This window comes from Lampris incognitus, chromosome 2, assembly GCF_029633865.1.
Source record: "Lampris incognitus isolate fLamInc1 chromosome 2, fLamInc1.hap2, whole genome shotgun sequence".
Taxonomy (NCBI): domain Eukaryota; kingdom Metazoa; phylum Chordata; class Actinopteri; order Lampriformes; family Lampridae; genus Lampris; species Lampris incognitus.
In genome coordinates, this window is record NC_079212.1 from 113606136 (window position 1) to 113678224 (window position 72089).

Genomic DNA, 72089 nt, shown 5'->3' on the forward strand with positions numbered 1-72089 from the left:
CCACTACCACTATACTACTACTACTACTTTCAGCAGCTCCTGTTAGGGGTTGCCAAAGCGGATCATCCGTTTCCATTTCTTCCAGTCTTCTGCATCTTCCTCTGTCACACCAGCCACCTACAAATCTTCCCTCACCATATCCATAAACCTCCTCTTTGACCTTCCTCTTTTCGTCTTCCCTGGCAGCTCCATATTCAGCATCCTTCTCCCAATATACCCAGCATCTCTCCTCCACACATGTCCAAACCATCTCAGCTTGCCTCTCTTGCTTTGTCTCGAAACCACCCAACTAGAGCAGTCCCTCTAATATAATCGTTACTAATCCTGTCCTTCTTTGTCACTCCCAATGAAAATCTTAGCATCTTCAACTATGCCACCTCCAGCTCCACCTCCTGTCTTTTCTTCAGTGCCACTGTCTCCTAACCATATAACATAGCTGGTCTCACAACTAGGGATGGGTATCGTTAGTATTTTATCGATACTACTACTCTTATCGGTACTGCTTATCGGTTCGGTACTTTATCGATACTCTTATCGGTTCTTTTTGATTATTATGCAAGAAAAAAAGACAATTAAGAACAGAATCGACATTGCTTTATTATTCTATTATATAACTTTATATAAATATAAACAAATATTTATTCAGCAGCAACAGCAGCAGCAATGTTTTAAATGCGTCTGAATTATAGACTTTATAATCAACATTCAACAAAAACAAATAAGATAAAAAATAAAAGTAGATAAAGATAAAGAAAAAAAATATATTAAAAATAATTTTTTATAGCAAAAGGCTAACGGAAGTTCAAACAAACAAGAACCTAGAACATTATCCTAACAGTTCTTCTGCAGAAAAATCAACATATCTGCCTTCTCCGGCAGGAGTCGTCATCTCTCCTGACTTATAGTGTCCCCGGCTATTAGCCTAGCTAACTCCGTATCTATGGCTTATATATTTGTAGCTAAACAATTAGCTAAGCAATTATATTTTATTTATTGGCCTATTCGTAATAATTCGTTATTAGCCTAGCTAACTCCGTATCTATGGCTTATATATTTGTAGCTAAACAATTAGCTAAGCAATTATATTTTATTTATTGGCCTATTCGTAATAATTCGTTATTAGCCTAGCTAACTCCGTATCTATGGCTTATATATTTGTAGCTAAACAATTAGCTAAGCAATTATATTTTATTTATTGGCCTATTCGTAATAATTCGTTATTAGCCTAGCTAACTTCGTATCTATGGCTTATACGGCTTACCTGCAGTGGACGTGGATGGAACACTACGAGCAAAGCAGTGGAAAACTCCGCATTTCTGCAGATTAATACCATGTTTCGACAAAAGATGTTTCGACAGATTGCTTGTATTGCCACCCTTACTGGCAAATGATTTGTTGTACTTGTGGCAACGAGCGTTGTTGTCATCGACTTTTGAAAAATATACCCAAACTTTTGAACGTTTAGTTCTCTCCGCCATGATGAGCCCTCGAGCAGAGCTGTCTGCGCGTGTGTGAGCGAGTGTGTGGAGCACAGCACAGCCCCGCCCCTCGCGCTGTAAGAGAGAGAGACAGAGAGATGGAGAAAACGGCGAACAAGACTATGTTCACGACGTTTAAATTCCTCGAAAAACACAATTGCCACAATATAAATCTCACTCCATGATTTCTCGAGTACCTACCGACTACCGATAGCAGAACCGAAAACGTCGGATCTTAAAAATGCTCCGGTTTTTACTAATTTAGAACCGGTTCCCATTTAGAACCGGGTTTCGGGGGGCATCTCTACTCACAACCATCTTGTAAACTTTCCCTTTAACTCTTGCTGGCACCCTTCTGTCGCAAATCACCCCTGACACTCTTCTCCACCCACTCCACCCTGCCTGCACTCTCTTCTTCACCTCTCTTTTGCACTCCCCATTACTTTGCCTTCATCACCTCTACTCCTTGCATCCTCACCATTCCGCTGTCCTCCCTCTCATTCATGCACTGGTATTCCGTCTTGCTCCTACTGACTTTCATTCCTCTTCTCTCCAGTACATACCTCCACATCTCCAGGCTCTCCTCAACCTGCACCCTACTCTCGCTACAGATCACAATGTCATCCACAAACATCATAGTCCACGGAGACTCCTACCTGATCTTGTCCGTCAACCTGTCCATTACCATTGCAAACAAGAAAGGGCTCAGAGCTAATCCTTTATGTAATCCCACCGCCACCTTGAACCCATCTGCCATTTCAACCGCACACCTCATCATTGTCACACTTCCCTCATACATATCCTGCACCACTCCTACATACTTCTCTGCAACTCCCGACTTCCTCATACAATATCACACCTCCTCTCTCGGCACCCTGTCATATTCTTTCTCTAAATCTACAAAGACACAATGTAACTCCTTCTGGCCTTCTCTGTACTTCTCCATCAACATTCTCAAAGCAAACATCGCATCTGTGTTGCTCTTTCATGGTATGAAACCATACTGCTGGTCGCTAACCGTCACCTCGCCTCTTAACCTAGCTTCTATTACTCTTTCACATATCTTCATGCTGTGGCTGATCAACTTTATACCTCTGTAGATGCTACAGTTCTGCACATCACCCTTGTTCTTGAAAATCGGTACCAGTATGCTTCTTCTCCACTCCTCAGGTATCCGCTCGCTTTCCAAGACTGTGTTACACAATCTAGTTAAAAACCCCACTGCCATCTCTCCTAAACATCTCCATGCCTCCACAGGTATGTCATCAGGCCCAACTGCCTTTCCACTCTTCATCCTCTTCATAGCTGCCCTCACTTCCTCCTTGTTAATCCACTGCACTTGCTGATTCACTATCCCCACGTCATCCAACCTTCTCTCTCTCTCATTTTTTCATCCATCAGCCCCTCAAAGTACTCCTTCCACCTTCTCAGCACTCTCCTCGCTTGTCAGCTTATTTCCGTCTCTATTCTTGATCGCCCTAACTTACTGCACATCCTTCCCAGTTCAGTCCCTCTGTCTAGCCAATCGGTACAAGTCACTTTCTCCTTCCTTGGTGTCTAACCTCTCATACAACTCACCATACGCCTTTTCTTTTGCCTTTGCCACCTCTCTCTTCACTTTACGGTTCATCTCCTTGTACTCCTGTCTACTTTCTTCATCTCTGACTATCCCACCTCTTTTTTGCCAACCTCTTCCTCTGTATAATTTGCTGTACTTCCTCATTCCACCACCAAGTCTCCTTGTCTTCCTTCCTCTGTCCTGATGCCACACCAAGTACCTTCCTAGCTGTCTCCCTCCCACAGTGCTTGCCCAGCCATCCGGCAACTCTTCACTACCTGTCTTAACTCCTCCTTGAACTCCGCACAGCAGTCTTCCTTCTTCAGCTTCCACCATTTGATCTTCGGCTCTGCCTTCTCTCACTTCCTCTTCTTGGTTTCCAAAGTCATCCTACAGACCACCATCTGATGCTGCCTAGCTACGTTCTTCCGTCACCACCTTGCAGTCTCCAATCTCTTTTAGATTATGCCTTCTACATAAGATATAGTCCACCTGTGTGCACTTTCCTCCACTCTTGTGTCACCCTGTGTTCCTCCCTCTTCTTGAAATATGTATTCACCACAGCCATTTCCATCCTTTTCGCAAAATCAACCACCATCTGTACTTCCACATTTATCTCCTTGCCACCATACCTACCCATCACCTCCTCATTGCCTCTGTTCCCTTCACCAACATGTCCATTGAAGTCCACTCCAATCACCACTCTCTCCTCATTGGGTACGCTCTCCACAACGTCATGCATCTCACTCCACAATTCTTCTTTCTCTTCCATCTCACACCCAACTTGCGGGGCATATGCGCTGATAACATTCATCAATACACATTTTATTTCCAGCTTCATACTCATCACTCTGTCTGACACTCTCTTCACCTCCAGCACACTCTTGACATACTCTTCCTTCAGAATGACCCCTACCCCATTTCTCCTCCCATTCCAACCATGGTAGAAGAGTTTGAACCCACCTACGATACTCCTAGCCTTACTCCCCTTCCACCTGGTCTCTTGCACACACAGTATGCCTACCTTTCTTCTTTCCATCATATAAGCCAGTTCTCTCCCTTTACCAGTCATAGTACCAACATTCAAAGTTCTGACTCTCACCTTCACATTCCTACCCTTCCACCTCTCTCGCTGCCTCTGGACATGCTTCCCCCTCTCCTTCTCCTTTGCCCAACAGTAGCAGTTTCCACCAGCACCCTGCTGGTTAACAGTACCAGTGGAGGTCGTTGGTAACCCGGCCCTTAACTGATCCAGTATGGAAATCTTATTTATGATCCGCAAATTTGATTTGGCAAAGATTTTATGCCAGATGCCCTTCCTGACGCAACCCTCCCTATTTATCCGGGCTTGGAACCGGCACTAAGAATGCACTGGCTTGGCTGGGTATAATCTATAGTACAACATTCTGTCACTAGTCGTTGTCCTATTTCTAACAGCTTCAGACAATCTATCACCATTTTCTTGTAACCGCTGCTTGGATCTCGTTTCAGGGGTTCATAAGTATGCTGGCAGCCACACCAACATGTACCCTGGCGGAAACTAGGCAGATTTGCGCTTGGCTAGTATTTGGATGGGAGACCTCCCGGTAACAGCGGAGTTGCTGCTGAAGTGATGTTGGTGGGCCAGTAGCGGACAGTCTTCCTTCTGGTCCTCAAAAAAACAATGCCCAGTGCAGTGACAGGGACACTGTGCTGTAGGAGATGCTGTCCTTCAGATGAGATGTTAAACAAAGGTATTGACTCACTGTGGGCATTGAAGATCCCATGGCACTTATTACAAAGAGTAGGGGGACCCCTGGTGTTCTGTCAAAATCCCCAGCCTGGCTCTCTCCATCATCCATCCATCCATTATCCAAACCGCTTATCCTGCTCTCAGGCTCGCGGGATTGCTGGAGCCTATCCCAGCAGTCATTGGGCAGCAGACGGGAAGACACCCTGGACAGGCACCAGGCCATCACAGGGCCAACACACACACACACACACACACACACACACACACACACACACACACACACACACACACACACCTAGGGACAATTTAGTATGGCTGATTCACCTGACCTATAAGGCCTTTGGACTGTGGGAGGGAACCAGAGCACCCGGAGGAAACCCACGCAGACACGAGGAGAACATGCAAACTCCACACAGAGGATGACCCGGGATGACCCACCAGGACCTTCTTGCTGTGATGTGACTGCGCTAACCACTGTGCCACCCCTTTTTAATACATGTCTCAGCAAAAAAATATTTGACTTTCTGGCTTTGTTAATAATTATGTTAAACCTGCACAAAACCTTTTTCATTGAAAAATATTGATTCCTTATTCTAAGTCCTTAATTCATGAATTTGGGCTGAACATTAGAAATGCCTGAAACCCATTACCCATACACAAACCCTTAACGTCGGCCATGACCAATGGTGTGAAAATGTTCTCTGCAAACAGGAAATATTTCAATTTGCATATTACAGCTACATAAAAGGTTACAGTCTCATTTCTAAAGCATAAATCTGAATGACACAAATAAAAAACTGTGCACAAATTTGTCTTGTTTGAAGAAATTATTTTTTTCCTTACCGTTTTCTCTTATCCTCCTTGTATATTGCAAACGTTTTGGTGGGTGCTACACATTGGTGGTGGTTGAGGTGAGTTTCTCCCTTTCAATGTGAAGCGCTTTGGATGTCTAGATAAAGTGCTATATAAATGTAATCTGCTAAGCCATTATGTCGCTAAGGAACGTCCTAGCTTTCTCATGATAATCCATCTGGTTTAATAAGACATAACATCTGCCTTTGTCCTCTGGAAGGGTGATGATGTTTTTGTCCTTATTGAGAGCCGTGAGTGCATTCCTCTCGTCTTCTGCTGATGCCGGACGGCGGCGCCTTTGTTGAGACAAGCTGAAACTTCCGTCCGCAGTTGCTCCTCTTCTGGGTCCGCTATGTTGTTGTTACAGATCGCTGACTCCGCGGCTGTGATCAGGTACCCTTTTTTTTTAAAGAACTTTATTAACAAAAGTGAACAAAAATAGTATATAACAATGTCAATCAACAATAGTTACATTATTAAATGTATACAACATTAACACATATATTATCATAAACATTAACATAAATACACCAGGGGGAGTGTATAAAGTAAAACAAATAAATTACATACTTAACTAAATATTTTGTAAATCATAAAGTGCTTATATGTTTTTACAGCTTTTTTATTTTCACTATCAGATATTGATGAAATATATTGTTTGATATACGCAGACAGCTCAGGAAAATTAGGTTTTTTGCTAGAGAATTTAGATCTGTTAATATAAAATGTTGTTAAGATAATTAGCAAATTGATTAAATAATACCGAGAATCGAGGTTCCTATCAAATTCAGTATATCCAAACAATATATTTTTCTAACTCAGGGTGAAATGAGGGTAAATATTGTAGTAGACCAACAGCGCTACCTAGTGGTGGTTAAGCTAGGCTCTCATATACCCCGGATGTTGACTGCTGCGACAGTCGGAGAGCTACAATAAAGAGGACAAGACGTTGGGAATTGGTCTTCGGCTCAAATCACTGTTATGGATATATTAGCAGTATAGGATACATCCAGATAATATAGCGAATATATTACAGTGGCGACAACGGATGGGATACCTTTAATGTGAGAAGGTAATTCCGGTAGTTAATAAAAGCGGACGAAGCAACGTGACGCTACAAGCTAGCTTCCAGCCAGCTAGCAAGAAAAGACTAGCTAGCCAAGCCAAGCACAAGCATGGCGCATTTCATCGGCAATATTGCTGAATACAAGGAAGGTAAAGAGGACTTCGAGTCGTACCTTGAAAGATTGGAGCAATGGATGATCGTTAATGAAGTGGAGGACGGTAAGAAGGCCAATGTTTTCCTATCTGTGATAGGCGCAGAAGCCTATGGCCTACTAAAGAATCTCTGCATACCAGAAAAACCGAGTAGCCTCACGTATGGAGTACTGAGTGGGAAACTAGCATCCCATTATAAACCCAAGCCACTAATCATAGCTGAACGTTTTAGATTTCAGAAAAGAAACCAACTAGAAAATGAGTCAGTGTGTGATTATGTGGTTGCTTTAAAGCACTTGTCCACACATTGTGAATTCGGTCAGCATTTAAATGAAGCACTGAGAGACCGATTTGTTAGTGGTTTAAAGGTGGAGGCTATGCAGAGAAAGTTGCTCGCAGAACACAATCTGACTTTTGCAAAAGCATGTAAGCTGGCCTTATCTATGGAAATGGCGTCAAAGAATACGCTGGAGTTTGCCAGCAAACCAAGCGGAGCTGCAACTGTGAATAAGATAGACAAGAAGAGAACAAGCAAGGGTGTGTGGAGAAGCAAGTCGTCCACCAGCGAGTGGAAAAGCAAGCAACCTACCAGTGACAACTCTAGACCACAGAGAACAGAAACGCACCAACCCTGTTACCGATGTGGAGGTAACAACCATGCAGCTCAAGTATGTAGGTATAAAACCGAGACATGCCACAAGTGTTCTAAGGTAGGGCACATAGCAAGAATGTGTAAAACTAAAAATAGACAGGGACATACACAGTATGTGGCTGAAGACCACAGTCCAAGTGAGAGAGGAGATGGAAATGAGGATGAACTGTTTGGTGCGTATCCGATGAATACAGTGTACTCCACGAATACAGTTGGTAATGGAAAAAAGGACATTAAGGTCAGTATTAAGTTAGAAGGAAACCCTGTAGACATGCAGCTTGACACAGGAGCTGCCGTAACCCTGGTATCTGAGATAGTGTACAAGGAACATCTCTCACACCTGCCACTGAAAGAAAGTAAAGTGCGTCTGTCAACCTTTTCCGGTGAGAACATTCCCTTGATGGGCCAAGTGACTGTCAATGCGAAATATGACAACCAGAGTGGAGATTTACCTCTTGTGATTGTGAAAGGTGACAGACCAGCCCTCTTTGGCCGTAACTGGCTGGCCAATTTTAAACTAGACTGGGGAAGCATATTCTCAGTTACACCAGCAGGGGGCAGTGATAACACAGATGTAGAGGCAGTGTTACAGAGACACAAAGCAGTATTTGCTGAGGAGCCTGGCACTATTCGTGAATTCAAGGCAAATATCAAAGTGAAGCCAGATACAAAACCTGTCTTCAGAAAGGCAAGACCAGTGCCATACGCACTAAAAGACACAGTTGAAAAAGAGCTAGATAGGCTGGAAAAAGCTGGTATTATCTCAAAGATAGACCATAGACAGTGGGCTGCCCCGATAGTAGTTGTACCCAAATCAGACAAGTCAATTCGTATCTGTGGAGACTATAAAGTCACGGTTAATCAGAGTGTGGAAGAGGAGACCTATCCACTACCGAACGCCGAGGATCTCTTCGCTACACTGGCCGGGGGCACTCTCTTTAGCAAATTAGATCTCTCACATGCCTGCCAACAGCTTGAGTTAGATAAGGACTCAGAGAAGTATTTAACAATAAATACCCACAAAGGACTGTATGTTTATCACAGACTTTCATATGGAGTGTCGAGTGCACCTTCTATGTTCCAGAATGTGATGGACCAGATACTACAAGGCTTAGAGCATGTGACCTGCTTCCTCGATGACATACTAGTCACAGGCAGAACAAGAGAGGAGCACCTGAGGAACCTAGATTAGGTTTTGAGCCGACTGGAGAGCTACGGGGTAAGAGTGAAAAGAGCAAAATGTGACTTCATGCAGGAGAAAGTAGAGTACCTGGGGCATCTGATAGATAAAGAGGGACTTCACCCCACTGAGACGAAGGTTGCCGCCATCGTAAATGCACCCCAGCCCACAAACGTCACAGAGCTACGGTCATTCCTAGGACTGTTAAACTATTATGGCCGTTTCATGAAAGATCTGTCGACCGTATTGCAGCCACTACACCAACTCCTGAAGAAGGAAGTCGAATGGAAATGGACACCAGAGTGTGCAGCAGCATTCAAGGCTGCCAAAGAATAGTTAGTGAAAAGCTCAGTAGTAGTACACTACGACACGCAGAAACCACTGAGATTAGCTTGTGACGCATCCCCTTATGGGATAGGTACGGTAATGTCACACATAATGGAAAATGGGGACGAGAAACCAATCGCCTTTGCGTCACGTACGTTGACAGAGGCAGAGAGTAAATATAGTCAGATAGAGAAGGAGGCGTTGGCCATAATATTTGGCGTGACCAAATTTCATAAATATCTCTATGGCCGCAAATTCAGTTTAATAACTGACCACAAACCCCTCCTTGCCATCTTAGGACCCAAGTCAGAAATCCCTACACTAGCCGCTTTGCGTATGCAGAGATGGGCACTGAGTCTTATGGCTTATGACTACAGTATAGAGTACAGAACGTCAGCGGACAATGCAAATGCGGATGCGTTATCTAGACTGCCGGGGAAAGAAAAGGACAAAACAGCGGAGGAGAAGAGCATTTTTTATTTCTCATTAGTAGATGAGCTACCCGTGCAGGCTACAGAGATTGCACAGAGCACTCTCAAGGACCCAGTCCTATGCAAGGTACTGGAACTGACCCGGTCTGGATGGCCGAGTTACATCAACGATGACACACTGAAACCGTACTTCAACCGAAGGAATGAACTGTCTGTGGAACAAGGATGCATTCTGTGGGGAATTCGAATTATCATCCCACCAGCACACAGAGAACGACTACTGTACGACCTACACCAAGGGCACCCCAGAGGGTGCAGGATGAAAAGTTTGGCGAGGGGCTATTTATGGTGGCCTCAGTTGGACAGTGATATCGAACGTGCAGTGCAGCAATGTGATGCTTGTCAGAGTGTGAGGAAACTACCAACAGTATCACCACTACACTGCTGGCAGTGGCCTACGAGAGTATGGCAGAGGCTACATATTGACTTTGCAGAGAAGGATCAGCAACACTTCCTAGTGTTAGTAGACAGTCATTCAAAATGGCTTGAGGTGATCCCCATGGCAACAACTACCGTCGCCAAAACAATCGAAGTGCTGCGGAGCATCTTTTCGTCCTACGGTCTTCCTGAGGAGATCGTCTCGGACAACGGTCCAAAATTCACCTCGCTGGAGTACAAAACATTCCTGAAAAGCAACGGCATTAAGCAGACCTTGGTGCCAGCTTACCATCCTGCTTCTAATGGTGCCGCAGAGAGAGCAGTCCAGACGGTGAAAGCTTCACTTCTGAAACAGCTGCTCGATGAGAAGAAACAAAACGTCACTATTACAGTGAAACACAGGCTCGCCAACTTCCTGTTGTCATACAGGACCACACCACACAGCGTTACAGGTTGCACACCAGCAGAACTGTTCCTCAAACGTCAGCCTAGGACCAGGTTCAGCCTGCTGAAGCCAGACCTCGCTCGAGTGGTGGGGGACAAACAACAAAAGCAGAAGGACTATCATGACCAACCCGCCTCGAAGCTGAGACATCTGTCAGAGGGGGACTCAGTACTGATCCGAAACTTCCGTGGAGGAAAGGAGAGGTGGACGAAAGGGACAGTGGAAAAGAGACTCGGACCAGTCACCTACCTGGTGTGGAATGGAGTGAACCGACGTTCAGTCCACATTGACCATCTGCTGTTCGACCGACCCTCCAGTCCTCCTGAGGCATTTCAGTTTCAAGATGACCAGATGGGTATCAGCAACACCTACCCTGCAGTTGCGGATTTGGGGGGGAAAGGCACAACTGGAGCCATAGGTGCTAGCCCGTACTCACCTGAAGATACACCCGTTCCAAGGATGCAGGCTCCGGAGAAGCTTGCAACACCCTTACGAGGTTCGGTGGGCAAGGCCGTGTCGCCTCCTCACCGAGCTTCCACTTCCCCTGAGGTGGTTGAGTGCCGATACCCTCAGAGAGAGAGGGCACCTCCAAAACGACTGTCTTTGTAAGATCAGCCGAGTTCCTGAATAAAAGAGTTCCTGAGAGACTAAATTGTTCAACTCCTGTTAAGAAAAAAATTTGAAAAAGAGTTCCTGAGACTGATATGTAAATGGGCAAATGTGGGTCGAAGTGGGTTGTGTAACCAGTAATGAAAAGATGCTGAAAGTAATTTGCCATATCAGCATGTTTTAGAGTGATAATATTTTATTAGGGGAACTTCATAGTTTAAGGGGGAGGAGTGTAGTAGACCAACAGCGCTACCTAGTGGTGGTTAAGCTAGGCTCTCATATACCCCGGATGTTGACTGCTGCGACAGTCGGAGAGCTACAATAAAGAGGACAAGACGTTGGGAATTGGTCTTCGGCTCAAATCACTGTTATGGATATATTAGCAGTATAGGATATATCCAGATAATATAGCGAATATATTACAAATATGATCAATAATCAAATGAGACAACGTACTCCACAGTTGTGTGTGGGCAAGACCAAAATAAATGAACCAATGTTTCATTAAACAAACCACAGAGAGAACAACTCACATCAATGTCCTTCTTAAGTCTCTGCAAATAATGATTAGTTGGATAGAATCTATGAATAATTTTGAAAGATATTTCTTTTACTTTATTAGTCAAGAGGAACTTATGAGGTAAAAGCCAAATTTTTTCCCAAACAATTTTTTCACCAACAAAGGCAGACCAATAAGATAAGGCAGAGGGTGAGCTAATAATATCTTGTTGAAACAGTTGACGAATAATCTTGTTTTTGTTCTTGGTGTTCCATGAAAAGCATGCTTTCCCAACAGTTGTTTCAGTTACATCTACTGATATAGGGAGATTAACATTCACATTAACACCTTTGAAAATTGAAACAATGCCAGAGGGAACAGCATCAAAAACAGCAGAAAATTATTTAGGTGTAACAGGGAATCTATAATGTTGAATGAATTCAACATAATTGTAAAGTTGCCCATGTTGGTTAAACAACTGACTAATCAAAAGAATATTGTCGTCAAACCACTGTTTGAAAAAGATAGATTTGTTTTTATACAGCAAATATCTATTATTCCAAATAAACAACCTGTGAGGAGAAAAGTTGTGTTTGTAAATTAGACACCATGCCAGTAACATTTGTTTGTGGAACAAAGAAAGTTTGAGGGGGATTTTGTCAATGTTATAGTTACATAGAAGCAAAAATGTAAGACCACCAATTGAAGAAAAGACAAAATGGGGAATGAAATTCCAAAGAGAAGATGGACATATAAGGTAACGTCTGATCCAATTTATTTTAAAGGTGTAATTCAGTGTGGAAAAGTCTAAAAAATTAAGGCCACCATTATTGTATTCGCTCATCAGAACAGATTTCCTAAGATAATGGGTGTGGTTTTTCCATACAAAATCAAATAATATTTTATCTATTGTTTTGCATATATGACTATCTATACCTAATGACAGTGCAGCATATGTTAATCTTGATATTCCTTCAGCCTTTGAGAGGAGAATTCGGCCCCTTAAAGATAAGTCACATAAGAGCCACAGATTGAATTTTTGTTTAGCTTCGTTAATTATTGGATTGAAGTTAGTGTTACATCTTTGGGATTCATTTTTATCTATAATGATACCTAAATAAGTAACCGAATTTTTAACTTGAATATTGGAAATTGAATCAACACAACAATCTTTGATAGCTAATAATTCACATTTTTTAAGATTTAAATGAAGGCCCGAAGCTTTAGTAAATTGTTCTATAATATTAATAGCTAAAGGTACTTGGGAACTGTCTTTTAGAAATAAAGTGGTGTCATCCGCTAGTTGACTAATTACAATAGTTCTATCAGCAATAGAAACACCTTTCAGATTACTATACTTAATATGGTCACATAAAAGTTGGGCAGCGAGTAGAAATAAATAAGACGATATCGGGCAACCTTGACGAACGCCACGTTTGACCTCAAACCTGGAAGATGACCCATATTTAAGCTTGATTGAACAGTTGGCATTATTGTAAAGGGTTTTAATTGTATTGCAAAAAAAAGTCTCCAAACCCAAATTTCTTTAACGAATGAAAGAGAAAAGTATGTTCCACCGTGTCAAAGGCTTTAAAGAAGTCTAAGAAGAGCAAAAAGCTGTTATCAGAAATGAGGTGTGAGTAATCAAGTACATCTAAAACTAGTCTAATATTGTTGGTGATGTGTCTATTAGGCATGAATCCTGATTGTGCTTCATCAATTATGGAATCTAGAACTTTTTTGATTCTTCTAGCAAGAATCATGGCCAATATTTTATAGTCATTATTTAGAAGAGAGATTGGGCGCCAGTTGTCAATATAAAGCGGATCTTTGCGTGGTTTAGGAATTAATGTAATTAAACCTTGAGTCATACTTGCAGGTAAACAACTGGATGATAGGCTTTCATTAAACACTTGTAGAACTGTGATCAGGTACCCCTGACTGCAGCCTGCAGATCGGTGACGTGTTCAATGTCGATGACGTGTTCGATGTGGGCGTCCTCAAATTCACTGGTTTACGATTCCCACCATTGCAGAAACATTAGCTAGCATGAAACAGCAGTCAGGGATTATGTTACTGTGGTGATACACAATTGAGGGTAGAGTCACCAGGGGCTGCTGCTCCTTTAAGGCAAACGCGGTTAGCTGGTTGCCACGAGAGATTGTGCTGTGTCAGTGGCGTTTTGTGTGGCGAGTAAACGGAATTGACTCGACCTCTCCGTCTCCTCATTCCTGCCCTCCTACATTGGTGACCCCGCACATTGACAACGAACATGTCGACCCAAAGCGATGACGACACCGCTCCGGCTCCAGGTGATGCTAACGGTATGGCTCGTGTTAGCACTAGCATCTCAGCAGCAACGGTGAAGTTGCCCGACTTTTGGCAGCACAGTCCCCGGCCATGGTTTCAACACATTGAAGCCCAGTTCGAGCTGGGAGGAATAACACGGGACGTTTCGAGGTATTTCCTTGTGGTGGCGGCGTTGGATGCCCAGACGACGGCCCGAGCTATGGGGCTGCTGGAAGCCCCCCCCCCCCCCGGCTGTGGGGAAATACGGCGCACTCAAGGCATTCCTTTTGCAGCTCTTCCAGCTGTCGGAGATGGAGAAGGCGGATCGCCTGTTGTCACTCAACGGACTCGGCGATAGCAAACATTCTGAGCTGCAGGAGAAGATGTTGGCCGTTTTGGGCTCGGCGGATCCCTCCTTCATTTCACCCATATTCTCTCATACCAGCCTGAATTCATTGTTACTCTGATAAGTGGTTCTGCAGCACCGTATATCCCATAAAACACGTTTATTTTTTTCTTCTTGAGAGTAGAGTGTGACCGAAAACACAATGCTTGAAAAAGGTTAAAATGAATGACCTAGCCAAGTGCGTTGTGTGCATGCATGCATGCCCGTGCATGTGGGTAAGCACCAGTCTGCAGCCACCTGCGGTACAAAGAAAGAGAATAAAGAAGTGTAGCAATGCTGTAGCTCAGCACCCACAGGCATGCATCATGTCCCCGAGGTTGACCTACACAAGTTCGATATATTATGTGCAGAGAAAACTATCAAGCGTTGTGAGTGGTTGGTCCCGCGCTGCATGCTAAACTCACAGACGACCTTGTTGAGCTCGGTGAAGGCTGCGAGAGTTGGAGCTGATGGAGAATTGAGATGCTGACCTCGGGCAAACACTCGCCTTCCAATTATTTGTCTCCCCTCTCTTTCCATCTTCCCTCCTTATGCACCCAAACACTCCTCCAATGTCTGTCCACGACAAATCCTCCTTTCTTCCTCTCTTTCACCTCGCCAAACCCATCTTCTCTTTTCTCTCATCCTATCTATCACTTCCGCCATTTGTTCACTCTCCCACCCCACCTTACCCTCCAAAAACCACCCCCACACCGTTTCACCCATGTGTCCCACCAACGTCCCATCGTTCGCGTTGAACGCGGATAGTTGTGGAGCCGGAGTGCGACAAAAGTTCAGCCACCACCTACTTCTGGTACCGCCAGACCCTGAACACGACCAGCACCATCGCGGAGAGCGGCGGCCTCAACGTGAAAATGACCTTCTCTCTCCTCTTGGTCTGGATCATCGTCTGCATGGCTGTCATCAAAGGCATCGCCTCCTCTGGGAAGGTAGTAGATGGAGTGGGGGGGGTGCTGTAATGAATGACAATTTAGAGGAAGACCACTTACAAGCCTTTTGTAATATACATGTATATAAATACTTTCTCCTCGTCACAGGTGATGTACTTCAGCTCTCTTTTCCCCTACGTGGTGCTTTTCTGTTTCCCGGTGAGGGGATTAATGCTGAAGGGATCTGTGGATGGCATCGCCCACATGTTTACTCCTAAGGTGAGAGTGTGGGAGCAGCGTTAACTCCTCTGTCCATCCCCTCCCCTTCTGCTCCCTCTTTTCGTTCATCATTAGCTGTCCTGAGTCAAATCCGCCGAAGGATAGATCAGTGATCATTGACCCAACTGACTTGAACTGTCCTATGTGTCCTATAGCTAGAGAAGATGCTGGAGCCTCAGGTGTGGAGGGAGGCAGCCACCCAGGTCTTCTTCGCCTTGGGCTTGGGATTCGGAGGAGTCATAGCCTTCTCCAGCTACAACAAGATCGACAACAACTGTCATTTCGACGCGGTGCTTGTATCCATCATCAACTTTGTTACTTCCATCCTGGCCACGCTGGTGGTGTTCGCTGTGCTGGGCTTCAAGGCCAACATCATGAACGAAAAGTGTGTCATGGAGTACGCCCCCCCCCCCTCCCACAGAAGCTATTTTTGGGATAAGTCGTGTTTCTGCCAGGAGAATTTGCTATTTGTTATTTGTGAAAGAATATGATAATATGGTACCATCTCCACTTATAATCTAGTCGTTCTCTTGTTTATTCTTATTTGTTTTTTCTTGATAGGAATGCAGAGAAGATCCTCGGCTATCTTAACACAAATGTCCTGAGTCACGACCTCATCCCGCCGCATGTGAACTTCTCCCATCTGACCACATCGGACTATGCAGAGATGTATGGAGTCATCAAGACTGTGAAGGAAGGCAGCTTCTCCCAGCTGGGTCTGGACCCCTGTGTTTTAGAGGACGAGCTCAACAAGGTGGGTTTGCCCGGACTGCAGCTCACATGCTAATGGAGAATTTACTGTCTCCAAACCCACAGGTTTCTATCTACATTATGAGATGTCTCCACATTTGGGCCGTCTCCACAGATGCTGTCCTCCTCCTGTCTTTCCTGTAGTTCTTCTTGTGTTTTGTGAAAGTAAAACTGGCATGAAGAGTTATCATTCATTCATAAAGTCTGAAAAGGTTTTTGTGTGAGTTGTGATACGAGAGTCTGCTTGAACTTCCCAGAGAGGCATAAGGAATTTCTGGAATGGGGGGGATCTCTCAATGCTTTAAAGGAGTTGTGTAATTTGGTGCAAGGAGCTTTCAATCATATAGGGAGCTCTTCGAGAGGCCCCAAGGCTTGGGATTCTCTCGGTGTTTTGTGATCCTATATGGAACCCCACCCCCATCCCCCTTAGCTGGAGATGACCAGATGATCATCCTATGGCATAGACATGGAAAAATAGATATTAATTAGTTAACTGAAGTGGACCAATGAGTAGACCTTTCTTTGTCTGGGAAGAAGGAATATAAGGAAAATATTTCCTTTGTTTTGCTACCACTCAGTCAGTGTCAGTCGGTCAGTTGTTGTCAGACAGTGTTGTCAGTGGTAGTGAAACGTAAAGTAAAAAAGCAAAGTTTTGAGGTCTAGAATGAAGAATGGAATCAAGTGTAGTAGGGAGGTTTAGATAAATGATAATACAGACAATATGGGATATTAGTAGTGATTGATATAGGTTAGTTGATATTAAAAAACGTTTAATACATACATAAATGGTTGTCATTGTTGTGGTCAGTGGTCGTTTAACAGTATTAGTATGATGCCCCCTGTTCACTGTTCTCCCTGAGATGGAGGACAGTGAAATTGTGAGGTTGCAAGGAGTAGAGGTGACGAAGGCGTATGAGTTTAAATACTTGGGGTCAACTGTCCAAAGTAACGGGGAGTGAAGAAGAGAGGTGAAGAAGAGAGTGCAGGCAGGGTGGAGTGGGTGGAGAAGAGTGTCAGGAGTGATTTGTGACAGAAGGGTACCAGCAAGAGTTAAAGGGAAGGTTTACAAGATGGTTGTGAGACCAGCTATATTATATGGTTTGGAGACAGTGGCACTGATGAAAAGACAGGAGGTGGAGCTGGAGGTGGCAGAGTTGAAGATGCTAAGATTTTCACTGGGAGTGATGAAGAAGGACAGGATTAGGAATGATTATATTAGAGGGACAGCTCAGGTTGGATGGTTTGGAGACAAAGCAAGAGAGGCAAGATTGAACTGGTTTGGACATGTGTGGAGGAGAGATGCTGGGTATACTGGGAGAAGGATGCTGCCAGGGAAGAGGAGAAGAGGAAGGCCAAAGAGGAGGTTTATGGATGTGGTGAGGGAGGACAAGCAGGTGGCTGGTGTGACAGAGGAAGATGCAGAGGGCAGGAAGAAATGGAAACGGATGATCCGCTGTGGCGTCCCCTAACGGGAGCAGCTGAAAGTAGTAGTAGTAGTATGACGCCCCGTGTTGGGATGATGAGACGTATCGCTCCCTCGTCTTTTATATTGATAATAATACACCGAATATAACACACGCACACATATGTGTGTGTGTGTAGCTATGTATGTATGTTAAACACACACCTCAATTCTAGATGTGAAACACTGTATACAAATATCATTGTACATGTAGAGCTTGTCGAACCTGTGTGATGGCCTGGCGGCCTGTCCAGGGTGTCTCCCCGCCTGCCGCCCATGACTGCTGGGATAGGCTCCAGCATCCTGCAACCCTGAGAGCAGGATAAGTGGTTTGGATAATGGATGATTGATGGATTTCCTTTGTGTGTTTGAGAATATAGGAAGGTGACCCATGCAGTGTTCTGCTTGTATTGTCCATATTGTACAATACTAATTATCTTTTATCATCAACCATCAGTGTTTTGTGTAATTATTTTGGAGTCTTAAATGTTTACAGGTAAATTTCCACGACAGTTTTCACTCTATCCGTGTCTCTCCCCATCATTCTTTCTCTTCATCTCACCCGGCCCTTGGCAGGCGGTCCAGGGTACGGGCTTGGCCTTCATCGCCTTCACTGAGGCGATGACCCATTTCCCAGCCTCTCTCTTCTGGTCAGTCATGTTCTTCTTCATGCTGATCAACCTGGGTCTGGGCAGCATGATAGGCACCATGACGGGTATCACCACGCCTGTCCTCGACACCTACAAGGTCCAGAGAGAGCTTTTCACAGGTGAGTTTTGCTGTTCATGGTCATACCTTGGCTTTTTATTATTAGTCCAAAAAGCTGTCTCAGCACCTTAAAAGGATCTCAGCACATTTTGCTGTACAAAGCACAAAAACAGCTCACTAGCAATAAATATTAGATTGCCCTGGACCTCTCCTCTTTCTCATCTATGGATCTCAGAAGCTTGGGTGTGATAATGTTCATGATATTTTTCACATTATCTTCTGTATTTACACTAATTCACATGTTTTTCCCTCTGCTTTTCTGCTCAGCTAGTGGGATGCTGCATTGTAACTTTTCTCTGTGGCCTGCTATTCGTCCAGTGCTCAGGGAATTACTTTTTCACCATGTTTGATGATTACTCTGCTGGTCTACCTATTGTATTTAGAAATCACGTCAGGACACAGCGCTGTCGCTCGACACAACCTCTACGTTGCATTCTTTATTTAGACTCACACAGCATCACAGGCAGACCCGATCAAACAACCCAGAGCCCGCAGGCATCACCAATCGATCCCAGCACAATAGAACAGCACCAAATCAAACGCAGCACTGTCGATGTGTGCAGACATAACATCCCCCCCCCCCCTGGCAGGATTTCAAACATGAAAGGTTGACACAAAGTCCTCTAGGTGGCCAGGGCGTAAATGCGTGCGAACAGGTCGCGAGGCGGCCTGAGGCTGGGCAGGCCGAGGTGGGGAGGGAGAAGGCAGGGGAAGCTGAGGCCCAGGAATGTCTGGGGCCCGTGTAGGAGCTGCATGAAGCCCCGGGGCGTCTCGCCATGCTGAGGGAATGGCTAAGGTTGTGTCACCAGCTGTGTGTGGCAGAGCTGACACCTTCTGTAGACGACTGGAGTGCCACCGAGTACCATCGCTGAGGAGGGAGGTGGCTGGGCCCAGCTGATGGGTGACTTGGAGAGGAGAGGACCAGTATGAAGCCATTTTATTGTCCCTGTGGGGCCTGCGGACCCTGACCCAGTCTGACGCATTGATGTCTGGCACCCTGGTTCATTTTGACCGGTCAAACCGTTGCTTCATCTGCGTCTGCTGACGAGTGACTGAGGCTCTGACCCCAGAGGGAGGTGCCTGGGGTGTGGAGGGGCAGAGCCTGTCAAGGGGCATGCACAGTTCCCGGCCTAGCATGAGAGAGGCTGGGGAGACGCCTGTGGTCGAGTGCTGTGTGGCCCGATAGTGCAGCAGAGTTTGACGGATGGCCTACGTGAAAGAGCACCCTTGGGCGATGTGTGCTCTGAGGCCGTTCTTCAGTGACTGGTGAAAACGTTCAACGCTGCCATTGGCCTGGGGGTGGTAGTACGCAGTGTGTATATGACAGATGCCCTTGTTTCTGAGATAAGCAGTGAACTCAGCAGAGACCAGCTGAGGGCCGTTGTCAGTGGTGATGGTCTTTGGGAGGCCCCAGCAAGAGAAGAGAGAGTCCAGGAAGTCGATGATGATCTGTGAGGTCACAGTGCCGGAAGTGGTGAGTTCAGGCCATTTTGAGTGTAGATCGTAGGCGACCACCATGAAGCGTTGGTGGTGGGGAACTCCATGGATCTCACCATAAATGTCCAACTGCAGGTGCAGGTCCAACTGAAGGAGCGGCCATAGAGGTAGGGGTGCCACCTTTCACAAGCCCAGATACAGGCTAACGCCTCACGCTCACCCATGAAGTACCGCTGCTCGGTCAGGTTGAGGGCATGGGAGGCGAAGGCGATGGGCTTCTCCACACCATTCTGGGTTTGAGACAGCACAGCCCCTATCGCTGTGGCTGACGCGTCACAGGTCACAACGGTGGAGCTGGAGATGTCGAAGTGAGCCAACACTGGTGGTGAAGTCAGTTGAGTCTTGAGATCACGCACAGCATCACTGCATGCCTTTGACCACACCCATGGCTCGTCCTTACGCAGTAGCTGGCGCAGGGGGGCTGTGGTCGCAGAGTACTGGGGAAGAAACCTCAGGTAGTAACTTGTCACACCCAGGACGGAGGCAACCTGGGCGGCCGAGCTGGGCTCAGGGATGGCCTGAATGGCGTCCACGTTGGATTGTAGTGGAGTTACACCGCTCGCTGACAGCCAGAACCCCACGAACTCGATGGCTGGCACAGAGAGGACACATTTCTCAGCATTGAGAGTTAGCTTGTGCTTGGACAGGGCTGTGAAGACCATGTTGAGGCGCTTGTCGTGGATTTCACTGGTGGGCCCGTGTACCACTATGTCATCCAGATAAATGGCTACGCCCAGTATGCCAGCCAGCACGGAGATCATGATTTTTTGGAAGCAGCTAGGGGCGGAGCTGAGACCAAAAGGCATCCTGGTGTAGCGAAACACTCCTGCATGTGTCACAAAGGCTGTGAGGTTTCGGCTGCTGGGGTGGAGGGGCACCTGTAAGTACCCCTGTCTGAGGTCGAGCTTGGAGAACACCTCAGAGCCATAGAAATGAGTGGTGAGTTCTTCTGAGGTGGGCAGTGGATACTTATCAGGGACCACTGCCTTATTTACTGCACGTAGATCGACGCAGATACGCAGGCCCCCCGACTTCTTCTTAGCTACCATGAGGTTTGAGACCCAAGGTGACGCGTCCACCGGTTCAATGATACCAGCTTCCAGCAGTTGTTGCAGCTCGGCGGAGACCCCATCACGGAAAGCCAACGGGATGCGGCGCAGTGGTTGGATGACAGATTTCACAGCAGGGTTGAGGAGAGGTTGATGGGCAAAGGCGGAGAGGCAGCCCAGCCCCATAAACAGCGATGGCCACTTCTGCTGCCAAGGCGTGGCAACAGTCAGGATTGCTGCCCCCCTTGTGTCTAACAGGGAGAACCCCAGAGCGGAGAACAGGTCCAGGCCCATCAGGTTGGCCCCACGGCGTGCCACATGAAAAACTGCATTGGGCACCAGCTTGGTTCCATAGCGGACAGTCACTTGGAGAGAGCCAACCAGATCGATTTTGGAGTCACCATACCCACAGGGGACAGCTGAGGGTGCGGACAGTGGCAGTGAACCGAAAAATTGACTGTAGGTATCAACATTCAGGAGAGACACACCTGCACCGATGTCCAACAGCAGGGGGATGCACACATCATTAATGTTGACTGTGCATGATTTGAATGACACTGGCCCAGAGCTCACCTTGTGAATGATTGTGGTTGAAGACTGGGGGTCGTGGCCCTCTGACCTAGCTGGGGAAGATCGACAGATGTTGGCAAAGTGATTTTGCTTACCGCAGCTACGGCATGTCTGGCCACGGGCAGGGCAGTTCTGAGCCCTTGAAACATGAGACCGAGATCCACAGTTACCACAGGACTGTTGAGGGCGGGGCCGAGAACGCTGTCGTTGCAGTTGCAAGACATCCTCAGTGGAGTCGGCGCCCGCCTCGCTCTGGCTGGGTTGCGTCCCGAGGGGCAGCCGTGAGTAGAGGGAGAAGTCGTTGGCAGCTTGACTGGAGGTGGCCACTTGCTGTGTATTTAGCATAGCAGCACACTCATCTGCTCTCTCAACTTGTAGTGCGATGGTAATTACTCTGGACAGCAGCAGATTGTCTTTTTCCAGCAGGAGAGTCTCATGCACCTTTGCGTTGTTGGTGTGTTCAATAAGCTGGTCGCAAACCATCTTGTCCAGAAGCGCGCCAAACTTGCATGAGCTAGCTAGCCCTCGCAAATTAGCTACATACTGCTGCACAGACTCACCAGGCAGTTGGTGTCGCTGACGGAATATAAATCGCCGAAGGAGGGCACTCTGTGGAGCAGCGAAATGGGTGCTCATAAGTCCCACATCTTCGTCAAAGTTTGTGACGTTCCCCAGAGTCCCGAGCACACGATGACCCTCTGCTCCCAAGCAGTGTAGCAACAGAGCCGTCTTCCTAGCCTGGCTCACGTCGTCGAGCCCTGAGGCGATGATGTAATTTTCAAAACTATGTAGCCAGCGAGTCCATGGTACCGGAGGCTCGCCAGGTAATGCCAGGAAGGGGGCAGGTGGAGGGAGAGAGATATCAGTCAACCTCGTCGCCAATATTGTATTTAGAAATCACGTCAGGACACAGCGCTGTCGCTCGACACAACCTCTACGTTGCATTCTTTATTTAGACTCACACAGCATCACAGGCAGACCCGATCAAACAACTCAGAGCCCACAGGCATCACCAATCGATCCCAGCACAATAGAACAGCACCAAATCAAATGCAGCACTGTCGATGTGTGCAGACATAACATTACCCCTCACTGTGGTGGTGATCCTTGAAAACATCTCTGTTGCCTGGATCTATGGCAGCAAGAGGTAAGAACGAGACATGCCAACATGTCTGGCAACTACAATTTGTGTGTGTGTTCTTGTATCTTTGTGAGGATTTGAGATTATAGCTATCAGAGTGAGGACATCCAAAAGGAGCTCAGAGTAGAGCCGCTGCTCCTTCGCATCGGAAGGAGCCAGTTGAGGTGGTTCGGGCATCTGATTAGGATGCCTCCTGGGCGCCTTCCTTTGGAGGTTTTCTGGGCAGGTCCAACTGGGAGGAGACCACAGAGTAGACCCAGAACTCGCTCGAGGGACTACATGTACAATCTGGCCTGGGAACGTCTTGGGATCCCCCAGGAGGAGCTGGAGGACATTGCTGGGAAGAGGGACATCTGGAGTGCCCTACTTAGCTTGCTGCCACTGCGACCCAACCCCGGAGAAGCAGCTGAAGATGAGATCAGATAAGAGGAGATGAAATGATGAGATGGACATTTTGGCAAGTCCTCACTTTAAGGGTCTTTTTTAGGGTTAAGTCCTGGGTTTAGGGTCAAGGTTAGAATTAGGATTAGGTTAAAGTGATACTGACATCAAAATCTGAAAATTCCTATTGATAGGCTATGTTCCGAGTTGGAATGTAACCACGGAGAAATTCAGTGGCCAAACAGTGCATCTGCGGCCACTCGAGAGAGATCTGTGATTGGCTGTAGATGGTGTCCAATGACAAATTGTGCTGGTGGATACGTAGACACCAGTCAGTTTGCATATAGGGCGTGTCCAAAGTGAGATGCTATAAAACCACGGAGAAGCCGTTCTTTCACCCCTCCTGCTAGCTACTGGGCTCCAGTTTGTGCTATTTTGCTGAGACTTTATTATCAATCTTGCTATGACATATTGCTATCTATCTATCTATCTATCTATCTATCTATCTATCTATCTATCTATCTATCTATCTATCTATCTATCTAACAGTTGTTATTATCACCGAATCCTCCTCAAAACTGTAATCCTCGCAGAGGATCTCCCTCTCACTCTCGCTCGCCGACATTTTTGGTAAATAAGTGACGAGAGGTACCGAGCCCCACCCACCCAGGAAGACAGTAGCCAATAACTTTGAATTCTTAAAACCACGCCTATTGTCGGTTGTGATTCAAACTCCCAATGTTAAAAAAATGTGTTTAGAAAGGGCATGTCAGTCTCTCTTTAAGGTTAGGGTAAGGGTTAAGGTTAGACATGTAGTTCTGGTGGTTAAAGTTAGAGCTAAGGGCTAGGGAATTAATGTAGTCAATGAGTGTAGTCAATGAGGGGTCCTCAAAAAGATAGAAGTACAAGAGTGTGTGTGAGTAGTTGTGTGCGTGAACCTGTCATTCTATGACAGGTTCATGCACACCTGGATTTGTGTCTCTGTGTCTGTGGCTGTCTTGCATGTCAAATTACATACTGTGTATATAGATTATTGCAGGAAGAATGAACGATTAGTTGCGTATAAGGGAGTGTGGCAGTGACTTTTCAAGGTTAACCTCTTGGTCTGTCCCTTGGCTGTCAGGTTCATGCAGGATCTGGAGGACATGTTGGGTTTCCGGCCATTTGTCTTCTATTTCTTCATGTGGAAGTATGTTTCTCCCGTGTGCCTCATCGTACTCATCTCTGCCACTGTCATAGAAATGGCCAACGCCTGGGTCGAAGAACTGGTCAGTATGTTTGTGTGCCTCGTCACATGCTAATAAGGTTATTTGTGATTATTCTGTGCTCATTTCAGGATTGTCGTAGTCATTTGACTTCAGTATTAAGGATTCTGTCGTATTTTAGCCAAACCCACGTTTCATTTTCTCTTATTTTTGACCAATATCCATCTACAAAGTTAATGTTTGTGGTTATGCGTGTGCCCGGTTTATTGAGCAGAAATATTCCAGCACAGTTTGTCAGTGCAAAAACCTTGGACTAGTTCTCTCCCAGTTTGTGCTTGTGACCAAATAATTCTTGTGCTGCTTTGAAGCCAAAGACCATTTCAGAAACATTATTTTTTAAAGGCCTGGGATTATGCAAACAGGCAATCAGCCATTACAAGCCATTTCAATATCTGGCTCATTGGGACATCCCACTGGGAGGTGACTGACCAAATCCAGGCTAGATCTGATTTGATCAGTCACTTTCCAACGTGACAGGTATTGAAATGGCTTGTAATGGCTGACTGCCTGGTAGAAAAATGCAGTCTTTAAAGTTTTTCCAAAAGTCACTGTTACTTACAAAACCCTCTTTGTCTCTAGGCTCAGGAGCATTTCCAGAGCTACCCACCCTGGGCCCTAGCCATGTGTTTTGCTCTCATCGCAGTGGCCATGCTGCCTCTCCCCATCGTTTTCATCACCCATCACTTCAACCTGATGTCCGATGGCTCCAACAAGTTGTCGGTCTCCTACCGCAAAACCATGATGAAGGACATGTCCAACCTGGAGGATCAGGATGAGGGGTGATTTATCCTCGGCGCCAAGTCCAGCGTGACCCCCCCCATCTCTGCCTGCACACAGAGCCTACCTTGCCCCAGGCGAAAATAAGCCCACGGACCCCAACGCCCTGTCGCCGAACAGCTGCTACGGAACAGGATACCAAAACGCCGCCATCAGCCCCACCACTCCCACCACCCCCGTTACCCCCAAGTCTGACTCATGAGCATCCTGAACCCAGTTCTCAATCCCCCCAACATTGATGTTCTGCCTCCTTCAGCCCACGTCACCGTTTAAGAATAGAGTCCCTGTTAGGGGTCGCTGCAGTATCATCTAGAATCCCCCCACCACCAGTTTGCAAACTTCGAATTAGTTCTCACTGAAGCGCACAAGTCTCCACCTACTGTAGCACAGGCATCATTAGCAGACAGCAGGGAGCCACTTGTCAGAGCGTCTTAAACATGTCAGTGAAACTGATGTCTAGTAAAGCCGTGTGCTGTACAAGCTGTACACTTGGAGATATAGTTTAACTACAGAACGTTAAGGTTGAGTGATTGACAGTGGCACACTGTACCTCAGTTTCTGCTACCGCTGTGTGCACAACATACTTTATTACACATTTCATCTGCTTCTGAACAGGTTTTGCAGTCTGCATTTCGTTGCCTCAGTATGAGGGCCGTGTGGAGACACGTTGCCGCAGTTCCAGCAGCATTTGCGTCTCACACTGCACAGTGCAGTGACTCTGGATGAACTGAATGTGAAGGAATGTAGTGAGGCTTGCGTGCGCCACTCAGCTACAAATGGTTGCGAGCCGTCACTTTAATTTTGTCCCGTTCTGCATGGCAGGTTGTGCTGAATGTGGGTTCAACTGATGGAGTATAAAGCCTTCCAGAGGTTTAACGCCTTTTTACTGTCGTCTGTTGTGGTCCTGTTTGTTAAAGCCGTGCATTCTGTTGTATATAAAACGTCATATACATGGTGTTGCGTGAGATTCCACGCAGCAATTTCAGCATAGGTGGTCTAGAATAGGATATGTGGTCTAGAATAGCACATGTGGTCTAGAGTAGCACAGCATTGCCGTATTCAGTGTGAAACACCACTGATGCACTGCCCTACAACACTTCTAATTGTGTAGCTTTGTTTTCCAAGCCGTGAGTTCACGGCGCTCTGAACAATATACATCGCTTCAGGCTGACACCCATTTATATAGATTAGCACTTTGTTAGCAACGATAGCAAGTATTTCTTCTTCTCCTGCTGTATTCATGGTAGCCCCAACTGATCTGACAATCACCTTTTCGTTGGGCATTGTAATGTAACGTGAACATGATGTTATTATGGTCTGTGTAAGTTAAAGGGGAGCTAAGTCTCTTTGTCCACGTCAAACGTCCAGTAGATCAGCAGTTTTCAATCAGGTCCTCAGGTACCACCGTTACTGCTGTTTTTTGTTATTACATTCATGCATTTTCAGAAATCAGGAACACTTTATTTGTCGTTTCATTTCACATGAAACGAAACTAAACATCGTTTCCCCCAGCCCACAATAGTGCAACACAAAGACAAAAACACACACCCAAAAACTACAAGAACTCATCATCATCATCCTTCGACCACAGTCGAGCATTACTACAAGAAAACATATATCCAAACTAACACATATAGCTAAACTAAACAAAATAAAAAATCACCGTCCAGGAGAACGAACGCCAGCCAGGATGACTGTCGGAACTGCCCGTCTGCATGGGCTAGCAGTTGTCTTAGCCTAACTACAGTTATTCCATCCATCCATTATCCAAACCACTTATCCTGCTTTCAGGGTCGCCGGAGCCTATCCCAGCAGTCATTGGGTGGCAGGCGGGGAGACACCCTGGACAGGCCGCCAGGCCATCACACAGGGCATGCGCGCACACACACACACACACACACACACACACACACACACACACACACACAGGGACAATTTAGGATGGCCGATTCACCTGACCTACATGTCTTTGGACTGTGGGAGGAAACCGGAGGCGCCGGAGGAAACCCATGCAGACACGGGGAGAACATGCAAACTCCACACAGAGGACGACCCACCAAGGTTGGACTACCCCAGGGCTCGAGCCCAGGACCTTCTTGCTGTAAGGCGACCGCGCTAACCACTGTGCCACCGTGCCACCCCTAACGGCAGTTAGCTTAGCATAACTGGTAGCCCATAGAATATGAACATGCTAGCATAGCATGTTCATAGCATAACATGCTAGAATAACTTTACCCAGTTATTCCACTCTAATCGGAGAGCTGTTAGACCTGGAACAACAGATGAATGTCATAAAAACTACCTGGTGGAATAAAAACCCAGCAGTACTGGTGGCAACCGAGGACCTGATTGAGAACTACTGCAGTAGCATATAGTGGACTCATCCCCACCAAAGAATGAACTGTAGATAACCAAACACTTGAAAACAGTGTGGTACTGCTCCGATATCTCACACATGAAGCATCAGATTTCTTCATTTGTGAGAAACTGAGTGTCTTGAAAGGTCTTTCGTTGGTGAGACCTACGGGCTGGCTTCGATGAAGTTTTGATTGAAAGAGATTTGAAATGATTTACTTGCACACAGTTGTTATTGCCAGTAATTGAGTTGAACTTTGCACATTATTCTAATGTGTATGCACTGGTAAAAACGGACTTATAGGAGATCATGCACACAGTGCATAAGCTACGAGTCTGTTTGCATTGGAGCACAAACCAAAAGGCTCAAAAACCCCAATATGAACATTGAATTGCCCTTTTAAGCACAACACAATAGCAAAAGCACATCTCCAACAAACCTTTATTTTACTGAAATCGGTTATGGACCAAATACTCTGCAGGTATTTTAAAAATAAACATCAGAACTCAGCTCACCAATGGATCAGTGTGACTAATATAAAGTCAGATGTTGCAGAACGTTAAGGAAATTATGTTTCTGTTAAAACACAGTCAGCCTTTTAGCAGTCAGTACATCTTCTGCAAAAAACCTTTCCCTCTTTTTATATTTGCACACATCTTTACACAAAACCACGGTGTCACGAAGTCCTCGTACTGATTTACTGCGCTTACTGACCAAATGATCTCCATGGTTTGGCAGCAGCTGACATTATGAATACCCGTAGGTCACACGGGGGTCCTGTTAGCATCAAATTTTAACTGTTTTGTTTTGGGGTTTTTTTTTAGCTTTTTTTATGTTTAAATTTTTTAATTTAAATTTATTCAATTTAAAATTGTTTAAATTTTAAATTAAAAAATAAATTTAAACATTTAAAAAAATAAATTTAAGTTAAAAAATAAAATGTACATATTTTTAAAAAAATGAAATTTAAATTTAAATGGAAAAACCGTAATTTAAATTTAAAATAATTTACAAATTGTAAATTTTTGCATTGACTTCTGGGTGAACCGATGTTAAACCAGCAGATCGGGGGGGGGGGGGCAGAAGCTCCCTGGTTCTCTTCATCACACTCACCGATGATGACAGGTTGTTCAGGTTAGCTGAGACTGATCACACTTTATCCTCCCTGATCTTGAGGAAGATACCTTTATTTAATTCTTTATCACGATAATTCAAAGCCATGGTGTGAGGGATTAAACAGCCTATATTTATACTATGGTACGTTTGCTGTGTTCGTCGGTGTGCAGTGAGTGGATGAATACTGCAGATGTATGTTTTGAAGGTGACTGATATATATGTTCCTCATGTTGTGGTGCGTATTTTGAACTGTAGACCGGTCTGTTTTGTAAAGCGTGTAGCTGGGAAGATGCAGTGGGGAGGGGAAGGTAATGGTGGGCTGTGTGTGTTGTCCAGGCAGCCTTGTGTTGTGGTGGTGGAAAGTCCAACAGACGTGCAGACACGGTGGCTCTCGTGGTTCTCTCTCTGTCTTTGTGTTCACTGCTGGGGTTTGTTTTGTTCCCGTCCTGTTTGAGTCTGTCCTCTGGACCCAGGCAGTCCCTCCTCTCTGTAGGGCAACCAGGCCTTTTGTCTTTACAGCGTGTAAATAGTCATGATAAGCTAGAGTCTCCTACCAATATTTGATTTATTAATGCAAAGTATATCGATGTGTTAGCAAACTGTAAATTCAACTGAAAGTGAAACTGGATGTGAGTATGGACACACTTTTCACTTGAAACAGGAACTTGGTTTTTTTGGGGGGGGGGTTTGCATCATTGTTGTCTTCCTAGAAGTTAGCTGAAACTTTGTCCCGGCTTTTGTACAGTCTGTGTTAAAGCAATATTAGATTATGTAAGATGCAGGACTGCCGCTACGGTAGCTATAGAGGAGATGCTAAAGGAAAAAAAGGAAGAAGAAGAACTGCCCATGGTAGCCAAAGGGATGCTGTCACTCTTCTGTAAAAATGCTGGATTGTGTTCATATGTGTGTGTGTGTGTATATGAGTGTGTGCGTCAGTATGTAGAGTCCGTCATGCTGACAAAGCGTGCAGGGCCGTACTTCACCCGTCTGCACCAGAGACTCCTGTATGACGTTCCCTTAGCAGTGTCTGTCGCTGCATCCAGCCAGACTCACTGTCACGGTGTGAATCGTGGATATCACCAACAGTCTCAATAAAGAGTTAACAACCTCTCGTGTTTCTAAATTCCTTTCATCCAAACCGGGCAGAGGAACCCGTGTCGGGCAGAAGTCAGCGCTCAAGTCCACCATGAAACATCATCCTGTTCCCACTGCACACAACTTCCTACACAGTCGACATCTGACGTGGACATGTTGAAGAAAAACAATGAATGAAGTGATTTATGCGGCCTTCTCTAGTTAGGACGTGAATGTCAGTGGTATCAGTCGGTGGTCTGTTAACTTGTAGAGAACGCTGGCTGACACCACGCCAACAAAAACCATGTACTATATGCAAGGAATTTAACATACAGTAAAGTTCAGTTATGGCTGTGTTCATAATAACAAGCGATACAGGACCTCCAGAGAGGTAAATCTGCTATCCACCAGCCTCCCGGCTGTTATGGTTCCTCCCGTCTCTGATCACATAGCCTGATACGGCAATTCTCTCCCAGCCTGAATCCTGCATACAGAGGCTCCTCGAACGTGGTTTCCACCGTGTAGAGGAGCTCAACGACCTCCGAGACCTCATAAAATGACAGAGTACCCTCTCTGGATTTCAGAAATACCCCAATTCTTCTATGGCGGCGGGCTGCTGTCAGCTGGACGACCTTGTCTCTGTGGCTCACCGAATAGCCATTGGAACAATCCAGACTCCAGGACTTGTCGTTACCTCCAAAGGCCGATGACGACGTGAGGGATTTTCTGTGTATTCCTTTGTATGTCAGGCCAATCTCAGCCTGGTCTCCATCCACCTCCACCTCGTAGTAGCAGCGGCCCGCCGGCAGCGCCTCCCTGCAGAGCACCTGTACACGGAGGGAAAATCGGGCGGGGGTGGGCAAAACCTGTCTGCACTCTTTCGGAGGACTCCTTTGCACTTCTTTGTCTCCATTAGACACATCCAGGCACTTGTGGGCCGTGTTCTGGTCCAGGGTAAGTTCATATGCATCTGAGAGGCGGACAAAAGATCCAAGGACAGTGTGAAGCTCGGTTGGCGTGAACTGTGACAGGAAACTTGCATTTGAAAAGGGCAAAGCTCCTACTCATCAAAGTAATGTGCGTTCAGGCATGTGTGGAGAAAGATTACTCACACTTCAGAAACCCCGCTCTTGTTTTAGGATCGGCGCTCGGCCCAGTTTGTCTGCTGGTACCCGCGGAGGGACCAGGACATGTGAGTTGGTATCCATCACCACTGACGGATTGCATAGGTCCACACGATGGTTGAAAAAGCTCGTCGTCTTCCACTGCATTTGACCAGTTCAGAACAGAATGACGTCATCCGCACTGCCGCACAACCCACATGCAGAACATTCCACCCCATCACAGCCTCACTCTCAGGCCACGTACATACACAATACAGCACCATTATTTACTCTGCAAGAGACAATCTTGTGATGATGGTGAGGTAACACAGGCATTACAAACATGTCCCTATCACGTGTGAGTTTATGCAAATACAAATAATTGCCTCGGTCTTTTTGGCCAGGTAACAAGTTTAGACCTCTTCAAAACACACGTTCATACCAGTTTGGCAGATTGTGGGGATTTCCTCATCACAGAGGTCCTCCAGTCGCCTCCCAAACTTTCAACGGCCTCCTCTATTGGTTCTAAGAGCTGAGTGAACGGCTCCTCTGAAACTGCTGGAGCACGTTCAGATTCACTGAGCGGCGCACGAGAGGGGTGGTTCTGTGGGGAAGGAGAAACCAGACGATAGCAAGTGAGAGACCCTCCCTCCATCAACACAGATTAAGATCCACCCATATGACGGACAGTGGTTTAAGTATAGGGCACCTGCATGACACAAGCATCACCCAAGTGTCTGTTTGCCAGGTGGTGGGGCTCGACGTCTCTCTTCCTCGTCTCCCCCATCTGAAGCTCCGGGCTCTGCAGGGAGTGCTGAATCTGGGCCGCGGCCTCCGGCTCCCGGGCTTCAATGATCTCCTTCACTTTGCAGTAGCCTCTCTGGAGGGAGTCGATCACATTGACGAGGATACTCTCACAGTGGTCCGTGGCATCTTTTGCCCTTTGCTGTTTTAACACACAAGGCCCATGGGGTCAGTGCAGGTCCCGGCTCTCAGACATGACAGGCTTCGTGCCGTTTCAACACCAAGTTTCAGAAGAAGACAAGGATAAATGCAGAACGTCTCTTTTCTCACCCGAAGCCATTTCAGATCCCTCCTCAGTTTCTCCCTCTCCGTTTGTTGCGTTTTTTTGGAGTATTTGATGGGTTTCCCTCCTGCTATCCGGCAGCTTTCTCTGCATGTGTGTCGGAGTGAGCATATTCAGACAGCATATTCAGATTATTCTGGTGCTTTGCTCTGCAGCATTGTTTTCCAGGAGTTGTTGATGTAACATGCAACAGCTTATAAACCACATTACCTTCTGGGCATTAATTAGCCTGGTCTTTGCCATATGCCCTTACGAAGACAAAGTGGTTTATAGTGCAGTATGGTATGTACTCCCGTAGGATTTTTGTGCCAAAATTGATTTTTTTTGCTGTTTTGGCTTCTATAGGGACCAAACTGTCAGAAAATGATGGGTGCCAAATTTTCAGACCCCCACCCCCTTCTGAGCGCCCCCTATCCAAAATAGATGGTTCAATATGTGAAGAAAAAAAAACTTAATCCCAAGAAAATAGATAGCATAGTTTTTTCTATTGATTCTGTTACCTATAGGCATGCTTAAGAACATACTAAAAATCTAGGAAAATCTACCCCCTGGAAATGCATCATTTTCAAGATGGCATCCAATATGGCTGCCATGAGCTTAAAATGGCTATATCTCAGTTTCTATTCAAGCTAGAAAGCTGATTTTGGTGTCTAATCTTAGGTTTTTGGGCTCAAGGAATTCAACTGAATCAGTGAAATTTCCATCATTTACTTATTTATTATCAAATCCAAGATGGTGTCCATCCTACGGCGATATCCCATTGTACTAAATTAGGTAAAAACAACACATTTGCCTTTTTTTGTGAAAGGGAACATAATAACTGTCATATTTAATGTGAAAAATGGAAGACATTTATTAAACATGTTTCTATTATGTAAATACACAGTAGTCGAGTAATCCAGTAAGACAGGTTTATCTTTCAGTTAAGCATACTGTATGTTGTTTATAACAGCATATACATGATGACAAGCAGCAGTAAAAAGTTGCACTTAGTATCCAATTGAAAAAAAAAGTTACTCTATGTTGCGCCAGTAGGTAAATAGAGAGTAAGAAAAAGCTGCTAAATTCCCCCAAAAACATCTACAACAAAACAAAACAAATACAGGTGATGATAAAGGAATTTAAATAATACTTGATGATCTATTCATCAGCATTGTCATCTTCTGGAATGTACTCACTTGTTGTGTTTGCACAGTCTCCACCATAACATTTGCAGAGAGGAGTGCAAGGCAGGTGATTCTTTGAGCAGCTGCACTGTCCCTTGCAACCTACTTTGCAGCCACATTTGATTAGCTCAAGTACTGCCTATGGTGCAGGGAGGGCAAGACACCTGACTGGAACATATCCGCCACTCACTGAACTCCATCCATTCTGTTCGATTGGTGGAAGCTCAGGGCAATTCGTCTTGCTTGACTTATCTCGCATTGTGACATAATAGGAACGTAGGATATGGGGTAGCAATGCAGCACGAGTTGGAGGTAGCATCTCATCCTCCAGGTTCTTTGATCGGAATAGTTCCCATCTGAGTGTTGGCAGGGTTGTTGGACCTTTTGAGCTGTAAACACAGCACACAAAATTCTCTAATGCCTTCACCAGTGATGGGAGCTCACCATTGATAAGCTCAGGGGGAATGGAACCCTTGCCAAGGTCCTTGAAGCAGTCAATGGCAGGATCATCATCATCAAGCTTCAGGTATGCGTTGATCCACGTCTTTTTGGAGATTCCAACAAATTTTCCTCCCCAGTCAGCACCAGAAAAATTGTGCAGGCCAAGTAATCCCTGACATTTCTGACGTCCAATAACTTGAACATGCTCAAAAACATTTATTTCCCGTTTCTTTGCACCTTTGCCTGTTGAAAATGTCAGAGAAGTTGGAGTTGCAATGCATTCACATGATACTAAATCAAGTAGCAGTAAGAGGACATCAGTGTCGGGTGACCAAACACATATGTCTCGTGAGGCACCATTGGCAGCAGAGGCAAGGACTTGATGAGGTATTAGGGTATCAGCCTCTTCATGTGTGTGTGCCTCCACAAAATCACATCCCTTGATGAAGGTGTCATAGATGACAACCAGTAGGAAAGAACTGTCCTTTGAGAAATGCTCTAGCAGTCCCTGGCTCAACTCACATGTCAGCTTCTTCTTGGTCGATGATGCAGAGAGGAGATCCTTGATCGACATAGTGAGCTTCATCTCTGGATGGATTTCGTATTCTACAGAAGTAGTCGCTCTCTTCTGTCGAGTTTTCTTCTTTAATGACTCATCCATATATCGATCAAAGACAACTCGACCCTCATGATAGCCAGCCATCATTGTTTTGATGCGTTTGTTAAATGCGTCCTGAAGGTCTGACAGCTTCCGCATGGTTGGTGTCTTTTTCATGCTCTGAAGCACACCCATGGCATCAACTATTAGAACTTTGATAGGGACACCTGGAGGATCTTCTTGCATTGGATCAGGCTTTGGGACAGCTTCAAGGAGCTCTGTCTTGGCATCTTCAATTGCATGCATGAGACTAGCTTTGTCTGTAGGGATGTACAAGGCTCCATCCACAGCACACAGAGAGCACATATGTCAAGGCCACTTCCATCAACTGTTTTACCTAGACCATGCAACACAGCAAATGCAATGTGAAGAGTTCCAGCTCTTAGGATCCAGTTGGTGTTTCCAACTGACTGCTGAATCTTCAATGCACGGGAATAAAGGTCAAGATCTAGGGTTATCAGTGTTTTTCTGTGAGGGCCAACGACAGTGGCAGAGATACCCTGGGTTAACTTCAAAGCGGTATAGAGGGTAGCATAATCTGTTGGCGAGGTCTTAAACAGTGGAGCAATCACCCCTGTGTTTGTTGAGGTGCAACTGTTAGAGGACTGAGATAACAGTAGAGATTTAGTTGCAGCCCAAGTTGGCATCACATCTTCCTTCTTCAATTTCACTGATTTACGCCTTTGTTCTTTGATCGACACAATAGAGTCATCTTGATTTCTGTCGTTATTAGATTCAGCATGGCTTCTCTCTTCTTCACTGTTCTGGGTCTGTTTGCTTGCCAGCTGCGGTTCAGTTGAGGTTGCCCCCCTGTTATCATCAGTTGCAAGGTAGTTTGTGAATGCCCAGGTGTGAGTGAAGTCTTGGGAAATGAGATTGTTTCGGTTTCCTATCACAGACTCAAATCTCAATGGAGTAATTTTGATCATTGGCTCCTGCAGCAAGTTTATATCAAATGCCAGAAGTGATGCCGTGAGAGGTTTTTCTGTTATAACAAGTGGTTGGTTCATCAGGTCTCCATCTTCATCCTGCTGGTTGATTACAACCACTGTGCCATGGAAGGTTTCTTGCCCAGTGGCTGTGTCTTCCAAAAGATCAATATTGTCAATAGCAAACCAGATGTTCACACCCTTCTTCACAAAGTCAGGGAGACAAAATCCGCCAGTATCCTTCATTCGTTGAAGAACAGACTGCTCCACACTTTTTTCTAAGTCAAGGATCTTCAAGTAGTCACTTCCAATGTAGACATCTGAGAGGTTCTGGACAAGGATTTTGTCACGTACTCTAGAGTGGATAGCAAGGGGCAGTCCGATTGAGAGGGGTGTTTGGACATTTTGCCGAATGGCATCGTCTTTCTTTGGCTGATGTTTCACCTGACGATCAGTGCGAGTGTTCTGGACTAGAAACTGGCATGCAACATCAACAGTTTTGTCTACTTCTTCATCCCGCATTCCAAACACTTTGACAACATGACTGCCAAAGAGGAGGTGACTTAGGAAGAATTGGAGTAAAGAGGGATTCTTAAAGTTATCAAATTTCCCGGCAAATGACCAGCTGCGCTTTTGCATGATCTCTGCCCGCAGTAGGTTAGCAACTTTCTTCAGGTTGCCAATAACCTGACCATCATTCATAGTGGAAATACTGCAATCAATAGCTTTGCTAACTACAGTTGATTTAACAAGCTTGTCCGGCTCATTTCGTTGCAGTGAGCTTACAAACTGGACATCTGGAAGTCACTCATCAATGATCTTTTTCAGATGCTTGCGATAGTTTGTAGTCTCATCGACATCCATGTGATATCTTTTCAGGATCAACAAGTAAGCATCATTGACCTGAGCCATGTCAAGAGTAACATCGTCTGTGACAGTATTTTGAATGGCGAGGATTAACTGTTGGTCACATAAAGAGCGAATGAGTGATTCATTATCATGATCTTTCTTTATTGTTGTGGTACGTTTTGCATTCCGCAAGCAATCCCTGTGATAGTACTTTTCAAGAGCTGAAGCGTCACCAGCATCCAATAGGTCTGCTACACAGATTCTTACTTGGTCATCTTGGGTCTGCTGCTTTATTTCAAGAAGCGTTTCACCCATTGCATCAGAAAGAACATGGTGCAGTGGCTCTGAATCACCCTTGGAACAAAAGTCACAAGGTGAGAATAAACACACTTGCTCCTTTGGGACAGATTTCAACCGTTTAGGTCTAACAGATCCTGTAGTAATTGAAGGGCGCCCAGGTCCTCTTCTAGAACAGACAGGTGACTGAGGTCGGGATTGGTTAGCCCTGAGACGGTCAATTTTATTCTTGTTTATAACAGATTTTCGACACTCACTATGATAATGAACCAATTTCAGTTCCCCTTCATTTAGGCCAGATAAGTAGTCGGAAAGTTCCTCAGAATCACTTTGACCTAAAGAAACTCTGTCCCTGCAAGCCTGCAGTAGGTCATCAATCATGGCTGGATTTTTAACTAGTCGCTTGCCAGGGGTGGCACCTTCTTTGCAGATCACGCAAATGTTGCATTCCTCTGCCATATTGACCAGATCTCATCCCACCTTAGCTCACAAGTTGTCCAATTTGTTGGATGCCAGACAGATGAAACCTAATGATGGGAAAACAATGTAAATATATATTTGAATTAGAAGGCTTGGTTTAAATTTCATCAGAAAAATATGACACATTTACCAGATCATTCTCAGCCCACCTTAGCTTACTGTTTAGCTTAGCTTTCTAGTTCGTTGTTGTAGGTTGTCGGATCTGTGCATGCCAGACAGATGAAACCTAATGATGGGAAAACAATGTAAATATAAATATGTGCAAATGATGGCTTTTAAATCTAGCGGGCATGGTTTGAATTTAGCCCACCTTAGCTTACTGTTAGTAGTCCAAAATTGTTGGATCAGGGCATGTCAGACTGAAAGATTAGACCTAATAATGGGAAAACAATGTAAATATATGTCAAAATATGTGTAAACATTGGCTTATAAATCTTTCAGGCTTGTTTTAAATTTCACCTGAATGATAAAAAATTAAAATAAAAGTATCACTTACCAGGTAGTTGCTTTCAGCAATTCCATGAATGTGATTCTCAAACTGTTGACTCTTCAAATCTATTGTGGTGTTTGTTTGTTTTGTTGTTGTTGTTTTCGTATTGGCCTATTTTTATTTTATTTTATCTTGAGTACTGTTCTTTTTTTGTTTTCAGTCAGCTACAAACACAGCTGTGCTTTAATTATGATCTCACCTGTTTGGAATGAACCAAATTAACAAGGATTATGCTACAATGGCCACATTTCAACCCTTATTTTTTCAGAGTCAGAACAGGAATGTCTTTCAGAATAGTCAACACCTTCAGTAAAGTATTAATTGTCACTGGATGCCCATGAAAAATAATTGTAAAAGTTATATTGGCCAAGAAAGAGCAGGAGTGGAAAGAGGAGAGTAATGATGAATGGGATAGGCACAAGGGTCAGTCCGGGTTGTCCCAGGTGAGGAACCAAAAGTCAGACAAATACTCTTCTTGCTGTTTTAATAGTGTTATAAATCAACTCAGAATATTTTAAAACCTACAAAACAACTATAATATTATAAAAATTGGACATCAAAAACCACTTCAGCCCCAGGCAATTTTTTTGAATTTTCGCCCGAAATTACATGCCCAAAATAATTCAGTAATAGCTCCGCAAGTACAGGGCCCAGATGCACAATTCTGGTGTCTATGTATAGGTAACACCTGGAAAAATGTACTTCAAGTGGAAGTTTAGTTGTACCATCCACCAGGACAGAAGGACTGCAGATAAACTACAGCAGAAATTCAATTTTTTAGGTTCGCCTAAACAAAACTTACAATTTGAGTGTGAATAACATCAGTAATACCATTTACCAGCAGGCCACAAATATTTGGATCTGTTCTACAACTTCTCAACTGCATCTCCTCCAAATTTGGTGTTATACAACTGAAGCATAACAATTCTACAGCCATTTTAGTAAGAGTAGTCCCAGGCGGACTTCTATTTTACTGTTCTGGGAGGTCCCAAAATAGATGGCCCCCCAGAATTGGGGGTGGGGGTCAGAAAATTTGGCACCCTTCATTTTCTGTTAGTTTGGTCCCTATAGAAGCCAAAATAGAAAAAAAATAAATTTTGGCACAAAAATCCTACGGGAGCTGTTTTTTTGACATAGCATACCGCACTATTATTCAAGCGTACTCTTAGTATACTTATTTCAAACTAAAAATCAGTGAGCATACTTTCACTTTACTTTTTTAAGTACTTATCGGAGATACACTAAACCAACCTATACTTAAGTATACTTACAAGTATACTACTAGTACATATACTTGAACATTACTTGAGCTTGAAGTTTACTTGGTAAAATAAACTTGAGGTATACTATTTTTTTGTAAGCGCGTACCCGTGTCCTCCGCGCGCCTCGTCCACCGGAACAGTGTGGTGTCCCGGATGTTCGCACGGCTGACGGGCGGTCGAGGTGCTGCTGCGTTTGGCGCGAGCCGGGCTGCCCGACGCCTCCACGGGGCTCCAGGATCTCTTGGGGCGGCGGGGCTGTCTGGGGGGCCCGTCTCTAGACCCCTCCATGTCCCCTGGGTGCTGCTTGGAGACCTCTTCCGCGGGTGACGGGCGTAACGTGTCCACAGGAAGTGGCCGCCGGATTCCGGGGGGACGTCCTCGTAAACGTGACAGCAGATAACGGTCCCTCTTCACGGGGATGCGAGGCCTCGCGCTGTCGTTTTTGCTGACGGCGGCGAAGTGTCGTTTCGTTTCCGTTCAAAGAGAGCGCGCAGTTGTGACGCATGACAGAGAAGAAGGCGGCATTTTCTGCGGTTTTCCGCATCCTGGCGCCACATGGGCGGGCACGCTTCCGGAACCGACTCCACGGGGGGGGGGGGGGTCGAAACCATAAACTACTGGACTGATGTGTCGTAGGTTCTACTACTACTACTACTACTACTGTCAGATCCTACGTGTATTAATCCCCACATCAGGAAAAAATACTGACCTCAGATCAGTTATTTTCCCAGATCGACTCTTTTATAGAAACGAAGTTTTCCAGAGATCTTAGCAGAGAAAGTTTAGTCAGACCCCAACAAATTCCTCATTCCAAACAAAGTAAAAGAAGTTCACATGGAGGTATTACCTCGATAATACCCTTGCAATAAATTATTGCATAGATTTAAAGAAGAGACTTCTCCAGGATGCTCTTTCTGCAAAACAGAAAGGGACTCTGTTCCCCACTGTGAACGTACTCACTCTCAACAGCTCCGGGTTCAGGTTGCTGCGTTGATGTTTCTAAGCTTTAACAGGTTGACACCAATCTTAGAAGACATGGTCTTGTTTCTGAACTGTGATGCAGACTCACGGTCTATGACACGACGGCGTTTGGTTCTCCTGAGGGACCTTCTCAACAACAGATACAGAGCAGCAATTCGCAGTATACCGGCCATGGTTAACGGCGGAAAGACGTTGTCGGTATATACTGTGGCGAACGTAGAAGCAACGACAAAGGTAACTTTGCAGCCCCTTTATTGAACTCACACAAAAACAAGAACTTACAGAAATGCGACACAATACATGGTGGTCATCAACTCGAATAACAAAGTTGTTCAGGGTTTCAGTTACAAGGTTACACAACACAACAGAATGACAACTACAATTACACCACAACAAATAGTAATCACATAAACACATAAAACCACATAAAACACTTACAAAACATTTAATAACAACTGACAATCTGCACGCAGTGCCTGATGGGTAAAACAGGACAATTGGCACGTGGTAGCAACTTCGCTACAGTACCCCCTCCAGCGTGTCGCCTGTCCTCAGCCAACAACAAAGTCCCTATAGCGAAGGGGAAGCCGTCTCCGCCGCCGCGGGGGCACGGGTCCCTGTTCCCCACTGTCTGTCCGGTTGGTAGGGCCTGTGGGTGTAGGAGGGACCGTCCCGGGTGGGCTAAACTGATCTACAGGTTCTTCAGCCAAGGGGCGGTAAGGTGCCAAACGGTCCTGGTACAGAACTACCACCCGCCCCCGGACACACAGTTTCACCCGGTACACAACATCCGAAAGCTGCTCCAACACCTCACAGGGCCCCACCCACTGGCTGGCGAGCTTGGGGGAGACTCCTCTCTTCCGCGTTGGGTTGAAGACCCACACCTTTGCTCCTGGGGTGAAGGAGCGGCCCTGACAACGAGTGTCATATGCCCGCTTTTGTTTTGCACCTGCCTGTTCCTGATGCTGCCGAGCAAACTCATGTGCCTCGGCCAGACGTTGTTGGAGGTCCCGCAGGTACTCGAAACCGGGTATCTTGGGAAGGTCAGTACCCGGGGGCGTGCCAAAGGCTAAGTCCACAGGGGTCCGCAGTTCTCTCCCGAACATGAGCGCGGCCGGTGTACACCCAGTACTTTCTTGTACTGCCGACCGGTACGCCCACAGGACCAGGGGTAGATGACAGTCCCAGTCTCGCTGGTGCCGTGAGGTGACAATAGTGAGTTGTGTGGTGAGCGTTCGATTGAACCTCTCCACCAGTCTGTCGCTCTGGGGGTGGAGGGGCGTTGTCCTGGTCTTCTTCACCCCCATGCGTTGACACACCTCAGCAAATACCTGTGCCTCGAAGTTCCGCCCCTGATCGCTGTGTATTTCTTCGGGCGCACCGAACCAACAGAACATCTCACACACCAGCCGCTCGGCTGTAGTGACAGCGCTCTGGTCTGGGACCGCATACGCCTCAGGCCATTTGGTGAAGTAGTCCATGGCCACAAGGACGTACCGGTTTCCGTTGTCTGTGGTGGGAAATGGGCCAAGAAAGTCCACACCGACCCATTCCATGGGGGCCCCCACCTGATATTGTTGTAGAGGGGCATGGGAGCGTCTGGTTGGTCCTTTCTTGGCAGTGCAGGCATAACAACAGTGCACAAAAAGTTCAGTGTCATGCCTGCATCCGGCCCAGTAGAACCGTTGGCACAGTTTGTTCAGCGTCTTTGCCACCCCTTAGTGACCTGCCCCCACCGAGCCGTGGGCTGCCCGTAGCACTCGTTGGCGCCAGTCCTTGGGCACCAGTAACTGCCACACACTTCTTCCCTGGCCCGGCGCTTGCCAGACCTGGTACAACAGTCCATCACGCCGGGCCAAGGTGGCCCACTGGGAAAAGTAGGCCTTGGTCTCCACTGGCAGAGACAGCTTGCCAGTGGGGGCGTGCCTTGGCGTCGACCCACTGTCCCACCCTGGCCAGGGTGGGATCACTATCCTGCGCTGTTTGCCACTCCTGCTTGTCCATTGCCATCAGCCACGCCTCCTCTGGCTCAACCTGCCGCGTGGTGGACACTTGGAGGATTGCTCTGTCTCGCTCCTCTTGGCGCTCACAATGTCTACAATCCTTGCAGGGACGACGGGAGAGGGCATCTGCATTGCTGTGCAGGCGCCCAGCTCGGTGCTGGGTCTCGAAGTCGTAGCTCTGCAGCTCCTCAATCCACCTAGCCACCTGGCCTTCGGGCTCCTTAAAGCTGAGCAGCCAGATCAGGGCCGCATGATCTGTCCGCAGGAGAAAGGTCTGGCCATAGAGATAGGGGCGAAAATGATTGAACGCCGCGACCACCGCCAGGAGCTCGCGTCATGTAACGCAGTAATTGCGTTCAGGGCGGCTCAAGACACGACTGTAGTAAGCCACCACTCTCTCTCCCCCCGCAACTTCCTGAGACAGGACGGGCCCCAGCCCCACATTACTGGCGTCTGTGTCCACGATGAAGCGGCACTTAGGATCAGGAAGGGCCAGGATGGGTGCAGTGATCAAGGCAGTGCAGAGCCGGGCAAAGGCGGCTGCACAGTTGTCATCCCAGTGGAACTCCCGTCCCTTCTCGGTGAGACGGTGTAGGGGACTGGCAATGGAGGCAAAGTTGCGGACAAAACGTCGGTAGTAGGAGACGAGCCCCGTGAAGCTGCGCACCTCGCTGACGTTTCGCGGAACTGGCCATTTCTCGACCGCCTCCACCTTAGTAGGATCAGGGGCCACGCGCTCTGCCCCCACCACATGGCCCAAAAACTTGGTCTCACGTTGAAGGAGGTTGCATTTCTTGGGATGCAGGCGCAGGCCCGCCCTCCGAATGGCTTGGAAGACCTGACGGAGGTTCTCTAGGGCCAGCTCGAAGTCAGCGGCATGAACCAGAAGGTCATCAAGGTAAACCACGCACTGGTTGCGGGGAATGTTAGCCAGCACCCTTTCCACTAGTCTCTCGAACGTGGCGGGGGCATTGCAGAGAGCAAAGGGCATCACACGAAACTGCCAGAGTCCCTGACCGATGGTGAAGGCCGTCTTGGGTCTGGCTTCTGGTGCCAGCTCCACCTGCCAGTAACCGCTCCTTAGGTCAAGTGAGCTGAACCACTGTGACCCTGCGATGTGGTCCAGAGTGTCGTCAATGCGGGGCAAGGGGTAGGAGTCCTTGCGAGTTGCATTGTTCAGCCGACGAAAGTCCACACAGAACCTCCAGGTGTCATCTTTCTTTTTGACCAGGATGGCAGGGGCGGCCCAAGGGCTATTGGATGGCTCTATCACCCCGGCCGCAGCCATCTCTAGAATCATCCGCTCTGCAGCTTCACGCTTGGCAAGCGCTAACCGGTAGGGTCGCAGTCTAATGGGTGGGGTTGTACTAGTGTCAATTGTGTGCTGCACCAGGTTGGTCTGGGTGCACTCCTCTTCGCGTGCAGCGAAAATCTCAGCGAACTGTTGCAGCAGGTCTTTCAGCTGTTGACTCTGCTGAGGGTCCAGCCCTTCACTGCTCCGCTGATACAGATCCTGGATGGCGGCAACAGTGTCTGGCGAGGGTGTCTGAGGAATGGTAGCCTCAATGAGGGTCATTGTCATTGTTGGTGGGCTGGGCAGTGTCGTCATCCCCTCAGTTGGCAGTGGAGGTGGGGGCAGCGGTGGTGGCATGGTGACAGGTGGAGTTGGCTGGATGTGGATACGTCCCACCTTCCTCTCTGGACGGCGCCGGAGGGCCAGGGTCTCTGTGCCAAGGTGAATGGCATTACTCGACACATCGACCAGAGCCCCCCAGCGAGTCAGCAAATCTAGCCCGATGATGCAAGGGTCTTGTATTTCAGCCAACCAAAACTCGTGGGTGGCTGCAACTTTCCCTGCCCGCACCTGCAGTGCTCTCTTCCCCAGCATGCTTGTTAGTTCCCCAGTCACAGTTCTGATTTTACAGGTGGTGGGCCTCCACTCTGTCTCTGGCAGCACCCCTAGATGCACAATGGAGATGGTGGACCCTGTGTCCACAAAGGCCCAGCAGTGGTGTCCACCAATGGAGCAACAAAGATAGAGACTGTGTGCGTGGCCCACTCTGCCGATCTGGGAAGAGTTCTTAATGGGGGATATGGTCGGTTGGCTGGGTAGCAGTCTCCCCGCGGTGCCACCCCATTCTAGTTTTCCGACTGGGGAGTGCTATGGCGTCGTGGTGCAGGGGCAGGGCAGTCACGGGCCTTGTGCCCCGCTTCTCCACAGCGGTAGCATGGATCACGAGGCGACCAAGGTCTGAAGGGTGGTTGGCATCGTCCTGGTTGCTTTCGGCGTGGTGACGGACAAGCCTGGCAGGCGACCCCTCTTTCGACGTCTCCTTCATCTGCGTGGACCTCAGCCTGACGCACTTGGGGTCTTGATTGGTTGTGTGGGGCCATCACAGCCTCCACCCTCTCTGCCTCTTCCAATGCAGTCTTGAAGGCTGTAGGTGCCGTGATGCGGAGGTGCTCCTTCAACCTCTCTGGGGTGAGCCCCTGGATGAAGGCACTCAGGGCTAACTCGTCACGAGCTGCTGGATCAAAGGTGGGGTAGCCACGATGTGCAAAGAAGTGCACGTCTGCTGCATAGGTTCCCAGGGTCTCGCCCTCTTGGCAGCGCCGGCAGGCCAGTCGGTCTCGCATGCTGTCAGTAGAGACCCGTTGACCAAAGCGTCGGTCTAAAGCAGCGGCCAGTGTCTCGTAATCCTGCTGGTCTGACGGCATAAGGTCGAGCAATACCTGCAGCGCATTCCCTTCGATTTCACTTGAGCTAGGTATGTCTCCAGGGCTGTGATGCCCGCATACCGTGGGAGCTTGAAGATGCTTGGGGATGGCAGCATCACATTAGCAGGGGGTGCTGGGGTTGTAGTGACGTTGGTAAGCGAAGTGGTGACGGTGACCGGTGACGTAATGGTGGCGGCCGGCGGGGACATGGCGGCTGTTGATAGTGGATGGGCCGTGGCCGGCACCGGCGATGAGACGGCGGTGGAGACGGCGGCGGCTGGCGATGACATGGTGGCGGCTGGCGGCGGCATGGCGGCTGTTGATAGTGGCCGGCCGGCAATGAGACGGCGGTGGAGACAGCGGCGGCCGTTGCTGGCGATGAGACGGCGGTGGAGACAACGGCGGCCGGCGGCGGCATGACGGCTGTTGAAATCAGAGTAGGCCGCGACTTCTCGGCGGCAGGTGCCGCCTCCGAATCGCTGAACCGGCCGGCCGTGTCGGGTCCTGAAGGACGGGGGGCGCTGGCTCCGTCCGCCCTTCCTCCGTGGGACATCTTCCGAGCGGCGATGCTCTCTCCCCGGGAAAGTTCTTTTTGCAGACACTCGATGAAATCCTCAATCTGCCGGAGCTTTACATCGAAGTTTCTTCTTGACGTTGCCATCTTCGATTTGTGGGTATTGGCTGCAATCCCACTGCTGACACCAGTGTGGCGAACGTAGAAGCAACGACAAAGGTAACTTTGCAGCCCCTTTACTGAACTCACACAGAAACAAGAACTTACAGAAATGAGATACAATACATGGTGGTCATCAACTCGAACAACAAAGTTGTTCAGGGTTTCAGTTACAAGGTTACACAACACAACAGAATGACAACTACGATTACACCACAACAAATAGTAATCACATAAACACATAAAACCACATAAAACACTTAAAAAACATTTAATAACAACTGACAATCTGACGTCGGCGATCCGTTAACAACAACTCTGTCTGCATCTGGGGCTGAATCTCAGGCGGTTCATGTTGTCTGCCGTTTTACGTGCCGTTCTCTCGTACAAGTTTACGGCAATCCTCGCCGAAATGAGTCAAAATGTCTTTATGCATGCTCAATAATCTTGGTAAGGAAATCACAGAAAGTAAAATCAGTTCGCCCAGATACAACGTTTATTGAGAGAAACATTTCATCACTCATCTAAGTAACGTCTTCAGTTTAAACTGTCTTTTAGTCTAAACTATCCCGACTCTTATAAGCAATACAGTGGCAAAACGACCGAAACCGACGATGAAAACTACGATGAAATTTTGTCCAGATGAACTGATTCAACTTTCTGTAATTTTGTAAGGATGTAAGGAAGAGAAATGCCCAGTGTTATGGACGTGTCCACAATAATGTACCAATGCCTGATAATCTGCACGTTTTTCCATTCCAACCAAGCACTACACCTGGTGTTTATTAGTAATTAGCCCCTCTTTCTGGCCAAACGTGTTACTGAGTGAAATCAGCTGGTATAGTCCTTGCCCGAGTAGTACAGCGTATTGTAACGTGCATGGATAAGAAGACACACTGGCCGCTGGCTCGCGGATCTAATCCTTTAGTCGAGCGGTTAGCGATGTCTCCTGCGGTGCGGGCGATACGGGTTCGCTTCCCGGCCGCGGCAGTTCCTGTGGTTGCGTTGTCCCCCGAATTCACTACAGTATTTTTAAACCCCAATGACTGGATTATATTGGTAGTGTATTGTTGCCACATGATGCCATGCAAAGATGTTTTAAAAGAGATGACTTTTCTTGCTCAGAATAGAAATCAGAATCAGAATACTTTATTCATCCCCGAGGGGAAATTGAGTGCAAGTTAAAGCAAAGCTATTTATGTGTCTTTGTGCTTTGACTTTAAGTTAATTAATTTAATCTATTTATGTAAAGAAATAACTTTTGTTTTTATAACTTTACTGAGTTAAATGTGTGTAAATAAAGGAAATGAAGAAAAAGAAGTTGAAGCTTTATGAAGAGAGGTCAAGATTTAAAAAAAAAAAAGGACTGGATCAACTAGAGCTCAGTTTATGTTTTCATTTCTGTCGACTGACCACAGTCCTTGGAGGGCTCTGGTGAACAATACTGCTGTCAAATCCTTGTGTCCACAGACACTCTACAGCCCGCCTACTCCCTGGTCCCACAACTTCCTCCACTACTCTCACACTTGCCCTGCTCTTTCACTCATCACTCTGTAATGTCTCACCATCATGTGAAGAACTCACTTCAGTCGCTAACAGCAAACTACGGACAAAGTCATATTAAAGTCCTTTTCTGTTGGGTGGCAAATACACCCCTCAACATCTTCCAGACTGTCTCTGGCCAGTGACTGCAGAGGATGAGTTTCAGTGTAAGAATTTAAATATATTTAAAAGGTGAATGAACAACAGCACAGCTCCATGCAGTGGCCAGCAGCTTGCAGAGATGTCATCTTCATTTTCTCGCAGCAAGGATCAGCAACGCTCAAGAAAATTCCTATCTGATTATTCTACAACCTCTCCCATCCCAACAACCAACAGTTTGAGGGTAAGAGCTGGTTATCTTTCATCTTTTTTCTTCCTGAGTGTAGTTACAGGAAATACCAGGTCTGACATGAGTAAACACAGACTTTAATGTTTGACCGCAGGTATTAATATGAGTTTATATGCTCTGCTACAGAAGCTTGGGATTCACCCCATTTGTTCATTCTAATCTGCAATGGTAAAATAAAATGAATGCAAATTAAGGAGATGTATTATTGACTCCCCAATTTAAGTATTTGCAATGAACTACCTCAGAGAAATTTTTTTTTTTCTTGTGTGGGTGAGTTGTCTTGTGTGAAATATGGCAAGATTACTGCAGGTGAAAGTGGAGCTATAACTAGAAATCCTCTGTATGCCCTTGGGAACACCAGCAATGATCAACATTATCAACATTAATGACTTGGAAGGATTGAAATAAATAATTCACATCACAGGAGATGGCACTGGCACTGGCTGACTCTTTATTTGGTCCTGATGCTACCATTGTGTTTTTCCCTTCTTCCCTTAATGCTTTTTCTACAATTATTCCTGAGCATATAGCATTGGTTCTATTACAAAATTTTGGTTTTCTCCATCAAACCATTTGTTCATTGTATAGAGAAGAATGACAGCAACCTTTACACCTTTTATATTGTTGATACAGTTGGTTATCTAAAAACTATATGTCATAAAACGTTGGCATGCATAAACTTATCCTTGAAATGCCCCAGGGATTACTTGTATTACGTGCTTGTCACGGTAAAGCTCAAACAGACATTACTGTGCATGAGCCAGGGAAGACAAAACAGGAAAAAGAAGAAAAAGATGTAAAGCGCAGTTAGCCTTATCTGTTTACTTAAACCAACACTGAATCTCAGAGAGAGAGAGAGAGAGAGAGAGAGAGAGAGAGAGAGAGAGAGAGAGAGAGAGAGAGAGAGAGAGAGAGAGAGAGAGAGAGAGAGAGAGAGAGAGAGAGAGAGAGAGAGAGAGAGAGAGAGAGAGAGAGAGAGAGATCAAGCAAGCAAACAGAGGGGCAAAAAAGCAGGATGAAAGCAAGCAGACATAGAAAAGAGGGATACATTGCTTCGGACTTTGTGGGAACGGAGAAACAGGATTTATGGATGTTTACCCGTCTGCTGGTCCTAAGGGAGAAGCTCACATTTTCCACTTGGGAAGAGCTAGTCAGGAGGCAGGAAGTCCCTCATGGGATCTACCAGGTCAGAGGGATGTCTTTAAGATGGAGCCATTCACAGACGGGCTACAGAGTCACAGCAGCCGGCATTGCAGTCTACTTCTGTGTACGTGATAGTTTCTTGATCCAAACCAGAGCTTTGGAGAGTCCACAAGTATTATTAATGACCGTTTGCTGAGAGATTCAAGTGTCCTAAGTGAGTGTTGAAGTAGTTGGCACAGAGTCTGGTCAAGGTCCAGAGGTCTTGTATGTCAGTGTCTTTACATGAAGCATCTACAATTTTAAACTGTCTACTTTCTTTGCAGGATTCCCTTTCTTCATTCATCATCTTCTTTGTTTTTGTGATTTAATAACTGTTTAGTGTAAGCATTGACCACTAGACTGCTATTGGGCAATGTGTATTCCGTGTTTTGTTTTTGTTTTTTTTAAATATATTTTTCCCATAGGTTGCAAGGTCTGGCAGAAAAATAATAATACCTTTTCACAGTGTCTGAAAAAGTTGTGCCTGTGGAAATAAGACAAGCAAACCAAGTTAATCTAACCAGTTTTTCTGAGAAGTGTCTTCTATGGGCAAGATAATTTTGATTTTATACTCAAATATTAATTAATTACCTGGCTTTGGTACTTTAATAATTTGATTGATGCAAGAAGAAGTTTAAAACATTTAAAATATTCCAAAGTGAATCTGATTTAAATTATATCTGTGGACCTCATTCACCTTGTACAGCACTCTGTCATGATGCCATTACATAAAAAGCCAAATATTTGGCAGTTTGGGGCCCAGGCCCTAATTTCCTGACAAAGTGGTCATGCTTCCCCGACCACATGGAAAGCCGGCTGGAAAGAAGAACAAGGCTGACCAGCAGCTTGTGAGAGGGGAGGTGAGGGACTCTCCCAGATAACAAGGTCACAGAGGATAAGTTACATTGGCAAGATTTCTGTCTATCATGTATATAGTGAAATAGTATCAGGAGTCATATTGCTCTCCTTAAAGTACGAAAACAAAACTCTTTTTCTTTGCAGTCATCCAAGCAATAGTGTATTATATTCTGGTTTTAATATGCTTGTTTTATGTGAAGGTCAGCCATTGTGATTGTTTGTCTGTTGTCAATGCTGTGAACTGTTTCGCCAATAACAATCTTACCCCTCTCAGCTCTCCCTTTAATAACCCTTCCAACTACAGCAGGCAATAACTGTCTAACTCCCAAGCTGCTGCCAGAGTCATTACCTTTTTTGGATGTGTTTAGTTATCTCTGCTCCTCAGTTTATTTAAGGGACATTTTCCTCTGTTCCCTTTAACCTGTTATACACTGATGAATCAAAACATTATGACCACCTGCATATGCTGTTGGTCCTCCGTGTGCCACCAAAACAACGCCGACCTGTCAAGGCATGGACTCTACAAGACCTTTGAAGGTGTCCTCTGGTATCCGGCATGAAAATATTAGCAGCAGATCCTTCAAGTCCTGTAAGCTGTGCAGTGGAGCCGCCATGGATCGGACTTGTCAGTCCAGCACATCCCACAGATGCTCAATCTGATTGAGATTTGGAGGCTAGGGAAAACACTTTGAACACTTCATCATGTTCCTCAAACTATTCCCGAACAATGTGTGCAGTGTGGCAGGGTGCGTTATCCTGCTGAAAGAGGCCACTGCCATCAGGGAATACCATTGCCATGAAGGGTTGTGCCTGATTTTCAATGATGTTTAGGTAGGTGGCACGTGTCAAATTGACATCCACGTGAAGGCCGGACCCAGGGTTTCCCAGCAAAACATTGCCTGGAGCATCACACTCCCTCCACCGACTTGTTATCTCTCTCCACAGTGCATCCTGATGCCATCGCTTTCCCGGGTAAACGGCGCACACATACACGGCCCTCCACATGATCTAAAGGAAAAAGGGACTCATCGGACTAGGCGACCTCATTCCACTGGTCCAAGGTCCAGTTCCAGCACTCATGTGCCCATAGGTGCTTTCGACGATGGACAGTGCATCATGGGCACTCTAACTGGTCTGAGGCTATGCAGCCCCATACACAGCAGGGTGCGATGCACTATGTGTTGAGACACATTCCTCCCGTAACCATCATTACAATTTTCTGTGACTTGTGCCATAAGATACCTTCTGTCGGTTTGGATCAGATGGGATAGTTTTCATTGCCCTTGCGCATCGATGAGCCTTGGGCACCCAACACCCAATCACTAGTTTGTGGTTTGTCCCTCCTCGGACCAGTGTTGGTAGGTATTCACCACTGCTGACCAGGAGCACCCCACAAGCCTTGTCGTTTTAGAGATGCTCTGACCCAGTCGTCTGGTGTGAAGAAAAATTGGCATGAAGCATTAGGAGTTATAATTTATTCATTGTGTATTTGTTTTTCTATGCCTGTTGGTCAAATCTGCTTTGGAGAAGGGTCTTGTGAATTCCTCAGCGAAGAGTAAGGAATGTTTGTAATGGAGATGGGTTTATCTTCTCTCTCATATACCCTGCTTGACTCACAGTGCCTTGTAATATATATGCCCCCATAGCTGGCGATGACCAGATGTTTAAACTAACCTATGGTGTGAGTTATAGGAAAATGTATGGTTGAAGCTGACCAATGGGTTGACTTTTTTTTTCTTTTTTTTTCTTTTTTTTTTGGTCTTGGAAGAGAATATAAGAGAGACGACTCCTTTGTTCAGTGAGAATGCAGGGAGGTGTTCTCCGTATGGTACAATACTATTCGTCTTGTCTTGTCTGTTTATTGTACAGCAAGTGCTAAATGTCTTGTATTATCAACCGTCATTGCTTTGTGTAATTATTTATGAGTCTAGAGTGTTTTCAGGTGAATTTCCACAACACTGGCCCTCAGGCAATTTGGCCCTTGTCAAAGTCGCTCAGGTCTTTACCTTGACATGTGCCCTTGTTTGGAGATAATCAACGTTGTTCGGTTCCCCCGTGAGTGGTCATAATGTTTTTGCTCATCGGTGTACTCTGTGTTGATATAAACAAGTTATTTCTCTCTTTCAAGAGTCTCTGAAAGGCATTTATTAATGGAAAATATTAACTTGCCGCACATTATTCCTTCAGTCACTGAGCTGTAATTCCCAAAAGATATTATAAGATTTATAACATCTTGGAATGTGTATCTATATCCCGATTCCTCTATATCTGTCTGTCAATATATCTGTCTGTCTGTCTATCTATCTATTTGTCTGTCTGTCTACCAATCTATGTCTCTATGTCTATTTGTCAAGCTATCTGTCCATCTGTCTGTCTGTCTGTCAATCTATCTCTTTGTTTGTCAATCTGTCTGTCTGTCTGTCTGTCTGTCTAGCTATCTGTCTGCCTGTCTGTCTGTCTGTCTGTCTGTCAATCTATGTCTGTCTGTCTGTCCATCAATCTGTCTATCTCGCTGTGTCTGTCTGTCCATCTCTTTCTGTCTTTCAATCTGTCTGTCTGCCCATATATCTGTTTGTCTGCCTGTCTCTGTCAATATGTCTGTCTATCTGTCTTTCTGTCTGTCTGTGTCTGCCTGTGGGCCTCACAAGTGTTCTTGATACATCTCACATTGAGACACTGTTACATAGCCTGTCAAACAACGGACATGGTTAGAGACATGATGTGTCTTAACCTGTGTGATGTCATTATCAATGCAGCAGTAAACATTCGGTGAAAATGAAGACTTGGTCATGACCGTGTGGTGGGACCTGGTCATGCTGTGTCAGGTTGAAGTGTGGGTAAAGCCTGTCAGAAATCGCAGGCACTGGTGCCTCAGCAGAGATACAAGATCTTAAACTCACAAAGAAAACTTAAGATATGTATTTTCTTTGCATACAAAACGGTGATTAAAAATAACCACAAATGCTTTGTTCCTCTTCTATTGTAGAGATCAACGTTTTACTCTTTTGTCCCACTTGAATAGTGCTGAGGTCTGCCTTTGATATATGAGGTTGCTCTGTAACACATGTTGTTACTCTGAGGGCTGGCTTGTTGTAACATGGATGTAATACATGTTTTAAAAGTTTAATCCAAAGCTTTTGTGCTCTGTTTCAGCACGATAGAGTATCCAGGTAAGTTGCCTCAATTTCAATTCACCTAATCATTTGATACATGAGGATATCTATTATCTTGTGATGCAGCAGCAGATATATTTTGTCAGAAATTAGTTTCTGGTTGTGACAATGGTTTCATAATTTTATCGTGTGTGTGTGTGTGGGGGGGGGGGTCTGCTCTACAATGACGTGACATCCTTCTCCTCAGACTGAACTCTGAGAGATCTGGAACAGATGTTTCCAAAGACCGAACCCTAAGCCAGACTGAGTCCTACATTTCCCAAAGGGAGAACAGATCCTCAATGAGAAAAAAGGCAGAAGAGGAGATGGGCTGTAACGACTACAAGAAGGTCAATGATGTAGTCTTCATATCACTATGGCTGTTAGTGTTGATTTATTTATTTCTGCACTGTTATTATACAGGGTCTTTGTTCCATGAACACTTTTTCTCTCGTTAAACCCTTTTTTCAGGTTTCCCAGACATATTTCAAGTCAGTAAACATAGTGTTCAATGCTTATTTTGTAGATGTATGAAGAGGCAATGAATATGAATCAGAGGCTCAAATCCAGGCTGGAAACAAGTAAACAGGAACTGGTCATGGTTCAGGCCCAGCTGGAGAAAATAGTGAAGGTACATATCACTAATGATGTTAGAATAATTTGATAATGTAATGATAATCACTTGACGGCACAAATTCACGTTTGCAGCGGCCTCATCCAGTACCGGTGTGGTAAGATGGCGGCACAAACTTACTTTTGCGGTGGCCTCACCCAGTACTGTCCATGCAGTGTCTTTGTCCATGTCTGTGTCTAAGTTTGTGTCTTGATGGCTGGGAGAGCTGGCGCTGGATCGGCTGGGAGAGCTTGGTCTGCTGCATCCTGTGGGCCCAGGGACCACGGCCCTTCCCAGAGCTGCGTCGGAAGAAGAAACACCGAGGGCGGTCTGACAAGATGCGGAAGCGGGGCAGGCTAAGCTAACTACTAGCCTTTGCAGACCGGCTGTTCCAGCAGTCATCCTGGCGTTTGTTCTCTTGAACAGTGATTTTTTTTTTTGTAGTTTGACATTTGTTCTTGTAGTTTTTAGATATGTATTTTTGTCTTTGTGTTCCACTGCTGTGGGCTGGGGGATACAATATTTTGTTTAATTTCATGTACACAAGTACATGAAATGAAATGAAATGACAGTGTTCCCAATTCCTGATAATGGAATCAGCAATCCATACAAGCAATTATTACAACCAGTACTGAACAACAAATTTGTGCAAACGTATAAGGACCAACTTTTTGATGAATTTCAGACCTCATCAACAATGCTAGCATTTACATGCTGTTATTCTGGTATCAAGAAAGATAAAAAATTAAGGGTAAGTGTAGCAGTGAGGCATGGAATATATAGCTCAATCTCTACAGGTGCCAGGTGCAACCGTGGATGTTTTACCATTAGCACATCTTTATGCTTCTGACCCCCGATTATGTTCATATTCAGGATTTAAGAAATATTTGCAGCTATTACAAGCCAACTCTCAAATTAATGTAGTGTTTTTTGTTTTTTTTTAATTAACAGCGCAGAGGAAGACCATCTGATTGTAGCTCCAATTTGCTAGAGACAGAAAAAAAGGTAAAAACTTTGGGTCTTTTTTGATCGCCTTGTTTTATTTTATTTTTATGAGTGTTGGAGGCAACTGAGGACTGTTTCTGGATATGGAAAATACTGTACATGCCATATGCCACTGAATATACAATAGTGAAGCTCAGCTATGGAAAAATGGTGCACTCATCTCCCTTTCTTAAACCTTGGTAGGAAAGACAAGCGCTAGAGAAGAAGATTTCAGATATGGAAGAGGAACTTAAGGTAATTTACATATGTTCCATATGAGGTTGAGTGATAACATTTTTGAATGATATTTTGTCCCTCCACTATTCTAGCTATCTCTTGATAATTTACATTTTTTCATTTAACAGATGCTGTAATCCAAGGCAATTTACAAAGAGAGTCAGCAAATAGGTGTCAACCTATAGGCATCTTAGAACACCAAATAGTATTAATATCATAGCTAAGGGTGCATGTCATGTCAAGTGCAGTGAGTAGATCACCCGTAGTGAGGCAGGTAACGGGACTCCAAAGTAACTGGACAATACTACAAATTCATATAATGGTAATTTTCAGTGAAAATCTACGGATTAATGTAGTTCTGAATATTGGAAGTATTCAGGTCTTAAGTCTACAGACCTGATGCAAGACATGGAGAGCTCATTCCACCATTTTGAGCAGGGGCATTGTAGTGTGTGTGTGTGTGTGTGTGTGTGTGGGGGGGGGGGGACCTACCAGGGGAGGGGGGGGCTCAAGAAGCCTGGAATTAAAACTTTGTTTTGGTTTGCAAATGTTTATTTCTAATTAATTAGTGTCATAACTTCAGTTAAAATTGGCTCAATACATCAGTTGAAGGACTTAAAGAAAATAGTGGAGGCTCTCTGAGGCCCCTCTCACCCCTCTCTGAGGCCCCTCTCACCCCTTACAAAAGGTGCAAAATGGCTTAGTCTGCCCCTCATGAGCGTCTCTCAATGCAACTCATCTAGTCCTGTCGCGAGTGACTGCTGATACAAACACAAGCAAAGATCAGATCAACGATGTCCCAGGAGAGGCTGAACAGCCTGGTACTGCTCTCAATTGAAAGCCGGTTAGCAAAACAATTGGACTTTAAAGATCTAATCAATGACTTTGCAAACAAGAAGTCCCATCAGTGGGCATTTGCTGGGGAATAAACATCATGGGTGTCAGCATCAGTACCCTAAGATGCATCAAAGTTTGAAGTGATACTATACATTTTTTTTCAGTCACTGCAAGATAGTTAGGTTAAGGTCAGGTTAAGTTAGGTTAAAATAGATAAAATAATAAATTTTGCCCATAAGGCAGTAGCTTTCCAAATGTAGAGGGCAAGCAGGAGTTAACATGTAAATATGGGTTTGCAGGTAGGCCAGTATAATTCCTTCAACTGCCTGGATAGCCAACAGCTAGATTTTGGACTTTTTGTGAGTGGACACTAGGAGCCAATGTAAGGATTAAGGGAGGCGACACATGAGCAAATCTTGGCAGGTTGAAAACCAAGTGCTCTGGGTTTTTTGCAGTTGTTGGATTTCAGCAGCTGATAGACTAGAGAGAAGTGCATTGTTATGGAGTGAGAGATGATGCCCAAAGCCTGTTGTACAGAGTAAAGCGACAGGATTGGGAGATTGCTGCAGTGTGGTCAAAAAAACGAGGGCCAGTGTTCCTACATTTCATCCTACCTATCAAGTAGTACTGCACATGTGCAGGTTAGGGTTTAGGTTACTGTTAGTATAGTTTTGCCTTACAGTAGGACATTTCAACAAGATAGGACAAATTGTCATAACAGGTCACTAATTATCACCCTGAGCATCCTTGAAGGATTCTTGATGTACTGTATAGCCTGATCAATACTTATCTCTCTACGTTGTTGTGAGTAAACAAATAGCCTAGTGTGTTTGAGACTTCCTTTGGAGGCCCAACCAACAAAAAATGTATCATAGCGAAGTGATGGTAATGAAAACAAACGCAGGACCACCCAGGACTAGAACCCATGACTAGAGTTTAGTTTGTAACTGAATAAAACATGTCTGTGCTATTTGGTGCATGGCATACATGTTAAGTGGGCTCTGCCTTCCGCAGTGGTTTTAGCTGACATCATTTGTCACCATTATGTTCAATTGGCTGTGGAATGTGTGAACGCTTTGACATTCAAGTGAGTAAGTCATCGGTATTCATCTACAGTCATACTTCCACAAATGTCTGCAGTGTTCTGCCCAAGGGATGCAAACAACAACCTCTTGTTATCTGTGACTAAGGGGTCTCAATACACTTAGAGCACTTCTCTGAAAATAGATAGGCCACTAAAGGCAAGCGCAGTTAGTTACATGTAATTTAATGGACAAATCTGATTTAAAGTTTCTCTGTCTGTGAGTGTTATTGTGTAAGTAAATCTTGGATTTCAATCACTCAAATTAGATGAAGTGTTTTTTTTTTCTTTAACAACAGCTCTCCGAAGAAGTTTGATAGAGCTGTGATAGAGACGGAAAATGTGTAGACCAATTTATTGTATGTATCTTTGCTGTGTTCACTGCATAGGGGTCTCTACCCCTGAGGGGACTGAGAGATCATTTTAGAGGTGTGGGGGTGTTTCTTTCCAATACACAGAATATGCTATGACTGTATTGTCATGATATGTAATGTTTTTTTCCATGTGACATCATGAACATTTGAAACTTTTTAGACTTCTTGCAATAATAATTTTTCCACTTCTGATGTGGGAAGATGGCGGCGCGAATTCACGTTTGTAGGGGCCTCACCCAGTATCATGTGGGAAGATGGCGGCGTGAATTCACGTTTGCAGCGGCCTCATCTAGTACTGTCCATGCAGTGTCTTTGTCCACACCTGTGTCTAAGTTTGTGTCTTCGTTTGGTGGCTAGGAGAGCTAGCACTGGATCAGCTGGGAGAGCTTGGTCTGCTGCATCTTGTGGGCCCAGAGACCATGGCCCTGCCTTGAGCTGAGCCCGAGGAGGTAACACCAAGGGCAGTGTTACAAGACACAGAAGCAGGGCAGGCTAAGCTAACTAATAGCCCATGCAGACAGGCTGTCCCGATAACACCGAGGGCGGTCTGGTGGCAGCCTCACCTGACATTGACTGTTTTTTGGTGTCATCGTGTGGAGTGCGGGGAGGTGAGTCGAGGGTGTCTGGCTGGGAGAGCTGGTGTTGGATTGACTGAGGGAGCCTGAGCTGCGTCCGGTGGTCCAAAGGACCATGGCCCTGCCTGGAGCTACACCTGAAGAGGAAACAACAAGGGCGGCCTGACAGGATGCGGAAACGGGGCAGGCTAAGCTAACTGCTAGCCCATACAGACCGGCAGTTCTAACAGTCATTCTGGCTGGCATTCATTCCCATGGACAGTGATTTTTTTTGTTTACTTTGGATATATAAGTGTTATTTTATATATATATATATGTGTGTGTGTGTGTGTGTGTGTGTGTGTGTGTGTGTATGTATATGTGTGTGTGTGTGTGTGTGTATGTGTTGTAGTTTTTGGATATGTGTTTTTGTCTTTGTGTTGCACTGCTGTGGGCTGGGGGAAACGATATTTCGAAATGAAATGACAAAGTGTTCCTAATTCCTGAATAAATCAAGTGAAAAGGGAAATTACAAACGCACACACACAACATAAAAAAGTTGAAAGGATTGAGAACTACTGTATCTGAACCACCAGACTATGACAATGCTTGTTTGTGATTCCATACTCATCCTCCTGATGAAACGAGCACTCCAATATGATAACCCCATGCTGTGTTTTCTCTATAACCTCTGCTGTGATGTATGCCGTTTATGTTCTCTTCTCAGGTTAAGGCAAAGCTTAAAATGGAAAACAGGAGACTGAAGGATGAGAATGGAGCTCTTATCCGAGTCATCAGTAAACTGCCCAAGTGAGACAAAAAAAGAAGAAGAACGGGAGGAAAGGAGGATGCTACAAGCCATGTTTAGCCTTCTTTATATGGCCTTTGTTAAAGGTAAAAATTGCCAGTGGAACAGGAATAACATTTATATCTGTGAGCGGTTTGGATAATGGATGGCTGGATGGATCTTGGGAAAGTTCAGTATGAAACAATTACTCTCTCACCAATTTGGAAAACAACATTCAACTGCTGCCACAGCTGATGATGATTAAAATGATGATGGTGATGATGATTACAACAACAATTCAAATTCAGTTGATACCTCGTCATCAGTAAATTACAGACTAACTGCATAGCACACAGGGTTGATTTCACATTTAGCTACATATTCCGATGTATATGGCACGGGAAAAGTTATACAACTACTGTACTTGGTCAAGTCAATTACAGCTAAAAAATGTCTATATCAACTACAAAATCATAACTGCAGGAAGTGCATGTATTTATGAAATAAACACTGCTTTACAAAGTTGAAAACAAATATAATGTGTTGGGCCTTTTTTCTATTAAATACGTTTACCCAATGATCCCCGACAAACATTAAAAAAAAATCATAGCCAGTTCAGAAATATTCCTCTTTACATGACTTAAAAGATTCACATGAGACGTCCGGGTGGCGTAGCGGTCTATTCCGTTGCCTACCAACACGGAGATCGCCGGTTCAAATCCCCGCGTTACCTGCGGTTTGGAAGCCAGATGAGGGTATGTATCCTGATCGCTGCGCTAGCGCCTCCTCTGGTCGGTTGGGGCGCCTGTTCAGTGGAGGGGGCAACTGGGGGTAATAGCATGATCATCCCACGTGCTACATCGACCTGGCGAAACTCCTCACTGTCAGGTGAAAAGAAGCGACTGGCGACTCCACATGTATCGGAGGAGGCATGTGGTAGTCTGCAGCCCTCCCCGGCTCGGCAGAGAGGGTGGAGCAGCGATCGGGACGACTCGGAAAAGTGGGGTAATTGGCCGGATACAATTGGGGAGGAAAAGGGGGGAAATTAATAATAAAAAAAAAGACTATTCAATATCTTGCCATCATAACTGACCCTGGGTCCGAAAATGAGCAGTGAATCAGCAGAGTATGGTGGACAATGGTCAAGTCAAATCAATTTTATTTGTATAGCCCAATATCACAAATTACTAATTTGCCTCAGTGGGCTTTACAGCGATGCAACATCCTGTCCTAGACCCTTGAATCGGATAAGGAGCAACTCCCTAAAAACAAAAAAACAAAAAAAAAAACCTTTAACAGGGCGGGAAAAATGGGAAGAAACCTCAGGGAGAGCAACAGAGGTGGGATCTCTCCCATGACGTACAAACGTGCAATGGATGTTGTGTGTACAGAATAAAGCCCAATTTACAGAATACAACACTGAAAGAGGCTAATAGAGTTATAATGGAATTATAGACTATATGAAGAATATCAGGAGGAGGCCAAGCAGTGCCCAGATGCCACCGGAACACCCTAGGACCTGAGCCACGCGACCACCATCACCATGTAGAGCTGACAGGAGGACAGACTACACATGCACACAGGGGAGACTCACATCTCACCATTCACATACACGGGAGAAGAGACAAGAAAAAAACCGTAGTCACACATCAGAATGAAAGAAGGATATAACATTAAACAGGATAACAAAATTATATAGATTTATAAGCTATGTGAAAAATGTGAGGAGGAAGATGCCAAGCAGTGTCCAGGTGGCGACCACCATCACCATGGAGACCTGGGAGGAGTACAGACTACACGTGCACACGTGGAAGACTCACATCACACTGTTCACATACACAGGAGAAGAGAAAGGAGAAGACATCATTCAGAGAGATAGAAAAGATGTGAGAGAAGAGAACGGTTTGCAGTAGTCAATAATCAATACTCTATAATCACCTTGGCAGAAAAGTGCTTGGTAAATTCAATGAGACAGAAACTGACCCGCTGTGCAGTACCGGTCGTGAAGTACTCAATTTAAAGGCAACTAATTGTAGGTTAAGGCAAAAAGATGAGTTTTAAGTTTGGATTCAAAGCACTCAGCAGACTCTGATTGTCTGATGGCAGCAGACAGGTTATTCCACAAGAATGGAGCCCCACAGGGAAAGGCCCTGCCACCAGCTGAGCTCGAGATGGAATGTACGGTTTAAGGAGATTAGACAGGTATGTTGGGGCAAGTTCATTTAGGATTTTATAAGTCATAGTGTAAATTCTAAAAGCTAAGTTTACTAAAAAAAAAAAAGGAAACCATTTACACTTGGGAAAAAATAAGTAAATGAACTTAATTGTGTCAAGTTATGTGAAATGATTTTATGTGAAATGATTTCACATAAATGATTTCACATAAAGTTATGTGAAATGATTTCACAGCTTGCTGCCACCTCGACCAGACCCGGGAAAAGCGGCTGAAGATGAGATGAGATGATTTCACATAACTTGACACAATTAAGTTCATTTACTTACTTTTCCCAAGTGTAATCGGTTTCCTAATTTTTTCAAGTAAACCTAACTTTTAGAATTTACAGTGCAGCAGAAGCACCTTGAAATCTGATCTAACATGGATAGGACACCAATGAAGGGAGGCAAGAATTGATGTAACAGGTTTAATTTTTCTAGTTGTTGTTAGGATTCCAGCTGCAGCATTTTGAACCATCTGAAGACTTTTAGTACTTGCATGTGGCAGACCTGAAAACAGAACTTTACAGTAATCAAGTCTGGATGAAAGAATTATTATTATTATCATTATTATTATTATTATTATTATATTATCATTATTATTATTATTTCTTTCATGTTTCCTGTTTTGCATCCTGTAGAGCCGGGTCCAAACTATGGACCTGAGGCACTATAGGGCAGATGTCACTTGACTGACAGTACTCGTCATAATATGTGGGCTGTTCAGAGTAGGGTGATCTTCTGGACTACATGGATGTTGATGTTTCCTGGGATACGGTTGGTGAACTTTTCCATTCCCTTCTTCATGAGTCCTAGAGCTCCGATGACCACTGGTGTTGTTTCGGTCCTCATACCCCACATCCTGTTGATTTCAATCTCCAGGTCTTTGTACTTGGTCAGTTTCTCTGTGACTTTCACTGACGTGTTTTTTTCGGATGGTACTGCCATGTCGATGAGCATGCACCTTTTTTGCTTCCTGTCCTTGATAACGATGTCGGGGTTGTTGGCTTTTATCTGTCTGTCAGTGTGGATGGGCATGTCCCAGAGGGTGGTGACATCATTATTCTCCGTGACCGTTTTTGGCTGATCTTCATATCACTTCTCAGTCGTCTTGATCTTGTAACTCCCACAGATCTTCCAGTGCAGGTATGCTGCTGCCTTGTTGTGTCTGTATATGTACTTGGTCTTTGCCGGTTCCGGTTGGACTATGCCTCGTTCTCCTGAAGCTCTTGGTAGGTACATCCTGTCGATATCTGCTTTTGGGTGGTGCACCTTCTCCATGGTCAGCATCTTTCTTGTCTTGATGTCTAGTCTCTTATTATTATTATCATTATCATTATTATTATTATTATTATTATTATTATTCAATTTACCATTATTAGATTATTATTATTATATTAGTATTAGAGTCTGCATTAGCCATGAACAGGAAAGACTGCATTTTAGCTATGTTATGTAAGTAAAAAAGGCAGTAAAAAAGGCAGTCAGTTTCTTTCAGATTGCATCTCCTGCATAAGATATAGTCCACCTGTGTGCACCTTCCTCCACCGGGTTCCTCCATCTTCTTGAAATACCTATTCACCATAGCCACTTCCATTATTTTCCCAAAATCCACCACCATCTGTCTTTCCACATTTCTCTCCTTGACACCATACCTACCTATCACCTCCTCATCACCTCTGTTCTCTTCACAAACATGCCCATTGAAGTCCGCTCCAATCACCACTCTCTCCTCCTTGGGTACCCTCTCCACCACTTCATCCAACTCACTCCAGAATTCTTATTTCTCTTCCATCTCTCACCCAACTTGCGGGGCATATGTGCTGATAACATTCATCAATACACCTTCGAATTCCAACTTCATTGTCATAACTCTGTCTGACACTTTCTTCACCTCCAACACACTTGACATACTTTTCCTTCAGGATCACCCCTACCCACCCCATTGCTTTTCCCATCCACACCATGGTAGAAGAGTTTGATCCCACCTCCGATGCTCCAGGCCTTATTCCCCTTCCACCGGGTCTCTTGCACAAACAGTATACCTACCTTTCTTCTCGCCATCATATCAGCCAGCTCTCTCCCTTTACCAGTCATAGCGCCAACATTCAAAGTTCCAACTCTTGCCTCCACACCCCTACCCTTCCTCCTCTCCCACTGGCTCTGGACATGCCTTCCCCCTCTCCTTCTCCTTCACCCAACAGTAGCATAGTTTCCACCGTCACCCTGCTGGCCAACAGGTGGTGGTCATTGCTAACCTGGGCCTCGACTAAGCCAGTATGGAAATCAGATTTATGATTTGCATATTTGATTTGGCAAAGGTTTTACGCTGGATACCCTCCCTGATGCAGCCCTTCTCATTTATGCGGGCCTGGGAACAGCACTAAGAATGCAATGGTTTGTGCATCCTCAGTGGCTGGGTTGTATTAAGTGCCACTAATTGACCGTAAGAGGTGAATTTCCTAAGGTAATATAATTTTACAAAGCACACATGACAAAGCTACTTAAAAGGCTTTTATTTCCTATAATGTCTTGATAAGATACAGATATGTTTGTACGACGTTCTATATTTCATTTGCTGTGAGAATGTTTGATCCACATCAATTGACATATGAATACAAGATGTCTGTTTTTTTTCTTTTTTCCAGAAAAACATGTTTTTGTAAGGAAATCAATCATGCAGTTCACAAAAAGGCCCAACTACTGTCACAGATCTCTACAAGACAAAAACAAGAATAAAAAAAAAAAGATTTCAAATTGTACATGTTGCTCAGTAAGTTAGAGAGTGGGTACGGGCAGGGGCTTCTTCTTTGGAATATCTGTATGATGGCTATGCTTGGACCAGAGAACTATGACTTTTTAAGAGGAATGATTTTTGAAGCAGCGAGGTCGGCAGTATTGCATCTCCAAAATTGTTCTGCGCTGTTTGGGTCTGCCCCATACACAAGACAGTTTCTCAGACCCAGGAAGACGGGGATTTTGTTGCCTGCATTGCAGTCATGTGTCAAACTCATTCACCATCTCAAGTTCACAAAGAGGATATCTATAAACAAACAAGGCTTCTATTGGTCCTATTGCAGATACACTGAGTAACATATAAAGCAGACAGAATCAGATGGCAGCTCCAATCTGAGGTCATTTAGATGAGAGACGATGTCAAACTTTGTACAATGGAAAAAAACAAAACATGAACAATAAAGTTTAAAGTTGAATTTGAAATCACACTTTTTGGAGGGATTATTGGTTATAAATGATCCTCATTCTATATTTTCTACAGACATCAACAAATAATTAAATTGAAAAAGAATAACCTCATGTGAGGGATTTTTTTTACAAGTTAACTTTAATTCTAATCCTTATCTGTGTTCCTGGTTTAGCCATTGAGTCATGGGAGGTCTGAAGGACAAGTCATCTCAGAGCATGTTCAGTTGATCTCATCAACTCATCTCATTGTATATCTGTCCGTTTGGTTCAGATACAGTGGTTCTCAACCCTATAGTATAGTATTAATAGACTATAGAATACCATTAATTTGTATTCATAAGCCTTTCTACTTATTCAATTAGAGGTATTCAAGAAGGACACATCACTTACTAGTTATGCTTTTTCATGTCGATAATCAAAAGGGAAGACATTCTGCAACAAACAGCAGACTTGAGTCATAGAATATGAATCACTTTACATCAAGATAGTTTATGCAATATTTTTGTCTCATAGGTCTCGTTACTTTCCCTGCTTACGCTGATGACTAAGGGATAAAACCACACCAAAAAAAACAAAACAAAACAAAAAAAACCCTGAATGACAATGAGCTATGTAGATACAACCAAATTAATTATGTGAAGGGCTACAAGTCCGTGCTTTGTTACCCAAAGTGTCTACATTTGAAACTAAGACTTGACACCCGTGACAGGAGTAAATGAAGGAAACACTTACGGTATTCAAAATAGAAAAAACAAGGAGCAAGTATATATCATCTCCTTTTTCAAATACATTTACTGTTCATCAATGACACATCCACAGACACAGCTGCAGGCAGAAATGAGCCGTCTTGTGATTGCAGAACTTGTAGCCCTGGTATACTGTAATACTGCATACCGGATTGACCACACAGGACACACACATGAAAGAAATGATTAAACAAACATGCAGTATTACGCTAAATGGCTTTTTCACACAAGTAAAAAAAAAAGAAAAAAGAAAAAAGAGAACCCTTCCTTAATTCAAGGCATTCAAAAAGTGTGTCAGAAAATAAAGATAATTCAGATGTACATTCAGTCCCATATTCATCTGGCAAAAACATACAAACTTTGCAGTCAGTGCATACTTTTTCCCCTCCATTTTATTATCAAAAAGACATAGCACACAAACACGCATACAGAATATAATTCTGGTTCCTCTTTAAAACATGCTGCTATTTACACTCTCTTGACGGTACATGCTGTATGAACAAATTTGCGCAATGCATAATGTTAACATTAGGAGGAGAAAGGGGGAGCTGGGTGAACGGCATAGCATTTTAGTATGCAAACCAGAACATTTTGCCTGTGGTATCCTTTTCAATTCCAGAAACTATAACGCATTTTGCCAGCATACCAAACTAATACAGTGACTATAACGAGGTCATGGCCAGAGATTTAACACCACCACATTGCAGAACTTTGGCATCAGGTATACATAGCATGTGGCTAAAAGGTGAATAGTGAACAATAACAACAACAAATACTGTGAAGCATGATACATGCTTAATTTTGCGACTCCATTTGTTCCAAGCAAATGGTTCTGATTATATATAGTGTACAATATGTATGATGGTCATCATGTAGTCATTTATAGTCACCTGTCATGTTCAGATTATATAAACCTGTATGTTGACAAGAATCCAGACACCCTCATTAAGTGCAGCTACAGCTTACATTTCAAATATATGCAATTGTCTCCAGAAAACAAAAGTGTCTGATAGAAATCTCCCATGAAATTGTTTCACCTTAAAATTAAAAATTCACAATGTAGGGTAAAATACACTAGTGCTAATACAATTAAATATGGTCTATTTAATGAATAAATAATAATAATAATAATAATAAAAATAATAACAATAATAATTGTAGATGGCGCAAATTTCAAGGCGCAATAGCAAAATTCATCAGTAGCATAATTATAGTTGTTTGGAGCAACAATTGGTAATCCTTCTGTCATCCTCACTTTGTCCAAGAATAAGTAAGGTTTTTACATTCTAAGTGGTCAAACAAAGCTCAACGTTGAATTCAGATGGCACATTCACAATGTCCCTGACTGCCTTTGAATGAGATTTACCCAGTAAAAAACATCCCACTCTAAAGTCACTTAACTGCGAGCCCACTGTATTTTACAAAGTGTCAAATCAGAAAAAGACACTGTCAAACTCCTGTCTTACATCGGGACTGTCTGAAAATACAGAAATGTATGTGAACCGAGATGCATAGACACAACCTCATGGCACCATGAAATCACCTTCAATTGTCTTTGACTAGAGGGCTAAACAAGTAAGTTTTGGACTAAAATGTGTAATTTTTGCCATATTCTATGAAGCTCCTCAGACAGCAATAGATCAGAACTTTTAAAATGAATACAATAATTAATCTGGAATTCTTTTAAATACACATTGCTTTCTTTTAAACTCAATTGCTGCATTCTACTTCACATGATTCGTTCCTTATTGAATCTCTTTCACTGATAGACTTAAAACAGACCCAAACAGAATGTGATTAAGAAATAGCTCAATGCTACAGTACTTCCTACAGAGAGCCATAGCACACATATTAGCAAGATACAATATTGGGCAGGTTTATGGAGAGCAGTGGGGGAGATAAGTAAAGCATGCATAATGCCCTATCAACTAAACAAAGCTTAATATCCAGCATTGTGTCCTGCAAGCTTTTCATGGAGTGTCAGCACCCTAAGAGTCTATTTTTAAAAGTATATTTACATGAAACATATACCCAAAGTGTATCATTTTCCAACCAGTCACTCAATCATTCAGTCTCGCTCTTTTCAGCATACACTAATATGAGAAATGCTGTGGTGCCTTAAAGTGTTATTCATGTCCTTGTTTTGTGACTTAACCACGAATGAGATGACATTTTGAGATGTCACTTTCTTTGCTGATCGAGTTTAAAGTAGTCATGACTGATAGCCATATGAAAGTCACGGGTTTCATGCAATGCAGGGGCAGAGACAGGTTTTCTGAGTTAGTTGAGTAGTTGGTTTGTCTAGTAGTTACTTCTTTGCGGCCAGGGATGCCAGCTGACCATCGATATCTTCCTCCTGCTGCAATGCATGCCACTGGGCGATGGGGCGGCGTGGGTTAGCCAACATATCCGACCAGTGCTTCAGGCCTAAGCCTGTCGCCTTACTGCCCACGAAGATCTTTCCAATGGCGTCGTTCTTACCAATCTTGTCATAGTCAAACACTGTGACTGCCACCAAGATTTTCTAATGACAGCATGAAAGAAAATTGTAATGTGTGTGATATTCAGACATTTGAGTAACTCAAAATTATTGCAAAATACATACAAAGTAACTCTCAACTTAAAGCAATGTATTTAGATTTTTGACTGATCAAAATTGAGTTTATATGTAAGAAAGAACTTCTGAGAAGGATGTTTATCATGCACTGTACCTGCATCTGCTCCAGAGGGATTTCAAAGCTAAATGACTCATTGTAATATGGATTTAGAGTATTCTTTTTAACTGTAGTCTTCTTCTTCTTTAGACGTTTTCCTCCCTGAAGCAGTTGGATTTTCACATAAGGATCTGCAGAAAACACAAGCGGGAACACCAGCAAAAACTTATACTTCTTTTTTTTTTAGATTTTGATCAATTTAAGGGAAAGGGAAAGGTTGTAAATGTATTTTGAGACATTAAAAGCAACTGTCACAAGAAGGGTGGGGTTTACACACTATTTGGAGGTAGTGAGCTTCACAAATGCCTTTGTTGGTCATCGAGGCACACTGGCACTTAAAGCTGCTGTAGCTAACTTTGGAGATGTGAGCAATCTTGATAGAACACCCCAAAATATCCATGCCCCCCCCCTTCACTCAGCTCCCTCCTTCTTCCTACTTCCACCATGAAGACAGTAAAATGTATCGCAGTTAATAAGCTACGCATGTAAGAAATATATTTCTTTTGAAGCAACTCTCTTGCTGTGAATGTTTCATCCACATTGTTCACAAAAAAAAGCCCTTCTTCTTGAAGAAAAAGTCACATGACATGCGTGAGTGAGCTACACACGCAAACTAGTAGTACCGCCTCCTTGCTCATATCCAACCTGATTAGTTTATTTCATTCAGGCTCAGTGAGATTTCTCCGAGCTTGAATTAGGCTGAATACAGAGTCTGTGGCAGACATTGTTGACAGACTGTGAGGAAAATTTCACAAAATTCACAAAATTCTATCCAAAAAAAAAACAAAAAACTTATCTACAGCAACTTTAAAGCTGGGGAGTATTTCATAAACTGAGCTTAACCTTTAAACCAATCTTATTGATTAAACCTGATTAACTTCAGAGGTAAAACCATTAGATAAACGAAGTTGAGATAAATGCCATCTATGATGCTGCAGTAATATATAGGTGACAAATCAAAGGAAAAACCAACACAATGTGTCTTAGTAAGGTGTTGGGGCCACCATGAGCCTCCAGAACAGCTTCAGCACTCCTTGTCATAGATTCTACAAGTCTCTGAACTCTATTGGAAGGATGAACGCCATTCTCCCAAAAGATATTCCCTCATTTGGTGTTTTGATGATGGTGGTGGAAAGCGCTGTCTAATGCATTGGTCTAAAATCTCTGATAGGTGTTCAATTGGGTTGAGATCTGGTGACTGCGAAAGCCATAGCATATGATTTACACTTTCATCCTCATCAAACCATTCAGTGACCCCTGTGGATGGGGGCATTGTCAGCCTGGAGGAGACCACTCCCATTAGGAAAGAAATGTCTCATCATAGGATAAAGGTGATCACTCAGAACAACTCTGTGTTGATTGGTAGTGACCCAAACCATGCCAGGAAAATGCACCCCACAGCATAAAAGAGCCCCAGGACCCCCTCTCTGTAGGGGTCAAGCATTCCCTTAATTTGTCATTCATATGTATGCTTTGAACCAAATCTGGTCAAGACTGGGTTAAAGGTTACCCAAACCTTTCTTACCAGTCAAGTGGATCCAACAGCGCCAACAAGTGACTAACCTTTTCATTTTATGTATGCCACAGCCCCTTTGTGGCTCTTGTCATTTAGGGACCCACTTTGCTCAGTAGTGCTACTAGTGGCTAAAAACTCTTCAGTTCACCTTTAATTGATGTTACTAGCGATGTCTCCTATATTCAGTGATTGCTGAGAGTAAATCATGCTGTGGACTATGTGAGGCAAACTGAAAAGCAATGCTTAAGAAACTTTCCTGTTGCCTCTTAGAGAGTCTTTGAGAATATGGACTCGGACTACGAGGAAACAATACTGTATTGAAGACCTGATTTAAGTTGACTGTGATGTGTTGATTTAAATGGATAATGCACAGTTCACTAAGAACTCTTGGCTCAAGTGTTGTTATTTTGTTTTTTTTCTGAATAAGCCTATGGTGTTGTGGTAATAATCAGACAAAGACAAATGATAACACACAGTAAATAGGTCTCAACATCCACCGCTAATCCATCTAAAATGTACCTGTGTACCTGCAGGTTCCAACTAAATGCATATAAATGCAAATTTTATCAAATTGTAACATTTCTCTACCAGACAATCCGCAGGCATCCATCTTCTTAAGGTTCTTGGCCTCGAGGATGCAGACAGTGAGTTTGCCAGCAGTGGGGACGTAACGGAGGGAGATGCATATGTCTCCAAGTTTCTCAGGCTGAACAGTTAGCAGATGGAGAGAGACAAAAATTAATGTTGATAATTTTTAAGTGTGCTCTATAAATTAACTTGACTGGACTTGATTTGAGAGGTAGATGACCTTAAATGTTATGGGCAAATGCCCTTATGGGTCATTTCACAAAATGCTTGTAAACATTACAACTTTATCACAACTCTTGTGTGTGTGTGTATGTGTGTGTGTTTTTTTTAAATTATTATTATTATTTGAATATGAGCTGTTGTTGTCCATGACCCATGTTTGCCAGTGTTGTTGATATGTTCCGTATCAGTGGCCTCAAACAAATTCATGTACATATACTTTCGTTGGCAAATTAATTCATTTGTAGACTCCAAAGTCACCTAAAACGGTATATCTTATATTAAGTATTAAAAAATATTGCTAGTAAGAAAGGTGATATATCAATAAAGTGTTTTCCATCTCTCAACATGGCAATGTGTTGGGTGATAGACTCATTTATTTTTCTTCAGCACCTCCTCTTGATCTGCGCTCTCCAGATCCCTCCATTCCTCTATGGGCTGTCCTAGGTCGATCGTGTTCATGGGAATCTTCACCTCTCCAATAACATCATGCTTGGAGAATCGATCGTAGTCATAAACAGACATTACCAAAGTCTTGCCACCCAGTTCTTCATAGGGGACCTAGTCGGAAGACACCACGTTATGTGCTTTTTTGATATTACCTTAGGTTTGGCAATAGATAATAATATACTTTATTTATTTATTTATTTATATAGAATTGTATCACACATTTCAAAACCAGAGTTATGTAAACTCTCAAATAGAATTAAATAATTACAAAAAACTATAGAAAAGATAATGACAGCATGAATGTAAATGCAACAAATAATAAATAGCATTTGTACAATGTTAGAAGTATTTTTGATAACAATAAAACAGAATGATTGAGAATGGACTTCAAGCAAAGATGGTCACACTAATAAATGTACATTTACTAGTGTATAATAAACATGCACTAGTTAATGTTAACACTTAAAATTAAGTTTATAAAAGAGTTTTCAGTTGAGTCTGAACAATGAAGAGTTGGACACTCTTATTTACTCAAATGGCATCAAAACACTTTTGTATGTAGAAGACTACACGTAATAATCAGATAGAATCAATGCAATTTTGAAACCAATGTTCAGTTGAACTGGAAGCCAATGATCTCCCCCCCTTTTACTCCCCAGTTGTATACGGCCAATTACCCCACTCTTTCAAGCAGTCCAGGTCACTGCTACACCCCCTCTGCCAATCCGGGGAGGGCTGCAGATTACCACGTCTCCTCCGATACATGTGGAATTGCCAGCCGCTTCTTTTCACCTGACGGTGAGGAGTTCCGCCAGGGGGACGTAGCGCACGGGAGGATCACACTATTCCCCCCAATTCTCCCTCCCCCCAAACAGGTGCCCTGACCAACCAGAGGAGGCGCTATTGCAGTGACCAGGACACATACCCACATCCAGCTTCCCACCCGCAGACACGGCCAATTGTGTCTATAGGGATGGGGCCCAACCAAGCCGGATTCGAACCAGCGATCCCCGTGTTGGTAGGCAACGGAATAGACCACACTTACCCGGATGCCCCAAAGCCTATGAGTTTTGGTTAAAAATGGTTGTTATTCATTTGACTGATAGAAGATGGAATAACATTTTGAACTTGTCTCCCAAAATTTCAGCCGAAAGTGACTCCTTTCCTGAAAGTTCATTGAATGTCCTTTGCAAGGATGGTTGCCATTCAGATTGATCAGTTTTCCAGCTGAGGCGTTTCATGTTAATTAAAAGTCATCTGAGTGCAATAGAGAATTCTACACTGTGAAGTTGAATTTTCACACATTGAAACACAATGCTTGAAAGGTATTTAGGGGAAGCAAACGTTTCGGTAACAGCTGATCAACTTCCATCTTCGTGAGATGGTAATCAGTAACATTTAATTAATTGCAATGAAACTGTATTAATTCATGGTCTATTCACAACCTACCAAGTCTAATGAATGGATTACTTTATTGAAATGTAACTTGTCTGAAAAATTAAGAAATAACACATTTAAAGAAGTTAGATAACGATTCACAAGGTAAATTAGTGGCTTCATAGTTGGATTAAATAGGAGGTGTTCAGTTCTCTGCATGTCGTTAGCTTTATGTGAAACGTCTAAGAAGGAACTGCTTTCTGCTCTGCTGCACCTGAAACCTCATTAATTAGAAGATCAGACATGCGGCCTTGTTTTTATCCTGGCTGACAGGGTTCATCCTGTCTGGTATGTGGCAACTGTAAAGACTGTTCAGGGGAGAACGGAAACAAATTGAAGAGTAACGTAAAAAAAAAACTTGAACAAAAACAATTAAGCAGTGGTGTGGGGAAATTTTTTTGAGGAAGCCAAGTGAGACAACACCTCTAATCTATGTCCGTTTTGTGTGTGTGTGTGTGTGTGTGTGTGTGTGTGTGTGTGTGTGTGTGTGTGTGTGTGTGTGTGTGTATGTGTGTGTGTGTGTGTGTGTGTGTGTGTGTGTGTGTGTGTGTGTGTGTGTGTGTGTGTGTGTGTGTGTGTGTGTGTGTGTGTGTGTGTTTGTGTGTGTGTGTGTGTGTGTGTGTGAGCACCCGGTATCATTTTACACAGCATTGTGCCATACAGATCCAGGGCTTGCACATGCTACTTACCTACCTTCTTGTTGTACAAAATATAAGCTATACAATATTGCCCAGTTACTCAGACGCACAGTACAGATTCAATAATGAATGTAAGATGCATTCATTCACAAACTCAATCAGATGATGTTTAAAGTTTTACATTCACATCATAAAGTAGGCATCAGTACACTACATGTATCAAACACATAAACCCCATTGTATGTGATTGACATACACAAATACTTTCCATACTTATCATTTAAAACTAGGCTAAATGTGCATTATATAGCATGACCTAAAAGACTAATAACCAGGTACTAGACCTGCAGAGGTTGTAAACAATCACCATCCCATCTGAACAGGTAACCTATGGGTGCTGTCTGTGCTGCTTATTTTGTGTGTGGAAACAACCGCAATAAAACGACTACTGCGGTGGACTAACACATGCAGCTAAATCCAGTCAAGCAAGGCACAATACATCTGGGCTATTTAAGTTATAACCACATCAAATTGCACACATAGCTACATGGGCAGTTCGGTCAACAGTAAAGCCACAGAGAGAGAAGGGGGTGTGTGTTTCATGCACCCTATTTGAAGAGGAAGGCCATTCTCCTGTCTTGTCAAAACGAAGAAACGGCCAGCAAAATAGCCTCTGAAGTTTAGTGCTACAAGCTGTCCACTCCATGCGGACATGATTTATTTTCTTCATTGAAAGTCTGAATCCCTCCTTTCCTCTCTGTACACAGCTCTAGGTTTTGGCGATGGCCTGCCGTCAGTCTTAATTTTAAATTGCTGCTGCAGCGATAGTTTGGTAAAGTTGTTTTTTTACAAAAAATTCCAAATCTCTGCAATCTCTTCGGGACTGTTTATACAGGAGAATCGGCAGACAGAAGCGTTCTTTACAGAGGGATTTGTTTTTGTTTTGTTTTTTTGGTTTGTTTGTTTTTTCTGCAAGTTGTGCAGACAGACAGAGCCTCTGGTCTGACCTAGAGTAACGTTTTTTTGTTTTTTGATTTTTTAAGTCTCAAAGGGTCTCATTAAATTGCAGTTTACAGGTGACATGGACCCGCGCATGCACGGCATCCAGATAAACGCGACATGGTCTCATGTAACGTGCACAGATAAATAGACTCGCTAACCCTTGGCTTTGGGTCAAACCCGGGCCTCCCACGCCACGGGCGACCCAA

The 72089-nt window shown here is 44.5% G+C and overlaps 3 protein-coding genes and 2 pseudogenes across 3 annotated transcripts in view; 3 read left to right on the top strand and 2 right to left on the bottom strand.

Annotated features, from left to right (window-relative positions):
- The first annotated feature begins 8142 nt into the window (after positions 1 to 8142).
- Positions 8143 to 9279, top strand: LOC130107534 (uncharacterized protein K02A2.6-like; annotated as a pseudogene).
- A 5133-nt stretch (positions 9280 to 14412) lies between these two features.
- LOC130131539 (sodium-dependent neutral amino acid transporter SLC6A17-like) lies at positions 14413 to 26262 on the top strand (annotated as a pseudogene).
- Positions 26263 to 29890: 3628 nt separating this feature from the next.
- LOC130131548 (tripartite motif-containing protein 16-like) lies at positions 29891 to 38518 on the bottom strand. Its single transcript, XM_056301283.1, has 5 exons — positions 38337 to 38518; positions 31646 to 31745; positions 31281 to 31517; positions 31014 to 31175; positions 29891 to 30490 (listed from the first exon to the last, which is right to left on the bottom strand). Exons 1-5 carry the CDS (start codon positions 38516 to 38518, stop codon positions 29891 to 29893), a joined length of 1281 nt encoding a protein of 426 aa, XP_056157258.1.
- Positions 38519 to 46162: 7644 nt separating this feature from the next.
- LOC130108168 (protein phosphatase 1 regulatory subunit 12B-like) lies at positions 46163 to 57683 on the top strand. The gene is made up of 7 exons (XM_056275020.1): positions 46163 to 46490; positions 51690 to 51706; positions 51897 to 52038; positions 52215 to 52319; positions 53253 to 53306; positions 53490 to 53540; positions 57096 to 57683. Exons 1-7 carry the CDS (start codon positions 46344 to 46346, stop codon positions 57180 to 57182), a joined length of 603 nt encoding a protein of 200 aa, XP_056130995.1. The 5' UTR covers positions 46163 to 46343; the 3' UTR covers positions 57183 to 57683.
- Positions 57684 to 65627: 7944 nt separating this feature from the next.
- LOC130107595 (synaptotagmin-2) overlaps positions 65628 to 72089 on the bottom strand; it is an 11105-nt gene continuing 4643 nt past the window's right edge. Inside the window, exons 5-8 of the mRNA XM_056274270.1 lie at positions 68750 to 68917; positions 68138 to 68255; positions 66031 to 66164; positions 65628 to 65843 (exon numbers count right to left, since the gene is read on the bottom strand). Coding sequence (XP_056130245.1) covers positions 65628 to 65843; positions 66031 to 66164; positions 68138 to 68255; positions 68750 to 68917 — 636 coding nt within the window. The remainder of the gene's footprint in view (positions 65844 to 66030; positions 66165 to 68137; positions 68256 to 68749; positions 68918 to 72089) is intronic.

Coding starts and splice junctions, on each gene's coding strand:
- LOC130131548 (XM_056301283.1), bottom strand. CDS start 38,518: ATGGAGGGGTCTAGAGACGGGCCCCCCAGACAGCCCCGCCGCCCCAAG. Junction 31,746..38,336: donor GAGGCGCGCGGAGGACACGG/GTACGCGCTTAC, acceptor ACACACATGCAG/AGAAAGCTGCCGGATAGCAG. Junction 31,518..31,645: donor GGGATCTGAAATGGCTTCGG/GTGAGAAAAGAG, acceptor GTGTTAAAACAG/CAAAGGGCAAAAGATGCCAC.
- LOC130108168 (XM_056275020.1), top strand. CDS start 46,344: ATGAACAACAGCACAGCTCCATGCAGTGGCCAGCAGCTTGCAGAGATG. Junction 53,307..53,489: donor TGCTAGAGACAGAAAAAAAG/GTAAAAACTTTG, acceptor AAACCTTGGTAG/GAAAGACAAGCGCTAGAGAA. Junction 53,541..57,095: donor ATATGGAAGAGGAACTTAAG/GTAATTTACATA, acceptor TTCTCTTCTCAG/GTTAAGGCAAAGCTTAAAAT.